The 72,089-nt window shown below is 44.1% G+C and overlaps 1 protein-coding gene across 1 annotated transcript; it reads left to right on the forward strand.

Annotated features, from left to right (window-relative positions):
- Nucleotides 1–7,975: 7,975 nt before the first annotated feature.
- Nucleotides 7,976–40,259, forward strand: LOC124553505. The gene is made up of 2 exons (XM_047127358.1): nucleotides 7,976–8,155; nucleotides 40,009–40,259. The coding sequence occupies exons 1-2, from the start codon at nucleotides 8,002–8,004 to the stop codon at nucleotides 40,257–40,259; spliced, it is 405 nt and encodes a 134-aa protein (XP_046983314.1). The 5' UTR covers nucleotides 7,976–8,001.
- The last annotated feature ends 31,830 nt before the right edge of the window (nucleotides 40,260–72,089 follow it).

A 72,089-nucleotide genomic window follows, 5' to 3' on the forward strand; every position in this document is an offset into this window, starting at 1 on the left:
TATTTTTGTAGATATTTTGAGTTGTGGATGTGCTCTATTCATTTTACGATAATGTTGAGTTATTACTATCTTCTTAGTAAATCTTGTGTTAGAAAACAAGGGGGAGGTATTTCAGGTTGGGTCTTGAAAACGAGACCTTAGTGGGACATGCACTAGGCATGAAATCAGTTTGACAGAAATACTAACGAGTGTATCAATTGTCCGCTGTTGTTTGATGAGTGAACTCGGGACCTTTGCCTTTCGCGGGCAAGTGCTCCACCGACTGAGCTACCCAAGCACGGCTCACGCCCCCTCCTCACAGCTGTACTTCTGCTCCAGTACCTCGTCTCCTACCTTCCAAACTTCCCGTGTTTGCAGGAGAGCTTCTGTAAAGTTTGGAAGGTAGGAGACGAGGTACTGGCAGAAGTACAGCTGTGAGGAGGGGGCGTGAGTCGTGCTTGGGTAGCTCAGTTGGTGGAGCACTTGCCTGCGAAAGGCAAAGGTCCCGAGTTCGAGTCTCGGTCCGGCACACAGTTTTAATGTGCAAGGAAGTTTCATGCATTACATTAATTATTATCACAGTTTATGCAAGCAAGTGAAAGAACTATAGACGGCCTTTTAAGTCCGTAATATCACTCGTAGTAAACCCTTAATCTATATTTACACCTACAGGGATACTTTGCAAATTACACTTACGTGCCTGGCAAAGGGTTTCACGATAATGCTCTATTATTCCAGTCTCAAACAGCGTGCGGAAAAAACGAACACCTATATCCTTCTGAGCGAGCTCTGATCTCCTGATTTTATGATGATCATAGTTTCTTCCCGTGTAGGTCGGCGTCAAAAAATATTTTCGCATTCTGAGGCGAAAGTTAGTGATCGAAATTTCGTGATAAGTTTCTGCCGCAACGAAAAACGCCTATGTTTTAATTATGTCAGCCCCAAATCCTGTATCGTGTCAGTGACACTGTCTCCCCTGTTTCTCGATAATGCAAAATGTGCTGCTCTTCTTTGAACACTCTCGATGTAGTCCGTTTATTCTGTCTGGTAGGGATCCCACACCGTACAGCAGCGCTCCAGAAGAGGACGGACAAGTGTGACGTGGGCAGTCTCTCTAGTAGATCTGTGGCATCTTTAGCCAATAAAACGCAGTCTTTGGTTCACCTACCCACAACATTTCCTATGTATGGTTTCCAATTAATGTTGTTCTTAATTGTGATTCTTAGGTGTTTAGTTGAATTTACAGCCTTTAAATTTGACTGATTTATCGTCTAACCGAAGTTTCACCGATTCCGTTTAGGACTCATGTGGAGAACCTCACACTTTTCATTATTTGGGGTCAACTGCCAATTTTCGCAGCGTACAGATATCTTTTCTAATCGTTTTGCAAATTGGTTTTGATATTCTAATGACTTTACTAGATGGTAAATGACAGCATCATTTACAAACAAGCCAGCCAGAGTGGCAGAGAGGTTCTAGGCGCTTCAGTCTGGAAGCGCACGAGCGCTACGGTCGCAGGTTCGAATCCTGCCTCGGGCATGGATGTGTGTGATGTCCCTAGGTTAGTTAGGTTTAAGCAGTTCTAAGTTCTAGGGGACTGATGACGTCTGAAGTTAAGTCCCATAGTGCTCAGAGCCGATCTACAAACAACCTCAGACGATTCATCAATTGTCTGCGAAATCGTTTATATAGATAAGGAAGAGCATTACCTTGGTATCATTAAGTGCATAAGAATCACGTTGGGGAATTTATAACGGAATGCACAGTTCAGTAAATACACTCCTGGAAATTGAAATAAGAACACCGTGAATTCATTGTCCCAGGAAGGGGAAACTTTATTGACACATTCCTGGGGTCAGATACATCACATGATCACACTGACAGAACCACAGGCACATAGACACAGGCAACAGAGCATGTACAATGTCGGCACTAGTACAGTGTATATCCACCTTTCGCAGCAATGCAGGCTGCTATTCTCCCATGGAGACGATCGTAGAGATGCTGGATGTAGTCCTGTGGAACGGCTTGCCATGTCATTTCCACCTGGCGCCTCAGTTGGACCAGCGTTCGTGCTGGACGTGCAGACCGCGTGAGACGACGCTTCATCCAGTCCCAAACATGCTCAATGGGGGACAGATCCGGAGATTTTGCTGGCCAGGGTAGTTGACTTACACCTTCTAGAGCACGTTGGGTGGCACGGGATACATGCGGACGTGCATTGTCCTGTTGGAACAGCAAGTTCCCTTGCCAGTCTAGGAATGGTAGAACGATGGGTTCGATGACGGTTTGGATGTACCGTGCACTATTCAGTGTCCCCTAGACGATCACCAGTGGTGTACGGCCAGTGTAGGAGATCGCTCCCCACACCATGATGCCGGGTGTTGGCCCTGTGTGCCTCGGTCGTATGCAGTCCTGATTGAGGCGCTCACCTGCACGGCGCCAAACACGCATACGACCATCATTGGCACCAAGGCAGAAGCGACTCTCATCGCTGAAGACGACACGTCTCCATTCGTCCCTCCATTCACGCCTGTCGCGACACCACTGGAGGCGGGCTGCACGATGTTGGGGCATGAGCGGAAGACGGCCTAACGGTGTGCGGGACCGTAGCCCAGCTTCATGAAGACGGTTGCGAATGGTCCTCGCCGATACCCCAGGAGCAACAGTGTCCCTAATTTGCTGGGAAGTGGCGGTGCGGTCCCCTGCGGCACTGCGTAGGATCCTACGGTCTTGGCGTGCATCCGTGCGTCGCTGCGGTCCGGTCCCAGGTCGACGGGCACGTGCACCTTCCGCCGACCACTGGCGACAACATCGATGTACTGTGGAGACCTCACGCCCCACGTGTTGAGCAATTCGGCGGTACATCCACCCGGCCTCCCGCATGCCCACTATACGCCCTCGCTCAAAGTCCGTCAACTACACATACGGTTCACGTCCACGCTGTCGCGGCATGCTACCAGTGTTAAAGACTGCGATGGAGCTCCGTATGCCACGGCAAACTGGCCGACACTGATGGCGGCGGTGCACAAATGCTGCGCAGCTAGCGCCATTCGACGGCCAACACCGCGGTTCCTGGTGTGTCCGCTGTGCCGTGCGTGTGATCATTGCTTGTACAGCCCTCTCGCAGTGTCCGGAGCAAGTATGGTGGGTCTGACACACCGGTGTCAATGTGTTCTTTTTTCCATTTCCAGGAGTGTAGTTCATTCGCATATCGCCTCACGGCAGCAAAGCAGAACTCGGAGGCCGTTTCTGGGCACAACAGGTCGAATCGCCAGACTGACGTACAACTTAGCAGTCAGGGTGCATGGAGTAACCACGAGAGTGATCCTGCAGTCACACGAAGCCCCACTTCAGACCGTAACCCTGCGTCCCTAGCAGGCAGGCAGGTCGGCTGCAGGCACTCAAGTCGCCTCCTCCTAGTCGACTCCGGCCATCACTGGCACCGAGGTGGAACCAGCCTCCACGAGGAAACACACGACACCTCCACCCTGCTGCGCTCCACTGAGTTCTCGCTTGACACCACTCAACTCTCAAACGTCGCTGGTCTGTGGGTAGTAGAATGCACGCTACAAGGCATCCACCTCGGACCTGTTCTTGAAGTAACCGCCTTGTAACAGCTCATTGCGTCATTGTGGTGCCAACTACCACCTAAGCTGCCGCTGCAGATGCAGTACGGTACGCCAGAGCCATACGCCAAGCACAATTGTTTTTCCTCTCTGTAGTTCCACGTGGCCGTTTGGAGTCCAATCTTATTGGCTCCGCAGTACATTGTCGTGACCGTTTCTGGCAACAATGATGTACAGTGGCAACATTCGGGGCAAGTTTTTCTGTAATGTTGCAAAAGGAACATGGACCTTCTTGTAGCCCTAATACACAACCTCTTTCAGCCCCAGTGACAAACATCAAATGGCAAAGTCCAATTTCAAAGATAAATGAAATGTCGTGTGACTAGGGCCTCCCGTCGGGTAGACTGTTCGCCAAGTGCAAGTTTTTCTATTTGACGCCACTTTCGCGACTTGCGCGTCGATGCGGATGAAATGATGATAATTAGGACAACACGGCACCCAGTCCCTGAGGGGAGAAAATGTCCGACCCAGCCGGGAATCGAACCCGGGCCCGTAGGATTGACATTCTGTCGCACTGACCACTCAGCTACCGGGGGCGGACAGTTTCAAAGGTAATTAACGCTCACGGACGTTGCAGAAAGTATATAAAGGAAACCTGATTTGCATCCCCATAGTGGCGCTGCTAGCCACACTCTTGTGCGACTGGCACCGCTCTTAAATCTGCATAGACATCATCAGACATCATCATACTGAAGCAGAAAGACGCCTCCCAACTTACGTTTCAGTTGCAGAACTGCTCCTTGGTGTTGCGATTTTCAGATCCGACTATAGGGGTGCAGCTTTCTCCATTTCGAAGGAATCCCCCCCAGGCGTACCCCGCCTCTCCACCCTTCACAACTACCACCTACTCTCCCTCCCCCCCCCCCCCCAGCTGATGTGGTGGCTTCGTCTTTTCAACTAATATACTAGTAGCGCAGTTTTCTCGCCAATAGTAGCCATCTCGACACCTCACACTTACTACAATATATACACACACTAAGCGGTACCTGGCGGCAATCAACTTCCCGGACTTCCGTGGTGGTCATGTGTTCACTCATTAGCGTATTTCCTGCATAACGTATCCATCGACAATCATTTTGATCAACAAATTTATTTTTGTTACAAACGCAGTTATCGACGGGTTTATATAACGATACGATATTGCAGTGCCTGTGTTATTCCGAATTACGATGTGAAGTTCGCTTCGACGTGCCTGCATCGTAATTCGGAATAACACAGGCTCTGCAATGGCGTATTCATCCTCCGACTGTAGGCAGGCGACTTTATACAGAAATGTCTCCCCTGTGTTGGAATACACATAATGGAGGTAAGAGTACAGCTTGCAGACACATGGTTGACAACAAACAGGTGTTTGCGGCTTGCCGCGGGTCTCGCTCGGATAGCCTAATGGCAAGGCGGCCACTCGCGACGAGTGGGACGTCCGGGTTCGAGTCCCGGTCCGGCACAAACTTTCCCTGTCGTCATTCCACTCCACAGCTTATGGTTGTCCATGTTCGCAATTTCGAATATATTTAATACTCAAAGAGCGTTCAAAAAGTTTTGCTCAGTCGTCTCTAATTTTTTTATTTTTTGAAGGAGGAGAGTGAAATTTTTTGTGAACATACTTGGAACATTTAGCTCTACATTGAGCCTACACTATGTAGCTTCCATCAGCTGTGACGCATCTGGCCCAACGTTCTTTCCATGACGTAAATGCACTTTGGTAAAATTCTGGGGATTGACTTTTAACCATCGCGTGACACAGGAAATAAGTCCCACTATCAAATGTTTTACCGCGCAGGCGGGCCTTCTGACGATCAAAGAGGTAAAAACCAGACGGAGCCAAGTCCACACTGTAGGGAAGATGAGGAACGATTTTCCAACCCATTGTCCTGATTTTTTTCTGAGGCATAAGAACTGTATGGGGTTTGCCATTGTCACGGTGTAGTCTGAAGAACTGACGCTGAAGCTGTGGTCTGTGGCTCTTGATGGCACGTCGCAGCTTGTCCATTGACAAACAGTAATGGTCCCGATTAACTGTGGAGCTAGGTTCCAAAAAGTCGATGAAAACGACACCACACTGATCCCAGAAGAACGAGGCCATCACCTTTCACCCTGCTGTTCGTGAAAGTCTTTTTTTTCTTCTCCCGAGGGGAACCTGGACGGTGCCGCTCCATGGATTGGACTTTGCTCTCAGGTTCGGACGAAAACAACCATGTTTCATCCTGTGTAATGACGCCGTCAAGACACTGTTTCCACTCTTCAGTGAAGGTCTTCATGAGACCCTAGCATACATTCTTCCTCATCGTTTTCATTTCGCTTGTCAGTAATCTGGGCACCCAACGTGCAGAGACTTTTCTGTACCCTAGCGACTGTACCAGTGATACCACACTACCCAATGACAAACGAGTCATTTCAGCAATCTGTCGTGTCGTCACACATCTGTCATTTTGGATGATTTGGTCAATGGTCTCCTTATTCACGTCACTCACTGCCGTCGATGGTCTACCGCATCGTGGATTGTCCAGTAGAGAGAAATCAACTTCTTTAAACCTCTGCAACCATCGCTGGATACTGCTGCGATTCACACTGTCCTCCCCATTAACAGGGAGCAACTTCCTGTGAATGAATGTGGCAGAGTCATCGCCTCTTTTGAAAGGGGAACTCCATCATCGACCGTAGTCGCCACCTGACATCTACTTCACGGTCCATTAAGGCTCACCTGTAAATGAAAGGAAATACTATTATACACCAACTTATAGCTGAATGTTCCAAGTATGTTCACAAAAAATTTAACTCACCTCCTGCAAAAAATAAAAAAATTAGCGACCACTGTGCAAAACTTTTTGAACGCCCTTTTCCGATCTACAATGAAGCGCGAAAGAAACTGGTATTGGCATGCATATTGAAATACAGAGATATGTAAATAAGCAGAACGCGGCGCTGCGGTCGGCAGCTCCTATGTAAGACAACAAGTGTCTGGCGCAATCATTATATTGGTTATTGCAGCTACAGTGGCAGGTTATCAACATTTAAGTGAGTTTGTACGTGGTGCTATAGTCGGCGCACGAGCGATGGGACACAGCATCTCCGAGGTAGATTATGAAGTGGGGAGTTTTCCCCGTACGATCATATCGCGAGTGTGACGTGAATATCAGGAATCGGGTAAAAGATCAAATCTCTGACATTGCTGCGGCCGGAAAAACATCCTGCAAGAACGGTACCAACGACGGCTGAAGAGAATAGTTTAACGTGACAGAAGTACAGCACTTATGCAAATTGCTGAAGATTTCAATGCTGCACCATCAAAAAGTATCGGCGTGCGAACCATTCAACAAAACATAATCGATATGGTCTTTTGGAACCAAAGGCCTACTCGTCTACCCTTGATGACGGCACAACACAAAGCTTTACGCCTCGTCAGGGTCCGTCAACACCGACGTTGGACTGTTGATGTCTGGAAACATGTTACCTGGTCGGACGAGTGTCGTTTCAAGTTCTAGCGACGGATGGATGTGTACAGGTATGGAGACAACATCATAAATCCCTGCATGTCAGTAGCGAGTGGTCAAGCTGGTGGAGGCTCTGTAAGGATGTGGTGCATGTGTACTTGGAGTGATATGGGACCTCTGATACGTCTATATACGACTCTGACGGGTGACACGTAGGTAAGCACCTTGCCTGATGACCTGCATCCATTCATGCCCACTTTGCATTCGGACGGACTCGGGCAATTCCAGCAGGACAATGCGACGTCCCAAACGTCGAGAATTACTACAGAGTGGTTTCGGAAACACATTTATGGGTTTAAACACCTCCGCTGGCCACCAAACTCCCCAGACATGAACATCACTGAGCACATCTGGTATGTGTTGCAACGTGTTATCCAGAAGATATCTCCACTCCCTCTTGCGGATTTATGGTCTTCATTCCTTCCAGCACTGCTTCAGACATTAGTCGAGTGCATGCCACGTCGTGTTGCGGCGCTTCTGCGTGTTCGCTGGTGCCTTACATGATGTTAGGCAGGTGTACCAGTTTCTTTGGCACTTGAATGTGCATCAATTCTCAATTCATTATTAAAGACTGGCACGTCATGAGATTTTTGTGTCGAAATAGTAAACCAGTACGCCTAGACATCTGCTACAAGTCTCTTAGTGTAACTCGATGTCGTCCTAAGTCCACGTTGCAGGCGTATTTGTGAAACAAATACTCTTTTGTGACGAATGCGTGTCCGCAGTTGATGACTGGTAAAGTAAAGGGAAAAATGAGCGAGTCACGGGTGGGAGACGTCACGCTCCCTGCGGTTTAATCTTCCTGCGGAAACACTTCCGCTGCACGTAGCGCACACTCAGTCAGTGCTCCCTGCGGTACGCACCGCGTGTGTTCGTTCCCACCTCAGCGTGAGTAGCTGACAATGGACGCAGCGGGCGTAGCTACGTCGCTGCTGGTTTTGCTGGCAGCAGATAACTCCTCGGTGCTCGACTGTGTCTGTAACCACGTCGCCAGCGTCACCGACGAAATGAGTTACGGCGATGGACTGATGTGGGAGACGTACTGCCAAGACCTCGGTGAGTACATCTTCGTACAGTGTCGACCCACTCGACGTTACGCAGTTGCACAGTTATGAACTCAAACAGGCGGCTTGACTTGCACATAGTGCTGTGAAACAAGGTAAAACGTTCACAGGCCACCAGTGAAGGACTACATGTACGTCTACATCTGTAGGATCACTCTACAATTCATATTGAAGCAGTTCATCGAACTACATTGTCCCCTCAGGTTGCGTGGCTAGTGATCCACTCTCGAACAGCTTCCGGGAGAAATGAACATTTAAATCTTTCCATGTGAACCCTGATTTCTCCTCGTCTTCTCTGTGTAGGTGGGCGCCAAAAAAATATATTCACACACTCTGAGGAGAAAGCTGGTGATTGCAGTTTCATGAGAAGAACCCGTCTTAACGTGAAACGTATTTCTTTTTTTCATGACAGCCACCCCAATTCCTGTATTATATCAGTTCAAATGGTTCAAATGGCTCTGAGCACTATGGGACTTAACTTCTGAGGTCATCAGTCCCCTAGAACATAGAACTACTTAAACCTAACTAACCTAAGGACATCACCCACACCCATGCCCGAGACAGGATTCGAACCTGCGACCGCAGCGGTCGCGCGGTTCCGGACTGTAGCTCCTAGAACCGCTCGTCCACCTCGGCCGGCTATTATGTCCGTGGCACACTCTCCCCTATTTCATGGTAATACAGAACGAGTGCCCTTCTTTGGACATTTACGATGTCCGTCAATCCTACCTGGTAAGAATCCCACTCAATACAGCAATATTCCGAAACAGGGCTGACAAGTGTAGTGTAGGCAGTCTCTCTAGTGGACCTGCTCCAGTTTTATAATCTTCTGCCACTAAATCGACGCCTTAGGTTAGCCTTCCCACACACATTACCTATGTGACATTTCCAGTTTAATTTACTCGTAATACTAACCTCTAATTGTTTAACTCAACTAGATTTCTTTAATTTATCGTGTTACTGAAATTTCGCGGATATATTTTACTACTCATGTTAATGACTTCACACTTTCCATTATTTAGAGTCAGTTGCCACTTTTGAAATCACACAAATATCTTGTCTAAATAAAAAAAAATGGCTCTGAGCACTATGGGACTCAACTGCTGAGGTCATTAGTCCCCTAGAACTTAGAACTAGTTAAACCTAACTAACCTAAGGACATCACAAACATCCATGCCCGAGGCAGGATTCGAACCTGCGACCGTAGCGGTCTTGCGGTTCGAGACTGCAGCGCCTTTAACCGCACGGCCACTTCGGCCGGCTGTCTAAATCACTTTGAAATTGTTTGTGATCATCTGATGACTTTACAACAATAGTAAATTACAGGATCAGCAGCAAGTGGCTTGTAGTGAAATAGCGTGCTGACGGAATATCGTTTCAATTATGCGACTGGATTCGTGATTTCCTGTCAGAGAGATCGCAATTCGTAGTAACTGACGGAAAGTCATCGAGTAAAATGAAGTGATTTCTAGCGTTCCCCAAGGTAGTGTTATCGGACCTTTGTTGTTCCTCATATACGTAAACTATTTGGGAGACAGTCTGAGCGCCGGCCGGTGTGGCCGTGCGTTTCTAGGCGCTTCAGTCTGGAACCACGTGACCGCTACGATCGCAGGTTCGAATCCTGCCTCGTGCATGGATGTGTGTGATATCCTTAGGTTAGTTAGGTTTGATTAGTTCTAAGTTCTAGGCGACTGATGACCTCAGAAGTTAAGTCCCATAGTGCTCAGAGCCACAGTCTGAGCAGCCGCCTTGCAGATGATGTTTATCGACTAATGAGGTTATCAGAAGATCCAAACGAATTGTAAAACGATTTAGAAAAAATATCTGTATAGTGGGAAAATTGGTAATTGTAGCTAAACAATGAAAAGTGTGAGGTCATCCACATGAGTGCTAAAAGGAATTCGTTAAACTTCGGTTACACGATAAATCAGTCAAATATAAGCACCGTTAAGTTTAACTATATAGCTAGGAATCAGAATAACCAACATTTGAAATTGGAAGGAACACATAGAAAATGTTGTGAGGAAGGCTAACCGAAGACTGCGTTTCATTGGCAAAACACTTAGAACATGTAACGGGTCTACTCAAAAGACTGCCTACACTACGTTTGTCCGTCGTCTTTTAGGATACTGCTGCACGGTGTGGGATCCTAAGGACCAGATAGGATTGACAGAGTACATCAAAAAAGTTCAGAGAAGGGCAGCACGTTTTGTATAATTGCTAAATGTGGGAGAGAGTGTCACTGAAGTGATACAGGATTTGGGCCGGAAATCATTAAAACAAAGGCGTTTTTCGTTGCTACGGAACCATCTCACGAGATTTCAATCAGCAACTTTCTCCTCCGAATGTGAAAATATTTTGCTTACGCTGACCTACGATAACCATAAGAAAATAAGGGAAATTAGAATTCGCACTGAAAGATACAGGTGTTCGTTTCCTCCGCGCAGTACGAGATTGGAATAATACACAATTATTGTGAAAGTGGTTCGATGAACCTTCTGCCAAGCTCTTAAATGTGATTTACCCGTGTAGATGTAGATACAGATGAAAAAAATCTTTGTAGACTGTTCAGATTGTCTCCTAAATGATTCAAGTAGATCAGGAACAGCAGAAGTCCCATAAATATTCCTTGGGAATTACTCGATGAGTTTCCGTCGATTACTACGAACTATGACCTTTCCGACATGAAATCACGAATCCACTCGCACAACTGAGACGATAATCCATACACACGTAATTTGATAATATTCCGCCTGTGAGGAACAGTGTCTAAAGCGTTCTGAAAATATAAAAATATTAAATCAATTTGACATCCCCTTTCGATAGCAGTTATTACTTCGTGAGGATAAAGAGCGTGTTGTTTCTTCACAAGAACGATATTTACTGAATATGCGTCAGTTATCTCTCGATAAAACGCCTTCTTCCAGGTGATTCATAATGTTCGAACACAGTGCATCTTCAAAATCATTCCGCAAATCGTCGTTACTGATATGGATCAGTAATGCACGGGATTACTCCTGTTTCCGTTCTTAGTACTGGTGTGACTCGTGCAAGTTTCCAGTCTTCGAGTACGGATCTTCCGTGAAGCGGGCGGTTCTACGCGACTTCTAAGTACGGAGCTGTTGCATCAGCGTAGCCTGGAAGGAACCTGACTGGTATACAGTCGGGATTGGAAGAGTTCCCTTTATTAAAAGATTTGAGCTGCTTCGCTACAGCGAGGACAACTACTTCTAAGTTACTCATGTTGACAGTTGTTCTTTATTCGAATTCTGGTATATTTACCTCGACTTCTTCGGTGAACGAATGTCGGAAAACGATGTTTAGTAACTCTTATTTACTGGCACTGTCATCAGTAACACCACCATTGTTAACGCGCAGTGAAGGTATTGATTGCGTCTTGCTGCTGCTGTACTTTACATATGACCGGAATCTCTCTGTTTTCTTTCAGATTTTGAGAAAACTATTCAAGACATATCCCATCGAGGTTCCCGCTAAATTTCGAGCTTCTGTAAAACTTTGACGATCTAGGTGTTCTTTCCTTCTTTTAAAAATTTGCGTGGTTTTTTTCTGTTGCTTCTGCTACACCGTTCTGATATGTTTTGTGTATCATGGGGAAACTGTTTGATAAGCATCGCTCAACTGCGGTCCATGCCATTTCCTAGCATTCAAACCCCGTCTTGTCTGTATTTAGATATTGAGATCGAAAAGAGTGGAGACTGCGTGAAGCGGACTTTTATCTGCTTCTTTAAGTAGATGTATTTTGCATGTGCACTATGTGCTCAGAAGTATCCGGACATCCCTAAAAACATACGTGTTTCATATTTGACGCATTGTGCTGCCACCTACTGCCAGGTACTCCACATCAGCGACCTCAGTAGTCATTGGACATCGTGAGAGAGCAGAATGGGGCGCCTTGCGAAACTCACCGACCTTAAACGTGGTCGGGTGATTGGGTGTCACTTGTGTCATACGTCTGTACGCGACATTTCCACACCCCTAAACGTCCCTAGGTCCACTGTTTCCGATGCGATAGTCAAGTGGAAACGTGAAGGGGCACGTACAGTACAAAAGCGTACAGCCCGATCTCGTCTGTTGACTGGCAGAGACCCCTGACAGTTGAAGAGGGTCGTAACGTGTAATGGCCAGACATCTATCCAACCATCACACAGGAATTCCAAACTGCATCAGGATCCACTGCAGGTACTGTGGCAGTTCGGCGGGAGGTGCGAAAACTTGGAGTTCGTACTCGAGCGGCAGCTCATAAGGCACACATCACGCCGGTAAATACCAAACGACGCGTCGCTTGGTGTAAGGAGCGTAAAGATTGGACGATTGAACAGTGGGAAAACGTTGTGTGGAGTGACGAATCACGGTACACAATGTGGCGATCCTATGGCAGGGTGTGGGTATGGCGAACGCCCGGTGAACGTCATCTGCCAGCGTGTGTAGTGCCAACAGTAAAATTCGGAGGCGGTGGTGTTATTGTGTGGTCGTGTTATTCGTGAAGCGGGCTTGCACTCCTTGTTGTTTTGCGTGGCACTGTCACAGCACACGCCAACACTCATGTTTTAAGCATCTTCAAAAATGGTTCAAATGGCTCTGAGCACAACTGGACTTAACTCCTGAGTTCATCAGTCCCCAAGAACTTAGAACTACTTAAACCTAACTAACCTAAGGATATCGCACACATCCACACCCGAGGCAGGATTCGAACCTGCGACCGTAGCCGTCGCGCGGTTCCAGACTGTAGCGCCTAGAACCGCTCGGCCCCTCCGGCCGGCTTTAAGCATCTTTGTACTTCCCACTGTTGAAGAGCAGTTCGGGGATGGCGATTTACGCTTAAAACACGATCGAGCACCTGTTCATAATGCACGGCCTGTGGCGGAGTGGCTACACGACAATAACATCCTTGTAATGGACTGGGCTGCACAGAGTCATGACCTGAATCCTACAGAATACCTTTGGGATGTTTTGGAACACCGACTTCGTGCCCAGCCTCACCGACTGACATCGATACCTTTCCTTAATGCAGCACTCCGTGAAGAATAGGCTGCCACGGTATTCAGTCTCGCTACAACAACCTTGTAGTCACTAATCTGTGTATCCGCCATTGTGCTCTCTATTGGCTCACCATTATTTGTTGCTAAGAGTTAAAATATAGTTTCGCAACCATTGACACCTCGAGTGCGCTCCTGAACTAACAGTTCGAAATAGTTTTCTAAGAAAGCATTCAGTGGTATTTCGAAATAAGTTTCTTGCATGCCACCGACTGTAAACATACATTTTTTTTCCAACGTATCGAGGGTAGACCGAAGTCACCATCACCTATAATTTCCGGAACAACGACAACGCGCAGACTAACACCAATCGAGAAGATGGGCTACGTTGAACGTATGGGGTGCCTGTTTGAAATGAGACTCAAGCTTCCTTTGAAGGACTACGTTTATTGGGACTGAGTTTTTTTAGAGGAAACCGACACCTCAGTTTCAAGTCTACAGATCTATGGACTTTGTCTAATCTGTTTTTCAGGCGAGACGATATCTTGAAGTATTTTTGGGAAAGCCTGCAAATTACCCGTGTAGATCAATCAGAAGGAAAGAAATTGTAGAAGGTAGTTGAAGATTGCGATCTTTTTACAGGGGCAAGGAATCGGAATTCGGTGCATGCGCAGTGATAGACAAATGTAAATTTCCGTGTCATAAGTGAAAATGGCGAACGGCATTCTGCGTGTTACAATTGATCTGTCTGTCATAACAGTACTGAGCAGGTATCATCAGCGACTCAGTTAAGCGCCTCATAATGCCGACAATACGAGCCTTCTCAGGCGGCATCGGCAGTCTGAAGGGCAGAACGTTCGTACAAAGAAAGAACAACCGGTCGGCGCGATGCAGATTATCGCCAATATGTTCTCCATGAAACCCACACATAACACCTGTTAAGCATAAACGCTTTTTTGATGTCTTTTACACTGAAAAGCCAAAGAAATGGTACGCCAGCCAAATATCGTGTAGGGCCCCAGCAAGCAAGCACAAGCGCCGCAACACGGCGTGGCGTCGACTCGACTAGTATCCCAAGCAGTGCTGCAGGCGACTGACGCCGTGAACCCTGCAGGGCTGTCCGTAAATCCGTAAGTGTACTACGGGACGGAGGTCTCTTCCGAACAGCTCGTTGCACGCCATCCCAGATATGCTCAGTAATGTTCATGTCTGAAGAGTTCGGTGGCCAGCGGAAGATTTTAAATTCATAAGAGTGTTCCTGGAGCCGCCCTGTAGCAATCCTGGACGCGAGGGGTGTCACATTGCCCTGCTGGAATTGTCAAGTCCGTCGGAATGCACAATGGACATGAATGGATGTGGGTGATCACACAGGATCCTTACGTGCGTGTCACTTGTCACAGTCGTATCTAGACGCATCGGTGGTCCCATATCATTCCAACTGCACATGGTCCACATGATTAGAGGGCCTCCACCAGCTTGAACAGTCCACTGCTGACATACAGGATCCATGGATCCGTGACGTTGTCTCCATACTCGTACACGTTCATCCACTCGATAGAATTTGAAACGGGAGTCGCCCGACCAGAAAACACGTTTCCAGTCATCAGCGGCCCAATGTCGGTGTTGTCCACACCACTTGCTTTGGTGCTCCAGTGTATATTCTCTGCAATTCCTGTCGGTATGTACTGGTGCGCATTGAACAGCTACAGCCGTTTCCAACAGCTGTATTAGTTTTCCAGTGCCCTCTGTTGTTTCGAGCAGTGGTTTGTAGAGCTACCAGTGTTTTGCAATGGCCGGTGAACGTGCTTAGCTGACATGGCGAGTCAGACTGCGTGGTGCTTACAGCAGGCCGTAGTTGTGAGGGGTGGAGCGGTACTTGAGAAGACCTCCTGCCTGCATACGGTCATGTAGATCGCGGATCACACAGAGAAGAGACGCCAAACATCTTCATAGTTATAATAATCTACACACACACACACACACACACACACACACACACATATATATATATATATATATATATATATATATATATATATATATATATATACACTCCTGGAAATGGAAAAAAGAACACATTGACACCGGTGTGTCAGACCCACCATACTTGCTCCGGACACTGCGAGAGGGCTGTACAAGCAATGATCACACGCACGGCACAGCGGACACATCAGGAACCACGGTGTTGGCCGTCGAATGGCGCTAGCTGCGCAGCATTTGTGCACCGCCGCCGTCAGTGTCAGCCAGTTTGCCGTGGCATACGGAGCTCCATCGCAGTCTTTAACACTGGTAGCATGCCGCGACAGCGTGGACGTGAACCGTATGTGCAGTTGACGGACTTTGAGCGAGGGCGTATAGTGGGCATGCGGGAGGCCGGGTGGACGTACCGCCGAATTGCTCAACACGTGGAGCGTGAGGTCTCCACAGTACTTCGATGTTGTCGCCAGTGGTCGGCGGAAGGTGCACGTGCCCGTCGACCTGGGACCGGACCGCAGCGACGCACGGATGCACACCAAGACCGTTGGATCCTACGCAGTGCCGTAGGGGACCGCACCGCCAATTCCCAGCAAATTAGGGACACTGTTGCTCCTGGGGTATCGGCGAGGACCATTCGCAACCGTCTCCATGAAGCTGGGCTACGGTCCCGCACACCGTTAGGCCGTCTTCCGCTCACGCCCCAACATCGTGCAGCCCGCCTCCAGTGGTGTCGCGACAGGCGTGAATGGAGGGACGAATGGAGACGTGTCGTCTTCAGCGATGAGAGTCGCTTCTGCCTTGGTGCCAATGATGGTCGTATGCGTGTTTGGCGCCGTGCAGGTGAGCGCCACAATCAGGACTGCATACGACTGAGGCACACAGGGCCAACACCTGGCATCATGGTGTGGGGAGCGATCTCCTACACTGGCCGTACACCACTGGTGATCGTCGAGGGGACACTGAATAGTGCACGGTACATCCAAACCGTCATCGAACCCATCGTTCTACCATTCCTAGACCGGCAAGGGAACTTGCTGTTCCAACAGGACAATGCACGTCCGCATGTATCCCGTGCCACCCAACGTGCTCTAGAAGGTGTAAGTCAACTACCCTGGCCAGCAAGATCTCCGGATCTGTCCCCCATTGAGCATGTTTGGGACTGGATGAAGCGTCGTCTCACGCGGTCTGCACGTCCAGCACGAACGCTGGTCCAACTGAGGCGCCAGGTGGAAATGGCATGGCAAGCCGTTCCACAGGACTACATCCAGCATCTCTACGATCGTCTCCATGGGAGAATAGCATCCTGCATTGCTGCGAAAGGTGGATATACACTGTACTAGTGCCGACATTGTGCATGCTCTGTTGCCTGTGTCTATGTGCCTGTGGTTCTGTCAGTGTGATCATGTGATGTATCTGACCCCAGGAATGTGTCAATAAAGTTTCCCCTTCCTGGGACAATGAATTCACGGTGTTCTTATTTCAATTTCCAGGAGTGTATATATTGTGGATCATAATTACTAGTGTAAACGCATGTAGTTCAAAGTACACGATACTAGAAGCAAAAAAGTCTCAGTAAACATAGCGTCGTAAATGCATACCTTAAGAGCTACGAGCAATTCTTCATCTTCGATACTGTGAAGCAGGTCTCACCTACTGCAGGCTCTTTGCTTTCCACATTTTGGGAAGTATGTCCAGTAACATTTGCTATAAAATGCAAACCTGTAAAGTTATAAGCAATTGTTCATTAGAAGAGTTGTGTTTCCAAGTAGCGAAGATGAGCACGTGTTCATAGCTCTTAAGGTGTACATTTTACAGCCAATGTTTACTGGTCACTTTTTCTTGTTTTGGTCCCTACTACTACTTCCCAAAATGTGGAAAGCAAAGAGCTTGCAGTAGAAGAAATTTGCTTCATAGTATCGAAGATGAAAAACTGCTCGTAGTTCTTAAGATATCCATTATCGACCCCATGTTTCCTGAGACTTTTTTGCTTCTAGTATCGTGTACTTTCAACTGTATGTGTTTACACTATTTATTATGATACACGGTGTATAGTGTTCGTTTCATTGTAATTCATACAAATCTACAGTATTATTCCGATCTTCATGAAATTTTGCACACTTTACCTTCAACGGAAGAGGAAGGTCACTGTCTGCATAATATTTCGTAATCTGGATTTAAATACATGTGTATGTGGTATATATAGAGGAAAGGTTTTTGCGAAATAACTCTAAAAGTTCTTCGCCGATTTACTTCAAATTTCTACATGATCCCATAGTGAACGTTTGGGAGCACGTAGGCTACATATATTTTTAGCAAGAGCTGGTATTGTCATTTGGAGAGCGAAACCTGTAGATACATAATACTAACTGCGACCTGTGGCTCTTTTCAGAAACTTGTATACATACCTACACACGAGCAGTGGCGGATACAGAAAAACCTCAAGGAGGGGCGCTAAAGCTATCTTGAGCTACCTTTACTTTTAGCTTAATATTAAATAATCGCCGGCCGAAGTTGCCGAGCGGTTCTAGGCGCTACAATCTGGAACCGCGCGACCGCTACGGTCGAAGGTTCGAATCCTGCCTCGGGCATGGATGTGTGTGATGTGCTTAGGTTAGTTAGGTTTAAGCAGTTGCAAGTTCTAGGGGACTGATGACCTCAGAAGTTAAGTCCCATAGTGTTCTGAGCCATTTGAACAATTAAATAATCAAGTCACACGGAAAGTTTAAGAAAGTATCATTTGAACTGATTTATACGCATATACAACAGCATGCCATCTTACGATATAAAAAAGTTACAAATGTGGTTCTCTTCCTCAAATGAAGAATTGTATGCGCAAATTGATTAATTCGCATAACATACATTACTGGGCAACTGAAAATCCATGTTGGCTGCGGCAAGTTGCACACCAAAAACCGTGGTCGGTGACTGTACGGTGTGGGATTCTGGGCAGAATTACAGGCCCCTATTTCATCGAATGAAATCCTAATGTTAGGAAGTACACCATGTTACTGGAAGAAACATTAGGTCTGTTATTGGAAGAAATACCTTTAGGAACAGAATGTAGTATCGACACTTTGCCTGTCCGACACATTTTTCGCTGATGGCCAGAAACGAGTTGCAGAGACAATTCCGAGATGGTTGGATTGGACGCGGAGGAGACGAGTCGTGGGCGGCTCGTTCGCCAGACTCGACACCTCTGGAGTTTTTCTTGTGGGGATTCATAAAGGACATTGTTTATAAAGACGTTCCTACCACACCTGAAGATATGCGAGAGAGAATTGTCAGAGGATGTGGTTCGACAAGTGCCGAAGTGAGAAGGAATACCACTCAATCCATGATAAGAAGATTGCACCACTGACTTGATACCAATGGTCATCAGTTCGAACACCTTCTGTACATGGACGTTCATTCCGCGTTTTTGACCTTCGTTGATCTTCAAAGACCTTACTGTTACACGTCATTCGATTCGTCTCGATAGCCGCTGTCAGCTAATAAGTAACAACTATAGCATGCCACTTAAGAAAACGAATTTGACCTTTATATCTCTGACACAACACCACCTAGTAACAAACAACCAACGTCATATTAGGACCACCGTTGTCCCATGCAACATTTCTCCCACAAACTTTTAAGCTCCTATCATACTTTCGGAGTTACTCTTGGTGGCAATAGTTGGTGACTCACCCTGTATATTGGTATGCGACTCTCATTTTCCATTCATCTGTATCTGTAATTTAATTAATTACTAAATCAACTTCTTGTATTTTGACTTGCATAAGTGTCGATCTGTCTTTTATTGTACAAAACGTAAATTTTTTTGGCAACTGACATGTCCAGCTTTTATAATACTTTTCTAAAATTTTTCCTCTCATGTGACTGAAGCACGGCAAATAGTATCCCCTGACGATCCAACCAAAGCCCATACGTTGGCGGGTGGTGGGGGCAGGGGGGGGGGAGGAGGGGGAAGCAACAGTAAGGAAGAAAAAAAGTTGTTTGCTGTTTCCCAAGCGGGTTGATTTCGCTGTGGGTATCAACAAGTCACAGGGCCAATCAATTTCTTGACAGATATTAAACATTTTGGGCAACGTCGGGAATTACTTACTTACAAGTATTAATGATTAATTATGTTGTAAAAAATGTCAGGCAATGTCTTTCAGCCACTGCGACGCTACTCCGATCCAGTAAACTTCCAGCCTTCTCCAAACAAATGACGAGGACAGTGATGAGACGAGAGGCCACGCAGTCGTACCAAAACTACGCAGTGGGCTGTGCTGCGTGCGAAGTGGATTCGCTGGCTCTTAAACACAATGCAGCCAAGATCTGTCTGTTGATTAGGACCTCGAAGCTTTCTGCATTTACAAGTTTACTAATATCTCATGAACATTACTGTAAAGCTCGCACTGATTATCTGCAAAGTACACACTACGATGGCATCCCAATGTTTCGGCTGTTGATGATAGCTGCCTATCAGGGGCCTCGCTTCATGAGTTTACTTTCAGACAGTGCTACCGACTGCGAGGATCACCACAACGAACAGTAACACGGAGCAGGTACGAAACAGCTTAAATCTTCTCTCGCGAGATTATCTCTCAACCGAGATAAACTTTATCAGATGGCTCCGAGGTCGCTTCTCTCGGGCTCAGCGTTGTTTGCTTCCACAGACACTGAATCTTCTCCTGTATCTCTTAGTCTAGGGCTCTTATTGCTCTTTCTCGGTGCTTTTCCTAAAGGGGACTTGAGTCGCCCTTTTATAAAATAGTCTCCTATCCTTCGTAACGGAACTAGCGGGGATAATGTCTTTTGCGTGGTAGAATAATCTGACCATAAATTTTTAGGCAGCTGAATATAATTTTTTTCTTTTTTTTTATTTACTGTGGGTCCACTTGCTGCCATTCAGTGCTCTGACTGCTGCTTCATTTCCGGCGTGTACTCATCTGTGAGCCACACTACCGCATATAAAGGCAGATCCTGTTGGATTATTGTTTTAACCGATCCGAAGACTGTTGAGTAATCAGCTATCTTATTAGCTTACTGTCAACTGTGTAAGTGTAGGTGGAAAAACACTGTAACACTCTGACTCTCTTACACGAGTAAAAAACAAGGAATGGCGCAGTGCGTCAGGTAAATATACGTGACGAGATATTCAACGTAAGCAGCTCAGAGGCGCATCACAGAAATTAAAACCACTACACTAGGGGCGTTCAATAAGTAACGCAACATATTTTTTCTCGGAAATTTTTGATTGAAAAAATACGGAATTTTGTATGGTACATATTGGAACATTCCCGCCGATTGTCTCATGGAGCTCCGATAGCTGGTGGGGGACAATACGTAGCCTTTAAAATGGCGTCTCTAACAGAGGTGCGTTCCAAGCAGACAGAATTTCTCATTTCTATTGGCGGAACACCAAAGTGTCGCAGATACTCACAGGCGCGTGCAGAATGTCTACGGTGACGTGGCAGTGAACGAAAGCACGGGGAGTCGTTGGGCGAAGCATCTGACGTCATCGCAAGGTCGCGCAAGACCTTCCGATCTGCCGCGTGCCGGCCGTCCACACACAGCTGTGACTCCTGCAGTGTTGGAACGTGCGGACACTCTCATTCGAGATGATCGGCGGATCACACTCAGACATCTCGCTGCAGAACTGGACGTCCGTGTTGTTAGCGCCGACACGCTCGTCCACCAGGTGAACTACTCAAAGGTGTCCGCCCGCTGGGTTCCTCGTCACCTAACAAAAAGAATGTTCTAGCAGCAGTGGACACCGGAAGATCCTGAAGAAGATCCCAGCAGAGAGGCCGAAACATCGATTATTTTAGAGGAAATATGAAGCGGCCTAATAGCCCAGAAGATTTTAACTTCATGGAAGGACCGTCTGTGCGGAAACGCTTGCACATTACGTGACTGATAGTTACAATTTTTTGTTTGACATCGTCACATGCTATGAAACTTGGATTCATCACTTCGAAACTAAGAAAAATCGACAATCCATGGAGTGGCGCCACACAGCCCCACTTCTGAAGAAAAAACTGAAAGCTGTACCGTCAGATGGTAAAGTAACGGCGTCCGTCTTGTCGGATTCTGAAGGGGTGAAGGGGTTATTCTGTTTGATCTTCTCCCTCATGGTGCGAAGGTCAAATCTGAAGCGTACTGCGCTACATTCAGTGAACTGAAGAAACGACTTCTGCATGTTTGGCGTCACAAAAATGCGAACTGAATTTTACATCTACATCTACATGGATCCTCTGCAGATCACATTTAAGTGCCTGGCAGAGGGTTCATCGAACCACCTGCACAATTCTCTATTATTCCAATCTCTTGTAGCGCGCGAAAAGAACGAACATCTATATCTTTCCGTATAATCTCTGATTTCCCTTATTTTGTCGTGGTGATCGTTCCTCCCTATGTAGGTCGGTGTCAACAAAATATTTTCGTATTCGGAGGGGAAAGTTGGTGACTGGAATTTCGTGAGAAGATTCCTCCGCAAGGAAAAACGCTTTTGTTTTAATGACATCCAGCCTAAATCCTGTATAATTTCAGTGACACTCTCTCCCCTATTTCGCGATAATACAAAACGTCCTTCCTTCAAATTTTTCGATGAAGTCCGTCAAATCTACTTCGTAAGGATCTCAATGCGCAGCAGAATTCTGAAAGAGGACGGACAGGCGCAGTGTAGGCAGTCTCCTTAGTAGGTCTGTTACATTTTCTAAGTGTCCTGCCAATAAAACGTAACCTTTGGCTAGCTTTCCCCACAACATTTTCTCTGTGTTCCTTCCAATTCAAGTTGTTCGTAATTGTAAGTCCTAGGTATTTAGTTGAAGTTATGGTCTTTAGATTTACTGATTTACCGTGTAACCTAAGTTTACCGGATTCCTTATAGCACTCATGTGGATGGCCTCACACTTTTCGTTACTTAGGGTCAACTGCCAATAGTCACACCAATCAGAAATCTTTTCTGAATCGTTTCGCAATTTCTTTTGATCTTCTGATGACTTTATTAGTTGATAAACGACAGCGACATCTGCAAACAACCTAATACGGCTGCTCAGATTGTCTCCCAAATCGTTTACGTAGATAAGGAGCACCACATGGCCTATAACACTACCTTGGGAACGCCAGAAATCGCTTCTGTTTTACTCGATGACTTTCCGTCAGTTACTACGAACTGTGACCTCTCTGACAGGAAATCATGAATCCAGTTACATAACTGAGATGATATTCCATAGGCACGCAATTTCACTACAAGCCGCTTGTGTGGTACAGTGTCAAAAGCCTTTCGGAAATCCAGAAATGCGGAATCAATCTGAAATACCTTGCCAATAGCACTCAACATCTCGGGCGAGTAAAGATCTAGTTGTGTTTCACAGGAACGATGTTTTCTACACCCATGTTGACTGTGTGTCAACAGACCATTTTCTTCGAGGTAATTCATGATGTTCGAACACAATAGGCTATATGTTCCAAAATCCTGCTCCATATCGACGTAAACGATATGTGCCTGTAATTTAGTGGATTACTCCTACTACTTTTCCTCAATATTGGTATGACCTGTGCAACTTTCCAGTCTTTGGGTACGGATCTTTCGTCGAGAGAACGGTTTTATTTGATTGTTAAGTATGGAGCTAATGCATCAGCATACTCCGAAAGGAACCTGATTGGTATATAGTCCGGACCAGAAGACTTGCTTTTGTTAAGCGATTTAAGTTGCTTCACTACTCCGAGGATATTTACTTTTACGTTAGTCATGTTGGCAGCTGTTCTGGATTCGAATTCTAGAATATTTACTTCGTCTTCTTTTGTGAAGGCATTTCGGAAGGCTGTGTTTAGTAACTCTGCTTTGCCAGCACTGTCTTCGATAGTATCTCCGTTGCTATCACGCAGAGCACACATTGATTGTTTATTGCCATTCACATACGACCAGAATCTCTTTGGATTTTCTGCCAGGTTTCGAGACAGTTTCGTTGTGGAAACTGTTATAGGCATCTTACATTGAAGTGCGCGCCAAATTCCGAGATTGTAAAAGATCGCCAATCGTGGGGATATTGCGTCTGTCAGGGGATACTATTTGGCATGTTTGTTTCGTTATTTCTGCAACAGTGTTCTGACCCGTTTTGTGTACCAAGGAGGATCAGCTCCGTCGTTTGTTAATTTATTTGGTATAAATATCTCAGTTGCTGCCGACACTACTTCTCTGAATTCAAGCGACATCTGGTCTACACTTACATTATTAATTAGGAATGTGTGGAGATTGTCTCTTAGGAAGACATCAAATGCATTTTTATCTGCTTTTTTGAATAGGTCTATTTTTCGTGGATTTGCGGATTACAATACTCAAGCTCGCTACGACAACCCTGTGTTCACTAATCCCTATACCGATTGTGATGCTGGTTATTAACTCAGGATTATTTGCTGCTAAGAGGTCAAATGTGTTTTCACAACCGTTTACTATTCGCGTGGGCTCATAAACTAACTACTCGAAATAATTTTGAGAGAATGCCTGTAGCACACTTTCGGATGATGTTTTATGCGTACCTCCGGAATTAAACATACCGAGGGTAAATTAAAGTCACCACGAACTATAATCGTATGAGTCGGGTTGGTGTTTGAATTCAAACTCAAGTTATGTTTGTACCTTTCAGCAACTGTATCACCTGAATTGGGAGGTCGGTAAAAGGATCACGTTATTATTTTATTCCGGTTGCCAACAATGACCTCTAGCTCACAGGTAGCATCTACTTCAGTTTCGCGGCAAGTTGAACTACTTGTGACAGCAACAAACACGCCACCGTCATCCATGATTGTGGAAGACCTTTGACAAGTCTACACACCCGAGACGAGCTCACAGACCTTCATGGGACTGTTCTTCCTCGTGCATACTACATCACTGAATTCACACATTCCGATTGCGATCTGTTTGGTCCAATGAATGATAACCACTGCGGGAAGCAGTGCGTGGATGATGGGGAAATTATTGATGCTCCGTCATCAGCCAGTAGAGTGGTGCCATGAGGCCCTCCCAATGAGGCGGCGTAAGGGTGTCGCACTGAACCGACGTTGTGTTCAGAAATAGAGTTTAGGAGCCAGAGAACTGGGGGATAGTATGGTGTCTTGGTACCCTGAATAAAACATAACTGTTGGCATAGAAACAGTGTTGCGTTACTTACTGAACACCCGTCGTATGTCCATTATAATGATGAGGATTTTTGGTTTCCTGTGTAAATGTGGGCAGACAGGACATGGTGGGGGATGTAAAGAGGGTGTGATTCCGGGAGGTGAGAGCGTGTTGGGAGGCAGGCGGGAAGTCGACGGCAAAGGCTGCAGGTCTGCAGAGCAGGCCGGACTGAAGCTCTGGAGTCGGCAGCACCCACCCCCACTGGCAGCCAGCGTGCAGACGAGCCAAGTCTTGGGGCTCCTGCGAGCGGCAGTTCAGGTGCCACAGGTGCAGTCCAGCGTCTCTCATGAAGCCTTGAACAGACCTCTCGCTCACTGACGTACCGGTATCTCATCTCTATCGTTCTGAAAAGTTTCCCATTGGTAGAGGTCTGCGCGGATGCGGATATTCGCGGATATATCCGCGGATATCCGCGGTATTTGTTACTTGACGGATAAAATCGCGACCGGCGCGGATATCCGCGGGTCATCTGCGGATAATGAGCAAGGCATCTGCCCAGTACGTATGTTGCAATGTTAGTTGAAAACTTCAAGTCTGTTGACATTCTTGGAATCTTGCTGGGCCCGAGTAGAGCGGATGTCTGTTGTCAGGCCCCGGCTACGACCAATGTAGCTGTACCCAAGAGACCTGTGCCTAATCCGTTTCCTCGACCGTGTCTTTTGTGTGGCCTGTGAAGCGCTCTCTGGGGGGCAAACCTGCCCACTGTCTACCAGACAGGTGCCCGTTGCAATTCTCCGCTGCCTTCAGTTAGCGCTTTGCAGTGACCGAGTGACAACGTGCATCGTAGCAAATATCAGTGAGAGTTCTTTCGTCAAATGAACACCACATCGATGGATACAATTTCGTGTAAGGTGAAAAAAGGTGATTTTACATTAGTGAAGGAAAACAAATTGAAATCGCCAATTTGGAAAAAATTCGCATACTTATTTGATGGCAACGAAAAGATAAAACATATAGTGGCTTGTTTTGCATGTAAAAAAAAGTATATTCCTACACTGGACACAAAAGTGGAACTTCAAATTTGCTAAAAAATTCGTGTGAGGCTCGACAAAGTAGCATAATTACTTATTTAAATACCAAGAGAGGCGTGAAAGTTCCTGAAGTTCCGCCAAATTTGAAGACAGCCGCGACAGAAAAACTTATCAATCTTGTCAGCAAAGACATTTTACCATTCGAAATTGTGCGTGGATCTGGGTTTCTCGAGACGGCACTGTTTCTTATTGATGTGGGGGCCAAGTATGGTGCAGTGAGTGCTAAGGAACTGCTACCTCATCCAACCACTCCTAATTTCTGTAACGACGGATTTTGTTGTCACTCTTCGGAAGACGAGTTATTTCTTCCAGACAACGTCAATTATTGCTGGCAGTTTAACTTTTTCACAGGTGCACCAGAGTTTTGCAGTGTAGGCCTCATACTGTAAATATTTTCACCTGGAAATGACGAGGACTGAACGCGTAAGCTATAATATAATCATCAGCTGACATGAATGGCTTAAAAAATTGACACGTCCAAGCAGTGAGTACCAAAAAACTGTCGGTAAACGATGCAATGTGCTAGTAACAGTTTAAAACCATCGTCATTTTCAGCTGCCTTGGCACAAGAGCAGCGAAATATAATTGTTTCTATACACATTGAATACTATTACATTGAATTTTATTTTTTTAAATAGCGTTTCCAATCTCACAAGATCCGAGCCGCTACTGTGTGTGCTCCGGAGCGCCAATGCTTTACTGTTTGGAATGGTCTGCTTTAGAGTAGGTATAGAGCACTTCCTGTGATTCAAGAAGTCGAAACTAGTTAAGTTGTCGCAGAAATGGCACCCTAACAGTAACTATGTCGTTACATGCCATAATTCTAAGTACTACTGTCTATTACTATTAATTACTCATTCAAAACTTAAATATATGCGGATGCGGATAAGGAACTTGCGGATGCGGTGCGGATGCGGATTGCAGTTTTCTTATCCGCGCAGACCTCTACCCATCCGGGCGTGCATACATCTGCCTAGCCACCTCAAATTCTCCACGTTGCCAATCAGATCACTGAGCAACAGCTACGTTTTCGACTTGGAAAACACTCTCTGTGCTCGCGTTACGCATTGCGCTAGTACGAGTTATTTCGGATAAAGCTGCAATTCAAACTGTGTGTAGACTGCCAGTCGAAATATCCCTGTTCCGTGCGATCTGAATCCACTACGTGAGTGGGTATTAAAATTATCTGTTTAACACTGTCCTGTATTTAGTACATACTGTGTCGAAACATCTATCAACATTTAAAGCGTGTTGTCAGCCTGCCTTCATACTCCTGCAGATATTTTTCCAGTAGCACTTCGTCATACACTGATCGGCCAACACATTGTGACCACCGATCTGCTATCGATGTAACCCCGTCCAGGCGACAACAGCGCCACCTGGTGGTCAGACACATGCACACTGCATGTAGTATGAATGAGTCTGCTGTCCACGTGTGGAATGGGGAAGGCGTGCGATCTATCTGGGTCTGACCGAGGGCAGCCTGTGATGGCCCAGAGGTACAGCACCAGCATTTCGGAAACGGCACGTGTTGTCGGGTGTTAGAGGAGTCCTGTGGTGAGTGTCTTCAGAACGCGGCGAAACCAGAGTGGAACCACATGCAGAGGTTGGGCAGCCACCCCTCATTACGGGTGTCGGACATCGTAGGCTGGGCAGCGAACTGTGGCGGAACTAGCGTCAAACTTCCATGTTGGGTAGAAAACATATAGATACAGCAACAAGGAATATCTCAGTGGGCAGTACAGTTGAAGAGGGATGGACATCCCTAAAAAGGGCGATAACAAAGGTTAGGAAGGAAAGCACAGGTACAAATAAGGTAACTGCGAAGAAACCAAGGGTAACAGAAAAAAATATATCAATTGATCTATGAAAGAAGGAAACAGAAAAATGTTCTGGGAAACTCAGGAATACAGAAATACAAGTCGCTGAGGATCGAAATAAATAAGAAGTGCAGGGAAGCTAAGACGAAATGGCTGCATGAAAAATGTGGAAGGATCAAAGAAGAAATGATTGTTGGCAGGACTGACTCAGCATACAAGAAAGTCAAAACAATCTTCGGTGACGTTAAAAGCAAGGGTGATAACATTAAGAGTGCAACGGGAATTCCACTGTTAAAGGCAGAGGAGAGAGCGGATAGGCGGAAAGAATACAATGAAAGTCTCTGTGAGGAGGAATTGTCTGATATGATAGAAGGAGAAACTGGAGTCGATTTAGAAGAGTTAGCGGACCCTGTATTAGAGTCGGAATTTAAAAGAGCTTTGCAGGACTTAAGATCAAATAAGGCAGAAGGGCTAGATAATATCTCATCAGAATTTTTAAAATCGATGGGGGAAGTAGCAACAAAACGACTATTTACGTTCGTGTGTAGAATGTATCAGTTTGGCGACATACCATCTGACTTTCGGAAAAACATCACCCACACAGTTCCGAAGACGGCAAGAGCTGACAGGAGCGAGATTTATCGCACAATCAGCTTAACAGCTCATGGATCCAACTTGCTCACAAGGATAATATACAGATGAGTGGAAAAGAAAATTGAGAATGCGCTAGATGGCGATCAGTTTGGCTTTAGCAAAGGTGTAGACACGAGAGAGGCAATTCTGAAGTTACGGCTAATAGTGGAAGCAATACTGAAGATAAATCAAGACACGTTCACAGGATTTGTCGACCTGGAGAAAGCGTTCGACAGTGGAAAAGGGTGCAAGATGTTCGAAATTCTGAGAAAAGTAGGGGTAAGCTATAGGGAGACACCGGTCATATACAATATGTACAAAAGCTAAAAAGGAATAATAAGAGTGGACGACCAAAAACGAAGTGCTCGTATTAAAAAGGGTGTAAGACAAGGATGTAGTCTTGCACCCCTACTGTTCAATCTGTACATCGAGGAATCAATGATGGAAATAAGGTTCAGGAGTGGAATTAAAATTCAAGGTGAAAGGATATCAATGATGCGATTCGCTGATGACATTGCTATACTGTGTGAATGTGAAGAAGAATTACACGATCTGCTGAATGGAATGGTGTGATGAGTGCAGAGTATGGATTGAGAGTAAATCGAAGAAAGACGGAGGTAATGAGAAGTAGTAGAAATGAGAACAGTGAGAAACTTAACATCAGGATTGATGGTCACGAAGTAGACGCAGTTAAGGAATTCCTCTACCTAGGCAGGAAAATAACGAGTGGCGGATGGAGCAAGGAGAACATCAAAAGCAGACTAGTAATGGCAAAAAGGTTATCCCTGGCCAATAGAAGTCTCCCAATATCAAATATCGGCCTTAATTTGAGGAAGAAATTTCTGAGAATGTAAGACTGGAGTATAGCGCTGTATGGTAGTGAAACATGGACTTTGGGAAAACAGGAACATAAGAGAATTGAAGCATTTGAGATGTGGTGCTACAGACGAATGTTGAAAATTAGGTGGACAGATAAGGTGAGGAATGAGGAACTTCTGTGCTGAATCAGAAAGGAATATGTGGGAAAAAAGTGGTAAGGAGAAGGGACAGGATGGTAGGACATCTGTTAAGGCATGAGCGAGTGACTTCCATTGTACTAGAAGAGCTGTAGAAGGCAAAAACTGTATAGGAAGACAGCAAATAATAGACGACATATGTTGCAAGTGCTACTCTGAGATCAAGAAGTTAGCACAGCACAGGAATTCGTGGCGGGCTGTATCAAACCAGTCAGAAGACTATTAATATTTTCTAATGGGTAATCGACATATAGTTTGTACAGTAAGGCTAAAGATCAATCTGTTTATGAACATAGTGAATTTCTTTACGTCAACCAGCAAAGAATCTGAAATATATGGGACATGCATGAACAGACTAAATCTTTATATATGTGTCAACTCAAAGGCTACGACTCAGGATATCAGGTAGGGTATTTACTTATCTTAAAATAAATTTGAGTAGTCATCAAACCAAAAATTACTAAAAAGAGTACCGTGATGGGGTTCCATTCAGGCTGCAATAACGCAGCTAGGGCTGAGACTAATTCGACAGATGCAGAGGTAATCATAGTGAACTACACTACAAAATAAATACGACGCACCACGAATTATGCGAATGGGACGGAAATTGGTAGATGTGATGTACATCGACCGACAAACATGTAATTGTAGTTTAAGAAAAATTGGATGATTTATTGAAAAAAAAACATAACTTCACAAGTTGAGCAAGTCTGTAACACGTTGATCAACCTCTGGCCTTATGCAAGCAGTTGTTTGGCTTACCTTACCACTGTCTGGGGCGCCTCCAGACACCTCTCCACTGGCCATCGGGGCTCAGTTCGAAGCAGAATTCATCAGTGAATACGATTCTACTCCAGTCACTGAGCTTTCAGACCAAAGACGTGTCTACAGTCGTCCCGCACAATGGCGGGACACCAACCAGAATGTCGCCCGCCGCGTGGAGCGACACCCAGGAGTGGTCTGGGGCGACGTTTCTTTTCTCTTCGTAGCAGGAACTCTTTGGCAGCCATGTGCACCGCCTTTACTGCACAGTAGTACGTCGACGATTTCCTACGCCCACTTTTCTTGCCTTTCATGGCAGACCATCCTGGGCTTATATTTCAGCACGATAATGCTCTCCCGCAGACGGCGAGGATTTCTACTGCTCGTATTCCTGCTTGCCAAACTCTACCTTGGGCAGCAATGTCGCCGGATCTCTCCCCAATAAAGAACGTAAGGAGCATTGTGGAAAGAGCCCTCCCACCGTCTCGCGGCTTTGGCGATCTAATTTGCCAGCTGAGCAGAATTTCACACGATGTCCCTCAGCAGGTCATCCAACAACTCTGTCAGTCAATGCTAAGCCGAATAACTGCCAGCATGAGGACCAGGGGTGTACAGCACGTTACTGACTTGCTCAGTTAGTGAAGCTCTTTCTCTTGAAAAAACTATCTATTTTTTTTTTCTTCGCTTGTCATCACTTGTTTGTTTATATCTGTCCACCACATCTACCGATTCCGATAATTTCTTCGTGGTGCGTCGTTTCTTCTTTGTGTTAGATTGTACTTTGAGAAATTTATGTTCGTATTGAATATTGATTACGCAGTGGAAAATATTGATAATAACCTCACATGACGCAGTTATCTATAATGAAGTGCTACCCGAAAGAACCGGCACAAACATCTAACCATATGTTGAAAATCGATATGATTTCAAACTGGCACAAAGAATGGCAACTTACATTAAATGTTCAGAAGTATAAAATCGTGCACTTCACACATAGGAATCACTCATCTCGTAGAAATGCCTGGGTGTCACAACTTGTAAACATATCGGAATGATCACATGTGCTCAGTCGTACGCCAACGCGGTGGTGGACAACTCAGCTCGCCCTATTTGCCCAAGAAATTCACAGTGCCGTAGACACTGGCGAGCAGATTGATGCCGTATTCCTGGACTTCAGGAAGGCATTTGATACGGTTCCGCACTTACGTTTAGTGAAAAAAATACGAGCTTACGGAATATCGGACCAGGTTTGTGATTGGATTCAGGATTTCCTAGAAGAAAGAACACAACATGTCATTCTTAACGGTTCAAAATCTGGAGATGTAGAGGTAATTTCGGGAGTACCGCAGGGAAGCGTGATAGGACCTTTATTGTTTACAATATACATAAATGACTTAGTTGACAACATCGGTAGCTCCGTGAGGCTATTTGCAGATGACACGGTTGTCTACAAGAAAGTAGCAACATCAGAAGACTCGTACGTACTCCAGGAGGACCTGCAGAGGATTAATGCATGGTGCGACAGCTGGCAGCTTTCCCTAAACGTAGATAAATGTAATATAATGCGCATACATAGGGGCAGAAATCCATTCCAGTACGATTATGCCATAGGTGGTAAATCATTGGAAGCGGTAACGACCGTAAAATACTTAGGAGTTACTATCCGGAGCGATCTGAAGTGGAATGATCACATAAAACAAATAGTGGGAAAAGCAGGCGCCAGGTTGAGATTCATAGGAAGAATTCTAAGAAAATGTGACTCATCGACGAAAGAAGTAGCTTACAAAACGCTTGTTCATCCGATTCTTGAGTATTGCTCATCAGTATGGGACCCTTACCAGGTTGGATTAATAGAAGAGATAGACATGATCCAGCGAAAAGCAGCGCGATTCGTCATGGGGACATTTAGTCAGCGCGAGAGCGTTACGGAGATGCTGGACAAGCTCCAGTGGCGGACACTTCAAGAAAGGCGTTACGCAATACGGAGAGGCTTATTATCGAAATTACGAGAGAGCACATTCCGGGAAGAGATGGGCAACATATTACTACCGCCCACATATATCTCGCGTAATGATCACAACGAAAAGATCCGAGAAATTAGAGCAAATACGGAGACTTACAAGCAGTCGTTCTTCCCACGCACAATTCGTGAATGGAACAGGGAAGGGGGGATCAGATAGTGGTACAATAAGTACCCTCCGCCACACACCGTAAGGTGGCTCGCGGAGTATAGATGTAGATGTAGATGTAGATGTAACTGGTACAGTACGGGGAACGTACAACCCATAAAAATATTACAAATGTGAAAGTAGCTCTGTGTGTTACATTGTCATGAATAAATCGCTGAACTAATTTGGATAAAATCTGGTATGGAGATAGCTTGGACGTCGAAGGAGAACGTGGTCAACTCAGGGAAGAAGAAGAAGGAAAAAATCCTATTAAATTGTGTAGCTGTTCAGCACTTAATGTTTCTTGTTTCCTTGTCTCTCTAACACTATCTTTTTTTCGGCTTCTAAAATGTTTTCAATATTATCTACTCGTATTTGTAAAACATCTTTTCGATCTTTTTCTTAAGCTGGGTAGTTGTATTATCTTTAGCAGTATTATGCACATTTTTAAACATGGTATACGTGAGTATCACGCAGACGACACCCCAGCAGATGTCGACGACTACAAGTGTTTACAGATTAAACCGTTACAGTGCGAAACCGAGGTCTACTCGTATGTGTGGTTTCTGCAGTTTTAAAAATAACTGCTACACCACCTGGTTAAGCCGTACGATTTTTACGGCGTAATATTGTGGAGACGCAATGATAAAATGCTAAGGTAGGCCCGAGAACCGTGTTTAAAACTATTACTCAGGCTCATATGGTTCAAATGGCTCTGAGCGCTATAGAACTTAACATCTGAGGTCATCAGTCCCCTAGACGTAGAACTACTTAAACCTAACTAACCTAAGGACATCACACACATCCATGCCCGAGGCAGGATTCGAACCCGCGACCGTAGCGGTCGCGAGGTTCCAGACTGAAGCGCCTAGAACCGCTCAGCCACACCGGCCGGCTATTACGCTGGGAAAGCTATAAGAAATATACCACTAGCAGTGGAAAAATCGCTACTATCGGAGCACAAAATATGCTTTCCTTAATACACTCTCACTCAAAAGTGGGTTAGCAGCTACTTTCCTCTGCACCTGTAAAATTTTACTCAAAAATATAGGCATGAGAACATATTCGCTCTTTTTGTTTGACATTCAGACTTCCAAAAGTTCCACTACCTGCAACTCGCTCACATCCAGTAGTCCACCCCTGCAAACGGCTAATACTCATCCACTTCCAGATGCCCTTCGTCACCCACCCATTCAGCCCATCATCGATATTATAACTTTGTGTATCTCTGTCATTCTCTCCTCCCTCACAGCCACACTCCCCTTCATTCTGTCCTACTACTACACCCTTCTGTCACTGTCTCCCTCTTGCTCTTTCTTATTGCTAATATACTATTTCTTCCTCCCCACTGATTGTGTCTCTTCTTTGTTGTCATTGTCATACACTTCATTCACTCTGTCTCTTAATATCGCTGGCTCTCATCCACTTACCCCCCCCCCCCCCCCCCCCCGGCCCCCCACCATGGGAATGTCTCCTTCACTCGTTTCAAAGAACTGTTCTGTCAATCTCATTTCTGCTCCACTGGCTCTGAGCTTCTCTGTTCCCCCCACACTGCCACTGTCTCGTTTGAATTTTCTATAGCACAACCACTTTCTACCATCTTTCAGTATTTATTACTTTTCTGTCTCTTCGCCACTGCCACTCTCTTCTTCTCTCGCAGCTTAAAAGAGCGTGAGTATGTATGCATGCCAAAATCTTTAGAGGTGCTGAGGAACGTAGAGTGGGGCAGATAGCATTAAGTTTTCAGTCAAGAGTCTTTTAATTAAACAGGGGCATATTCGCATTTTTTTCTGTCCGATACAAACATTTCTCAGTTGTTTTCTTTCCTTTCCCTGCTGCAGCAGGGCATATAACTTATATGAAAAGGAAGTTATTGGCCAATAAAATATAGATAGTTTACTTACACTAGGTGATCAAAACTATCCAGACAACCCAAAACCATATGTATTTCATATTAGGTGCATTGTGCTGCCATCTACTGGCAGGTACTACATATCAGCGACCTCATTAGTGATTAGACATCGTGAGAGAGAAGAATGGGGCGCTTCGCGGAACTCACGGACTTCGAACGTGACCAGGTGATTGGGTGTTTCTTATGTCATAGATCTGTACGCGAGATTTCCACACTCCTAACATCCCTAGGTCCACTGTTTCCGATGCGACAGTAAAGTGGTAACGTGAAGGGGCACGCACAGCACAAAAGCGTACATGCCGACCTCGTCTGTTGACTGACAGAGACCGCTGATAGTTGAAGAGAGTCGTAATGTGTAATAGGCATACATCTATCCAGACCCTTACATAGGGATTACAAACTGCACCAGGATCCACTGTAAGAACTATGACAGTTAGGCGGGAGGTGAGAAAACTTAGATTTCATGATCGAGCGGCCGCTCATAAGCCACACATCCCGCCAGTAAATGCCAAAGGAGTGTAACATTGGACGATTGAACAGTGGAAAAATGTTGTGTTGAGTGATGCACCACAGTACACAATGTGGCGATCCGACGGCAGGGTGTGGGTGTGGCGAATGTCCGGTGAACGTCATCTGCCAGCGTGTGTAGCACCAACAGTAAAATTCGGAGGTGGTGGTGCTATGGTGTAGTGTTTTTCATGGAGGAGGCTTGCACCCCTTGTTGTTTTGCGTGGCACTATCACAGCACAGGCCTACACTGATGTAGGCTCGGGGATGGCGATTGCATCTTTCAACACGATCGAGGTTTGTTCATAATTCACGGCCTGTGGCAGAGTGGTTACACGACAATACCATCCCTGTAATGGACTGGTCTGCAGAGAGTCCTGACCTGAATCCCATAGAATACCTTTGGGATGTTTTGGGACGCCGACTTCGTGCCAGACCTCACCGACCGACATTAATACATCTCCTCAGAGCAGCACTCCGTGAAGAATGGGCTGCCATTCCCCAATGCCCCTGATTAAACATATGTGTGCGAGAGTGGGATCTGTCATCAAGGCTAAGGGTGGGCCGGTACCATATTGAATTCCAGCATTACCGATTGAGGGCGCGACGAACTTGTAAGTCTTTTTCAACCACGTGTCTGGATACTTTTGATCACATAGTGTATGTGAAACTGAAATAACGCAAAACTGAGTATCGCCTTCAGACCTGATTTTTAGGAGGAAATGTATTTTCATTTGCTTTGGTCTTACAACATGAGGTTCCCAGATGTTAACGGAGACACTTTCAGCATATTACTGCTTGTTCGTCACTTTAAGAATTATGTTTTCGTCGCAAACCGGATTGGAGGTGCGTATTTTGCGTCTACTAGTAGGATGTCTTTTAATCTCTAAGTTTTGGAATATATTAGGTTCGTGTGTTGCCAGATGCACACCGATTATCGTTTATTTCATGCTATGCTTCGTAAACGTAAGTCTGATTTAGAGTATTTTTCTAAGATAGCTCTGTCTGCGAAAGTTTCTCGAACTCAACAAGCCTCGGAGCAGTCTCAGAGCCGCCGGACCTTACTCGCAGAACGTCACGCGGCAGCAACAGCTGCAGAGACAGACCAGTCACTGACACGCTGCATTTTAGACACTGAGTGTCGCAGGTGTCTTGCAGCTTCCGAGACGCCTGAACACTCTGAGCGACGGCGTCATCTATATGCTGTGCAAGAAACAGAGCATACCCTTACATGCAGAATGTTGGAAGCTTTTAGTGAGGCTGCATTTAATTATGAATCATTTAACTGACTACGTTAATCGTCGATTAGTCATCTCAGGGAGGATAGATCAAAAATGTAAACATCGTAACGAGTTGAAATCGTAGGAAGAAATGGTTGGTCTGTTTTGCTCTGGTGACGAAACCTCACTTAAATTCCTAGGAAAGCCAGAGGAACCTCTAAAAACTGCATTTTTGACGGAATGTAATGAATCGTTGTGTTGTTAAAATATAATTGGGAAATACAATGCAGCTTTGAGATGACTTCATTTGCTATGGGTACTGAGGTAAAAATGCCGGGATTTCATCTACTCTTACGATTCAAGGTCAAATTTACCGTAATTGCCTCTTTGCGTGCTCCACATAACCATCAGCATGAGTCCCTACAGAGAGACATAACGGGGAATGGAATCAATGAAGCAGCCTGTAGGGATAAATATATCCAAGGCGTGGAAAAAAGTGAATGTTGCTAATTACAAATTTAAAAACTGCATTGGAGAAAATACTAGGACGAGATTACAAAGAAGTGATTCATCCTGTTCATGCACCGAGGGCCGAACTATTAAGTCCGTATGCTGCTCCGTTACATAACCACTGGTATGGGACTACAGCTGTGTCTAACGAATAATTAGTCTGTTCAAGAGCTTCCTTACAAAATTGTCGTACAGCCCATCCCAGCTTACTGGTCAAATGTATGAGATACATACCGATAAGCTCTAAGTTGCGATACCGAAGGCATGCGAAGAGAGCAAAGGAGGATATTAGACGAACATCAACAAAAGCAAAATGAGCGTAATGGAATGCAGTCGAATTCAATCAGGTGACGCTGAGGAAATTAGATTAGGAAATGAGACACTTAAAGTAGTAGATGAGTTTCGCTAATTGCGAGCAAAATAACTGATGATGGTCGAAGTAGGGAGGATATGAAATGCAGACTGTCAATGGCAAGACAAGCGTTTCTGAAGAAGAGAAATTTGTTAACGTCGAGTATAGATTTAAGTGTCAGGAAGTCCTTTCTGAAAGCATTTGTGTGGAGTGTAGCCATGTATGCAAGAGAAAAATGGCTGGTAAATAGTTTAGACAAGAAAGGAATAGAAGCTTTTGAAATGTGGTGCTACAGAAGAATGCTCAAGATTAGATGGATGGATCATGTATCGTGTGGTGTAAAAACTGTAGAGGGAGACCAACGGATGAATACAGTAAGCAGATGCAGAGGGATGTAGGTTGCAGTAGTTACTCGGAGATGAAGAGGTTTGCACAGGATAGAGTAGCATGGAGAGCTGCATCGAACCAGTCTTTGGACTGAAGAAAACAACAACAACGAAGAGAGCAGTTCCAATGGCCACAGTCTTCTCTGGGTAGCGTAAGAGAATCAGGGGAACGCTGTAAAGGCCAAACTAGTCTCAGCTATTACTCGAAAGCCTATATAGGGTGACGATCCAGTGAAAAAGTTGGGAATCAGAAATTAAATTAGAGCCACATACGTATTTCATTCTTCCCGTGTAGAATACGCAAAGCAGGGAGGAACTCCTCGTGTGTAGTTCAAGGGAAAGTAGCCTGTAACAAGAATTTCATCTACATCTACATAGATACTGGCCAGGCCACCGCATGGCGAATGCAGGAGGGTTCAGGCCGCCACTACTAGCCATTTCCGATCCACTCGTAAATTTTATCAGCAGGTTTTCGCGAACAGAACATCGTCTTCCCTCTAAGAGTTCCTATTTGAGGTCACCAAGCATCTTAGTAACACTCGCGTGTCTATCGAACCTACCGGTAACAACTCCAGGAGTACTCCTCTGATTTGCCTCGATATCTTCCTACAGTTCGACTTGGCGGCCGTACCACACACACGACCAGTACTCAAGAATGGACCGCACAATTCTTCCATACGCGGCCTCCTTTGCAGATGAGCTACACTTCCCTGTAACCGAAGTCGACCATTCGCCTTACTACCTGTTACCGTCCTTGCGAACTCGCTCCATTGCACATCGCTTTGCAGCGCTACTTCTAGGTATTTCACTGATCAGTTCTTTCGTTACTGTTTCAACATGGATACAGGTTCTCTCTCCCAAAATGTTAGCTAACCACACATAAAACAATGTAGATTACAAAAAGACGTTGCGAAAATGAACCTAGAAAACAGTTCCCTATCCACAACAATGCCAACCACAACATCTCATTTCTTTTACACTTAAGAACCAAAGAAACTGGTACACCTGCCTAATATCGTGTAAGGCCCACGCGAGCACAAAGAACTGCCGCAACATGACGTCGTATGGACTCAACTGATGTCTGAAGGTGTGCTGAAGGGAACTGACACCATGAATCCTGCAGGGCTGTCCATAAATCCGAAAGAGTACTACAGCATGAAGATCTCTTCTCAACAGCAGTCGTATCTAGTATCTAGACGTATGAGGGGCCACATATCACGCCAACTGCACACGCCCCACGTTACAGACATTCTCCAACAGCTTGAACAGTCCCCTACTGACAAGCAAAGGTCCGTGGATTCATGAGGTTGTCTCCACACCCTCACACGTCCATCCGCTCGATACAATTTGAAACGAGACTCGTTCGACCAGCCAACATGTTTCCAGTCATCAACAGTCCAGTGCAGGTGTTGACAGGACCAGGCGAGGCGTCAAGTTTTGTATCGTGCAGTCACAAGCGTATACGAATGGGTGCTCTGCTCCGAATGCCCATACCGATGACGTTTCGTTGAATGATTCGCACACTGTCGATGGCGCAGAATTGAAATCTGCAGCAATTTGCAGAACGGTGGAGCTTCTGTCACGTTGAACTATTCTCTTCAGTCGTCGTTGGTCCCGTTCTTCCAGGATCTTTTTCCGTTCGCAGCGGTGTCGGAGATTTGACTTTTACCATATTCCAGATATTCACGGTACACTAGTGAAATGGTCGTACGGAAAAATCCCCACTTCATCGCTATCTCGGAGATGCTGTGTCCCATCGCTCGCGCGCCGACAGGAACGCCACATTCAAACTCGTCTTGATTAACTGACATTGTAGCGGCAGTAACCGACCTAACAACTGCGCGAGACACTTTTTGTTTATATAGGCCTTGCCGACAACAGCGCCGTATTCTGCCTGTTTACATATCTCTGCATTTGAATACACATACCTATACCAGTTTCTTTGGCGCTTAAGTGTACAATGCTCCACTAAGCTGAAGCGTTATGTGTCGGAGATAAAAGGTATGGTACTGAAAGTATCATTAGAATCGACGCTGAAGTGTTTTAACGAATGATGACATTTGAGACTGTTCTTGAAAATGCTGCAGTATTGAACAAGATTTTTGTTTAAAAAAGACGAGTAATTCATGTCACACCTCAAAAACTGCAGAAAATTTGCAAAATCAGAAAAACTGGATGAAGCAGGAGTGCTAAGCCCGTAAATTTAGCAGCAAAACTTCTATGAAGTACTGGCGGAGGTAAAGCTGTGAGGAGGGGTCGCGAGTCGTGCTTGGGTGGCTCAGCCCGGAGAGCAAAAAGTAAAGTTCCCGAGTTCGAGTCCCGGTCCGGCTCGCAGTATCATTCCTTCAGGAAGTTCCAAGTAGCTGGTTTGCTGTACATCAAAGTCGTCGCTAAATTATGGATGTAGAAGCCCACATTTGGTTCTAGAATCGTAACAGCAGAAGGTACAGAAAATAACTAAATTGTACTTTCTGTGTGTATTCTGAATACGGGCAGATTATATGATTACGTTGTTAGCTGACTGATGACTATACAAGCTGTAGCACACAGAGCCTCCAGTTGTGCCACCAACAGTGGCTGTGATCTGACTGGACACTAACTAAAGCTTAGATGACAGGTATAGTTACATTCTACCCCTCTTCAACTCTGTACCAGAGCTCAATGACTGGTGAGTTTTGACGTGCCCGTTTCTTAGCAACACGTGACAAGGTGCTTTCAATGGGTGAGAGGTCTGCAGAACGTGCTGGAGGTAACAGCCCAACACTCTCTGTATCGATGTACGTTGCGACAGCATGGGAACCATAGAATGAGATTTTCACTCTGCAAGTCGAGCGTACTCTGATATGAAACTTCCTGGCAGATTAAAACTGTGTGCCTGACGGAGACTCGAACTCTGGACCTGAAAATTCCTTGCAGATAAAATCGGTGTGCCCGACTGGGACTCGAACTCGGGACCTTTGGCTTTCGTGGGCAACTGCTCTACCAATCGAGGACTTGCCCGCGAATTCAAAGGTCCCGAGTTCGAGTCTCCGTCCGGCACACGATTTTCATCTGCCAGGAACTTAATATTTTGTTGAAGACAGAATGATGGAGATCTCGAAGATAGAGAACACTGACCGGTCTTAACATGTCAGAAATTTAACGATTGTTGTCAAACTTGCCAGCCATTTACTGTGTAGCAAATGGCTCCGCGTACGATGACGCCAGGTGCCAGGCATATATGAGAGCGACGAGTTCAACCTGGCAACCTTCGGTCTCGGTGGAGTCGAATTTTTGTGTTGCAATTTCAATGGCTGCTAGTGACCGTCTACACAGTAGTAGTCAACAAGAACCTGTCTGATCAGTCAGTGTGCCAGCCTAATGGGTACTGAAAATCGTTTCGCAGGAAATTATTATCTGTTCGAAACGTGCGAGAACCTGGAGGCGCCGTCCGTCGCGGTGCCGGCCGCCACACGGCTGGTGCCGCGCAGAGGCCACGAGCCGCCGCCCGCGGAGGACGAGGAGTGCGGCCGCGCCCTCGCGGAGGTTCGCCATCTCAAGGAGGACAGCTCCAGGGAACTCACCAGGGGCCTCATCCGCGGCGTCGCTGCCGACTGCATTCGCTCTTGCTCCGTACAAGGGTACGTACGCCACTGAAAGAACCAACCCATAGTCGCACGTGTAATCCTCTTCTCCAGTTCTCATATTTGTTTTCTAAGCTACCTTTACTACCTCTATTTTCCGACACTAATATTAGTCAGTAGACGAGACGAAACTTTGGTCATCTAGGAGACATCAAGGTAACCACCTTGTGACACCGCCTGAGAAATTGATAATGACCTCTGGAGTTCATAAGACTCTTCAGGTTTGTCATATGGAGCTGAACTTCCCTTAAATTTACCAGTTGAGCAGGTGGGAAAGGGGAATGGCAAAGGGAGATGAGAGGAAAAAGAGTAGTGAAGGCATTGATGAAATAGAAGGCTGTGTAGAGCTGGAGTGGGAGCAGGAAGGGGGTGCGAGTGTGGAGCAAAAGGAATAGCAAAGGCTCGGCCAGGGGGCTTATGGGAAGGTAAGATAAACAGCAGGAGAGTTCCCTCCTGCTCAGTTAGGGAAAAGCTGGTGCTGTTAGTAAGGATCCGGATGGCCCAGGCTGTCAAGCAGTCACTGAATTGAGGTCCAATGTATTGGGCAGCGTAATCAGCAACTGGGTGTCCAGCTGCCTCTTGGTCACAGTTTGTCATGCAGACTGACAGCTTGTTTTTTGTCATGTCCCCATCATATTTCTGCGTGTTCCCACAAGCAACACTGCACCCTTCCCCACCGCTTCCTTGCTATACTTCCTCCTTCTCCACCCTCCTCCTTACCACCAGCACTCACGGATTGCTTCTCCCATCACATACAGTGGTAGTCATATGTGTGTAGATTTATTTACAGTTCTATCTTGCAACAATACTTCTGTACTGAGTGGTCCACCGAATGGGACTTAAGTCCACAAAGTCCACATGATTTTGGATCTGCTGGCAGGTAATAACATGACACAAACTGATTTAAGCCTGTCATCATGACCAAGAGGCCACGCACGATGATATAGTCACAACATTCAACGTGTCGACAACTTGGCACCCTAGATCGTCCCACTTACCATTTCGAGTTGGGGTGGTGGTGTATTGCACTGCGTTAGCTTTGCTCATTATGTCTCATCTTTTAAGTCTGTGTAGATTGTCACAAAACAAAATATACTTCACCAATATCAAACAGACTCACTTCCTATGAAACTGTGTTTCATGGCGGTTTGTTAACTGGGAATGAGCAAGAAAAGTTTGTTATGCCATAGAGGTGAAGCACCAATTATTCGCCTGTCCAGTTTCTTCCAACACCAGCCGCGTTCTCACTGAAGAGCTGGTTGCCATCCTCTCTGCTCACATTTTTTGGCAGCAGCGACGTCAGACAGTCCACCGTAGGACAAATAACGCTTTTCATACTATAATGGCCTAATTCGATGGCCCCACTGAAACACTCTCCTGACCATCCATTACATAATTTTTTGTACCTCCCAACGCTGACAACGTGGGAGGGACTATTTTTCCTTTCAGTTCTACACTGCCTGTGACTGTTTCACCTGTTAGCACCTCAGGGGGTATCTGTCTCTGCAAACTACACAGTATTTTTTCTCCTGACACGACAAGCCAAACTACTGCCACGATGACTTGGGATTTTTGTGGGCACTGTCTTCCTCCTGCGCTTCAATGATTTCTTGTAGCTGTCATATTCTGAAAATCAGGCAGTTAGAAACAAAATTCTAATCCCTTTTGATTCCAGGTTTGGATCATGATGTAGTTTTCGCTAACCTCTCTTTAATAAAGGTTTACATCCATCTACATACAGTATGTGATCAAATGTATCTGGACACCCCCAAAAACAAACGTTTTTCATGTTAGGTGCATTATGTTGCCACCTACTGCCAGGTACTCCATATCAGCAAACTCAGTAGTAATTAGACAGCGTGAGAGAGCAGAATGGAGCGCTCTGTGGAACTCACGGATTTGGAACTTGGTCAGGTCGTTGGGTAGTGTGTCATATGTCTGTACGCGAGATTTCCACACTCCTTTACATCTCTAGGATCACTGTTTACAATTTGATAGTGAAGTGGGAATGTGAAGGGGCACGTACAGCACGAAAGCGTACAGGCCGACCTCTTCTTCTGACTGACAGAGACTGCCGACAGTTGAAGAGGATCGTAGTGTGTAATAGGCAGACATCTATCCAGACCATCACACAGGAATTCCAAACTGCATCAGGATCCACTGCAAGTACTATGACAGTTTGGCAGGAGGTGAGAAAACTTGGATTTCATTGTCGAGAGACTGCTCATAAGCCACACATCACTCCAGTAAATGCCAAACGACGCCTCGCTTCGTGTCAAGAGCGTAAACATTGGACAGTTAAACAGTGGAAGTGACAAACCACGGTACACAATATGGCGATCCGATGGCAGTGTATGGTATGGCGAATGCCCAGTGAACGTCATCTGCCAGCGTGTGTAGTGCGAACAGTAAAATTCGGAGGCGTTGGTGTTATGGTGTTGTTTTGCTTGGCACAATCACAACACAGGCGTACACTGATGTTTTAAGCACCTGATGTTTTAAGCACCTTCCTGCTTCCCACTGTTGAAGAGCAATTCGGTGATGGCTACTGCATCTTTCAACACGATCGAGCATCTGTTCATAGTGCACGGCCTGTGGCGGAGTGGTTAAACGACAATAACATCCCTGTAATGGACTGGTCTGCACAGAATCCTGATCTGAATCCTACAGAACACTTTTCGGATGTTTTGGAACGCCGACTTCGTCCCAGGCCTCACCGACCGACATCGATACCTCTCTGAGAGCAGCACTCCGTGAAGAATGGGCTGCCATTCCCAAAGAAACCTTCCAGCACCTGATTGATCGTATACCTGCGAGAGTGGAAGCTGTCATCAGGGCTAAGGTTGGGGTAACACCATATTGAATTCCAGCATTACTGGTGGAGGGCGCCACGAACTTGTATGTCATTTTCAGCCAGGTGTCCGAATACTTTTGATCATATAGTATAGGTTTCCTCTGCTACCTACTCTTAACCAATATTTTAATTTGCAAACTTAATCACTGTGAATAGAACGTGTGTAGTAAGATGACACATCACATGTCTCACATTCACTGACAGCAGCAGTTGGTGTAAGGTGTGAGACGACTCATCATTCACTCAGAGTGGCAGTCGTTCTCAGTCCTGGCGGTTAGAGTCTCTTTAAGAACAGTACTGTTACGCTGACTTTTGTCGCTATGACTGGCACATCGTTCCCTCCAGCCACATGCACAATGAGCGTTGACAAACCAGTACCCTGGGTAACTTCATTCGTGGTCTGTTCATGTGCTTGTCCAAAAGTGATAGATCACTTCTGCCATTCCGTAAGATCTACACGTCGACCCGCCTTAATTTACAGATCTGTTACAAGCGACCTGCACGAGCACACCGCGATTACCACCCCAGTGTTGTGGCGGAAGTCAGTGGCGGGGGGTCACGTGACTGCATGGTACCAGTCCTGCAACATCTGTAGCACTCCAAAGCGACACGTGTGCTCAGTTAAGCTGGTAAACAACATTTTGTCTGGTGGGTTTATGTCACGTTTTCCAAATTGTATGAGGCTTGCAAAATTTTTGAGTACACCTACTTTGGCTAATAGTGAGCATCATGTTGGAAATCAAGAAGTGATTGCCCACTTTGTTTTTAATTTCACTCAGAAAAGTTATCAACAGGTTAATGTCTTTCTACAAAGACCAAAGCAAATCAATGCTCAGTTTGTAGACCTGGTATAGAAGGGGTCTATGTTCATTTCCAAGTACTGCGAAGTATTTTACCTCGGAGGACTGGAATGGGGTGTCCTCAGCCTGGTGATGATTGCGTCCGAAAGTCCGGCTCCAGGTCCTGGATGTCGACAGTGTGCTGGAGAGCGGTGTGGCGGTCGCACACTCCTCCATGCCCCTCCCACGACGCCACTGGCGGAAGATGACGCGGCGACCGCTCTGTCGCCCCTGGGGCGCCAGGACAAGAGCGCAGAGTTTGTTAGCGTAAGTTTATTCTTACTGCTAGTGACATTCGTATATGAGTGAGGCTACGACAACTTTTCACCGAATATTTATAAATCTCGTGCCTTAGTTCCTCATTCGGACATAACTTTGCTTTAAAATCATAAAGGAAACACCTTCCTGATGTTCGGCGGCTGTTATTCGCTTAATCACAAACTGGCTTTCAGCTCCTTAACTCATCGTCAAGTGTCAACGTGACGCTGACCTACAAACTGAGAGCCGCATTGTGATTAAACAAACACCAAGAAAGTGTTTGCAGTACGATTTTCCTGTCATGTTCTGTCAAACACGGAGTACCGTTAAGTTAATTCATTTTCTTTTCTTTCAAATGGTCTTATATCTCAACGATATTAAATCGTAGAAAACAGAGTTACCTGTCCTTAGGTTATTAAGTGAACAAATCAGTCTGAACTGTGAAATGTAAAGGTGTAACTAAATTAGGAAATGAGTCACTAGAAGTAGCTGATGAGTTCTGATACATGGACAGCAAAATTACTGAGCTCGGAAGAGGTAGATCTACATCTACGTGATTACTCTGCTATTCACAATAACGTGCCGGGCAGAGGGTTCAACGAACCACCTTCAAGCTATCTCTCTGTACCGTCCCATTCTCGAATGGCGCGCTAGGAAAACGAGCACTTAAATTTTTCTGTGCGATACCTGATTTCTCTTATCTTATCGTGAAGATCATTTCTCCCTATGTAGGTGGGTGACAACAGAATGTTTCCACAGTCGACGGAGGGAACTGTTCATTGAAATTTCAGGAGAAGGTCCTGTCGCAACGAAGGACGCCTTTGTTTTAATGATTGCCACTCCATTTCGCGTATCATGTCTGTGGTACTATCTCCTCAATTTCGACATAATACGAGGTGCCCTTCTTTGAACGATTTCGATGTCATCCGTCAGTCCCAATTGATGAGGACCCCACACCGCACAGCAGTACTCCAGAACAGGGCTGACAAGCGTGGTGTAAGCAGTCTCTTTAGTAGACCTGTCGCACTTTCTAAGCGTTCTGCCAATGAATCGCAGTCTTTGGTTTGTTCTACCCACAACATTATCTATGTGATCGTTCCAGTTTAGGTCATTTGCAATTGTAATCCTTAAGTATTTACTTGAATGAACTTGTGTGATTTATCGCGTAATCGAAATTTAGCCGATTTCTTTTATTACTCGTTTGAATAACTCCACACTTTTTTTTATTCGGGGTCAACTGTTCCTCAGATTCTCTCCTATCTCGTTAATATTGATCAGTGAAGGGCCTGTAACACTTACTTGGGGAACGCCGGATATTACTTCTGTGTTACTACTAACTGACCTTTCTGACAGGAAATCACGAATCCAGTTGTGTTTCACAAGAACGATATTTTCTGAAGCCGTGCTGACTATGTGTCAATAAATATTGTTTTTCGAGATAATTCGCAATGTTCTAGTGTAGTATATGTTCCAAAACCCTACTTCAAATCGACGTTAGTGATAAGGGCCTGCAACTGAGATGATTACTCCTATTTCCCTTTTTGGGTATTGCTGCGACTTGAGCAATTTTGCAGTCTTTAGATACGGATCCTTCTGTGAGCTAAATGTGGGGCTATTGTATCAGCTTACTCCAAAAGGAACCTGACTGGTATTCAGTCTGGACTGGAGTCCTTGCCTTTTTTAAGTGAGTTAAGCTGCTTCGTAACACCGAGGATATCTACTTCTATGTTTCTCATTTCGGCAGTTGTTCTTGATTGTAATTCAGGAATATTTAGTTCGTCTTCTTTGGTGAAGGAGTTTCGGAAACCCGTGTTTAATAGCTCTGATCTAGCAGCACTGTCATCAGTGACTTCACCGTTGTTATCGCGCAGTGAAGGTATTGATAGCGTCTTGCCACTGATGTGCTTTATGTATGACCAGAATCTCTTCGGGTTTTCTGCCGGATTCCGAGACAGAGTTTCGTTGTCGAAATTATTAAAAGCGTCTCGCATTGAAGTATGCGCTATATTTCGAACTTCTCCAAAACTTTGCCAGTCTTGGGGATTTTGCGTTCTTTTTTTCGTTGCTTCTGCGACAGTGATATGGCGCGTTTTGTGTACCAAGGGGGAACAGTACCATCACTTACTAATTTGTGTGGTATATATCTCTCAAGTGCCGTCGATACTGTCTCTCTGAAATCATTCCACATCTTTTCTACGATTACATGACCAGATGGGAAAGAGTGGAGGCTGTCTCTTAAAAAGGCGTTAAGAGCTTCTTTATCAGCTTTTTTAAATAGATACACTCTGCGTTTCTTTTTGATGGTTGTAGGTGTCACGGTATTCAGCCTAGCAGAAACTGCCTTTTGGTCGCTGATCCCCGTATCCGTCATGATACTCCCAATTTGTCCAGGACTATTGTTGCTAAGAGGTCAAGTATGTTTTCGCGACCATTTAGGCTTCGAGTGGTCTCATTGAGTTAGTGTTCAAAATAATTTTCTGAGAAAGTATTCAGTAAAATTTCGGATGACGTTTTATGCCTGCCGCCGGGTTTAAACGTATAAATTTTCCAGCATATCGTGGGTAGATTGAAGTCATCAACGATTGCATGAGTGGGGTACCTATTTGAAATGAGAGTCAAGTTTTCTTTGAACTGTTTAGCAACATATCTTCTGAGTAGGGGGGGGTCTACTTCTGATAGCAATAAATACTCAACTACAACTGTGCTTAACCTATCCTTTCTGAAAGATCGTTAGAAAAAATTTCGGCTGAACTTATTTCCAGGTTTAGCCAGCTTTCCGTACCTATAACTATTTGAGCTTCTGGTTCTTTCCCAAACAGCTACGACAATTTACAACAACAATACCGCTTGTTTCTACAACTGCCTTACTGTGTTTTGCCTGCCCCCTTGTAGACATGTTTTTCTGTGGTTTCCTGAGACCCTCTAACCTAAAAAAGACCCTCTAACCTAAAAAAGAAGAAACAGAAATCGATATAGAAGAGATAAGGGATCCAGTATTACTATCGGAATTTAAAGAGCTTTGGAAGACTTAAGACCAAATAAAGCAAAAGAGATAGATAATATTCCGTCGAAATTTTTAAAATCATTGGGGAAGTCGTAAGTAAACCATCATTCACGTTGTTGTGTAGAATTTATGAGTCTGAGGACATTCCATCTGACTTCTGAACAAACATCATCAACACAATTCTGAAGATTGCAAGACCCGACAAGAGCGAGAATTGTCACACAATCAGCTTAACATCTGATGTATCCAAATTTCTGACAAGAATAATATTCAGAAGAAACAAAATAAAATGCAGAATCCATTATATGACTGTCACCTTGGCTTTAGGGAAGGTAAACCACCAGAGAGGCAATTCTGACGTTGCGGTTGATAATCGAAGCAAGGAAGAAAAAAATCAAGACACTTTCATAGGATTTATTGACCTGGAAAAAGCGTTCGACGAGGTCAAATGGTGCAAGATGTCCGAAATTCTGAATAAAATATGGGTAAGCTATAGTAAAGATTGGGTAGTGTACAACATGTACAAGAATCAACAGGGTACAATGAGAGTGGAAGACCAAGAGTGAAGTGTTTGGATTAAAAAGATGTAAGAAAGGGATGTACTCTTTCGGCCCTACTGCTCAATCTATTCTTCGTAAAAGGAATGATGGTAAAAAAAGAAATGTTCAAGAGTGGTATTAAAGTTCACGGTGAAAGGACATCAATGATAACGTTCGCTGATGACCTTGCTGTCTTCAATGAAAGTGATCAAGAATTACTGGATTTTCTGAGTGGAATAAACAGTCTAATGAGTGCAGTATATGGACTGGGAGTAAACTGAAGAAAGACGAAAGTAGCAGAAATGAGAACAGCGACGAACTTAACATCAAATTGGTGGTCACGAAGTAGATGAAATTAAGGAATTCTGTTACCTAGGCAGCAAAATGACCCATGAGAGACGCAGCAAAGAAGGACAACAAATGCAGACTAGTGTTGGCGAAAAGAGCATTTCTGGCCAAGAGGAGTGTGTCAGTATCAGACATAGGCCCTAATTTGTGAAAGAAATTTCTGAAAATGTACGTTTGGAGCATAGGATTGTATGGTAAGTGAGACATGGACTTTCGGAAAACCGGACAAGAAGAGTATCGAATCATTTGAGATGTGGTGCTACAGAATAATGCTGAAAATTAGGCTGACTGATGAGGTAAGGAATGAGGTGGTTCTCGGGTGAGTCAGCGAGGGAAGGAATATATTCGAGCACTGACAAGAAGAGGAGACAAGACTGTAGGACATCTTTTAAGTTATTGGGGAATAGCTTCTATGGTACTAGAGGGAGCTGTCGAGGGTAGAAACTACAAAGATAAACAGAGATTGGAGTATATCCAGCGAATAATTGAAGACAAATGTTGGAAGTGCTACTCTGAAATGGAGAGATTAGCACAGGAGAGGAATTCATGGTGAGTTGCACCAAACTAGTCAGAAACCTGGTGGCTTAAAAAAAAGTGCCTGTCGTTTAAGAATATAGTATACCACCAGACACGAGAACACACTGTGTCCTGATGCATTACTCGCACCACCATACAGAAAATACATGTTCATTCACAAGAAAGTGCATGTACCTGCTTTTATTTTATCAGCCTGTTCGCTATGAACCAAAAGCTACTTCCTCCTGAATATAGTATACTATATTATTCAGTTCCTAATTCGAGTGTGTAAAGATAGTGTCTATCCCATCCACAAGAAAAACGTCTCCAGAGTCATCTGCTGCAGTTGTTAAGTTGTCATTAAGATATATTAGAAAAAGAAACGGCTCTAGCATGTCAAGTTACTTAGTGACGTGTTCCATACATCATAGTCACGATAAATAAATAAATAAACGTTTTGATGATGCGAACCATCTCACAAAATAGGACACAATTTTTGAACCAAAATATTCACATGACTATGGGCTACTCAATTGAAGAATTCCTCTATGGGATAAAAGGAGTTGTTAAGGAGACACATCTTGAATCTACATTGAAAAACTCTTCTCTGATATGAAATTTTTTCAGATGGTGTATATTTCAGTTTTTCTGTGCCAAGGTTGCATGAAGGGCAAAGCAAATCCTCCTAGTGTTATGAATATCTCTGTTACTTTCAAACTCGGATTCATTTTAATGTAACAAGTTTTAAAGTTCATAAATGAATATGAGGCTGTGATTAATATTCTCAGATTATTAAAGGGATACTTGCTGGACGTATGTGTGAGGACCACTCATACAATTGTAATTATTTTCTTTGGGGAAATGAACAACTTGTTGCCCCTGTGAGGAGTTAGCCACGAATATTTTCCATTAAGACATCATTGAATGAAAATATGGAAAGTATTTCAACTTACTGATTTCTATATCCCCAGAGTTAGAAATTATTCTCATTGCAACAGTAAACCTAAACATTAAAGTCTACTCAACGGGTTTTCCCATTCAACTTTTTATCATTATGGGCACTTAACAAATTAAAACTTCTAGACTGTTAATTATTTCTGGTCTGTATTCTCGGTTAATCAGTGGTAGGATGCTTTTTACAGTACAAAACTAGTTGGTAAGTGTGTGTGTGAGTGTGTTTTCAAATTTTAAAGGCAGCCCATTAGAGGCCACAACTCAGTAACTTTTCCAAAAGCACAATTTACTATTTTTTCTGCTCATGATTTTTTACTAGCGTTCACAATAATACGTGTATCATCTGTCAAAATCACTAATTCTGTCTGCTGCTGCAAGTAAAATAACATATCATCAACATGAAGCAAGAACAGTAGTGAGTACATTTATCAGTCAGTTAATTAGAGCAGGAATTGCTGTGTTCATGAACATGGGTATGTACAGAGGAATAAAAACGTTCAATAGATTGCTTAAGGAGACAAAAGTAAATAATAATAGTACACCACAGTCATGTCACAGCAAACTTTCTATCTGCATTTTGTTTTTATGTAAAACTTCATCTCAGTGTTCTTTACCCAAAAATACTGACATCTCTCAGAGCCCAACAGCTCACTCATTGTGGAGGGATGTTAGCTCAATATTTTCCAGCAAGCTGATGGGAAGTTATAGTACATGAAATTAAAACCTAACATCATCGTCATAGTGTTGATAGCAGTTGATATTGTGTTGGTCGAGTATGCAGGTCTGTCACTAAGAGATGAACAGACAGTACACCACGAGTCTGCTCTATTCACCAGCCAGATATTCTGACTTCAGTATTCTGTTTTCCCTAAATCACTTCAGGCAAATGCCCATATGGTTTCTGCTATGAGGCCCCTGCTGTCTAACTGCCCCTTCTTGTCAAAATAGATGTGCAAATATCGAAATGTTTGTCCATAAGAATCGTAAGAATTATGTTTGTTGTCTTCAAGCTGTAAAACAACGACATGTACAATATCCTTAAAATATTGATCCACACAGGAATAAAACAACCATTCCAGCTGTTACATGAACCAGGTTGAGCATGCATTAGATATGGTAAAAGTGTGGGTCCACCATCATGAGAACTCTCTCCGTACTCATTCGATGGTGTCAGGAATGGCTCCATGGAAGAGTGTGGTAGGCCTGGGCAGCGATGAATCGGCCAGTTTGCAGACAGCATGCCAAGAGTCACTAGCAATGTGTCCCACAGAATCGTGTTAGGGCCCTTGTTGTTCATGTTTGGTATCAACGACCTGGGAGCATAGTTACAATAACATCAGGCTCTATGTCAATACTTACTTACCTTATGTGTGCAGATTGGTAACAGTACTAGAGACCCGATCAGCCAGAACATTATGACCACCGACCTACCAGTGATATAAACCCACCCAGGCGACGGAACTGTCACCCTGTGAGGAATAATTGCCAGTCGACACATGCACGGTGCATCTCTAGTATCAGTGAGTATTCTGTGCATGTTTATAATGTGGAAGGCACGTGATATACCTGAGTGTGACCGAGGACAGAGTGTGATGGCCCGGAGGTTCAGCACGGAAACTGCACGACTTGTCGGGTGTTCTGGGACTGCAGTGGTGAGTGTGTTCAACATGTGGCGACACCGTGGTGGAAGCACGTCCACACGTCGTGGGGTTGGGTGGCCACCCATCATTACAGATGTCGTACGTCGTAGGCTGTGCAGACTGGTGAACCAGGACAGGCAGCGGACAGTGGGGGAACTAACATCCAACTTTAGTGCTGGCCAGATTTCAAGTGTGTCTAGACACACAGTGCACCAAACACTCCTAGTGACAGGCCACCACAGCTGAGGGCCTATGTGCCTGCAAATGTTAACGACGTCAGCAACTACGACTGAAATGGGCACACTACCATCGACTCTGGAACTTGGCGCAGTGGTATATTGTGGCATGATCTGTGAATCCCGATACCTTCTTCATCACTCCGCTGGAAGGGCCCCAATCCGTCGTCTTCCAGGGGAACAGTTCCTTCACGTGTACTGTGGGGTGGAGACAGACTGGTGGCGGCTCCATAATGCTCCAGGGAACACTTACATGGATATCCGTGAGTCCAATGGAGCTCATGTAAGGCACCATGACGGCCGAGGAGGATAGTACACTGGTTTGCAGACCACATACAGCCCTGCATGACGACCATGTTTCTGACAGCTTTTTTTTTTCAGCTAGATAATGCACTATGTCACATGGCCAGGATAGTGACGGAATGGTTCAAGCAACACAGTGACAAGTCCCAATTGGTTTGCTGGCCCTCCAGCTCACCAGATCTGAACCTGGTCGAACACATCTGGGATGCGATTCAACGTGGCGTCGCAGCTCATGGGCCTCCTCCCCGGAATTTACGGGAATTGGGGATTTGTGTGTGCAGATGTAGTTTCAACCGTTCAGCGGCCTACAAAGGCCTCACTGCTTCCATACCATGATAAGGCTCCACTATTATCCATGCCAAACGTGAACATACAGGCTATAAGGCAGGTAGTCATAATGTTCCGGCTGATAAATTAATTTCCAGTACTGAGACACATGGGTGGCTTTGTCATTTGCCATCATAATGTATGCCACTGTGATCGTTTTGCCTGTTTTTGGACATATCGTTAAGTCTTGTGTTGTAGCACATTCACGGGAGTTGTTCTTCTTAAATCTCCATTTTCTCAGCTTGGTATTGCAGGGTGTGATGGTAGTTCTTAAGTGGTGAAGCACCTGCCATGTCGGAAACAACAGATTATTCGCAGCAGCCAGTGGTTCTTCAGGCTTTATGAGCATCTGATCAGTACAGTTTTGCAATAAATTTTTCATCCTATTTCAGGAGGCTCGTTTACAGAATTAGTCCTTCGCATTAAACTCCACTGGGATATCAGTAGCCTGTGCTGTATTTGGTAACCGTATAAATGGTGCCGGTGATAATCGGACTGCAACTTACCTTCTGTTCATGGGTCGAGCTATGTCGAAAGTTAGCTAAATTTGCCGAACTAGCTTTGTTTTTAGGAGACAGACACTACGCGCTCTTTCTCATTGTTTGCCACCTCGGCATATGTGGCAACTGCAGAGTGGTACCAGGCATTTGTCGCATTCTCAGCTGCAGAGAAACATAAGACGAGAGTCGATGTTCTCAGAATTTGAGGATTAACTCCCCATTTCGTGCCGCTGAATTTTTGGATGATGTTATTATTCGTACACACTTTTCCCTTAACGTCCAAAATGTCACATTGTTGTTAAGTCGGAGACCCAAATATTTCAGCGGTTCATCTGGTTCAGTTCTTGACACAGCCTCGCCACTTTAAATTGTGTATGTGCGTCTTTATTTTTAAAGTGAAAGTCACACATCAGAGTTCTACTGGGATTTGATGTGCGGAAGTATTCTCCATAGTATGTCTTTGAGAATTCACACCACAAACAATTTTCCTTGTGAGCCCATGGCAATATCGTCGATATATATATATATATATATATATCTGTGTGTGTGTGTGTGTGTGTGTGTGTGTGTGTGTAGACCAGCCGAAGTGGCCGAGCCGTTCTTCGCGCTACAGTTTGGAACCGAACGACTGCTACGGTCGCAGGTTCGAATCCTGCCTCGGGCATGGATGTGTGTGATGTCCTCAGGTTAGTTAGATTTAAGTTGTTGTAAGTTCTAGGGGACTGATGACCTCAGAAGTTAAGTCCCATAATGCTCAGAGGCATTTGAGCCAATTTTGTGTTTGTGTCATTTTTTCGCCTTCTCCTGTGCCTATTTCCTGTTTGTAGCGTCACATAAAAAGTCTATTTTGAAATAGACGTTCCCCTAATTTTGTCATTCGGAAGTCCTTGTTATAAAACTTAATGAGCAGCCGTTGGTGACTGACAGTATCATAGCCAGCCGAAAGATCTGTAAAAGCAAGTCCCATTATCTGTTCCTGTTGGAGGCCGTCCTCTATATGTTGAATGAGACTATTTTACCACAAACACCAGGCATAAATCCTACTGGTTCTGGTATGAATTTGGTCTCTAATGCTACAAAAAGTCTTTCAAAAAGTATTCTTTCAATGGCCCCATAGAGATGACACGAATGTGAGAAAGGCGAGAAGTTTGAGTATCTGTAGGGTTTTTAGCAGGGCTACCACTCTGGCTTTCCTCTAGAGTTTCGGAATGTGCATGCTAGTGATACAGCTATTCATTAACCGTACATCACATTTTAATGCTGTAGTACCAAAATGCTTTATTCCTATATTGCAGATATCATCCAGGCCATCACGCCTGTGTTCCTCCATTTCTTGGTGTGGCAAAGACGTCTGTTTCATTATTGATATCTCGTTCGATTTTCAGTCTTTCTAATTTTATGCTTTCCCGTTTAATTGAGGGCGGTAAGATGATCTGTAGGGAGTTGCTCTGGTTTGATCAGGCGCTGGAGTTGTAGGATGTCAGGATGTGGTTCCGCCTTAGCGTCGCCTCGCATTGAAGACACTCCCGCAGCATTCCCGGAACATCCGTCGAGTCGTGCAGTTTCTGAAATGCTCGTGCCGAGCCTCTGGGCCATCACAATCCGCCCTTGGAGGAACTCAGATGGGCTGCGTGCCTTCCCATTCTACACACAGACAGCTCGCCCACTGATACCGCATTGTGTGTGTGTGTGTGTGTGTGTGACTAGCACACGTTCCTCGCCAGGTAAAGCTGCTACAGTCTGGACAGTTTCATATCGATAGTAATTTGGTGGTCACAGTGCTGTGGTTGACCAGTGCGCTGACCCTGTCCAAACCCAAACAAAATAAAGATCATAGCGTTACATCTGCACAATAAAGAGGTACGCGGCAAGTTCCAGATGCTACTAAATTAAATAAAAGTCTCCTTTAACTGCTTCCCGCAACACCTACTGTAGGTGTCTTCTTTTATCTATCTCTGTCATTTGTGCTGCACTTCATGAACCTGACAAAGTTTGGCTCAACAGTAAACCAATTTTCTGGAAACGACTGGGGATTAAATGCAGATATGCTACGCAATGCCACAGCATGAAAATGTAGTGACGATTATGCACAATGAGGCCTTGAGAACCGTTAATGGCACTGCCAGATCAAGTGCCACTCAATGGTTGCCTGTCCTATCCAATATTGCTCCTGCTTACCTGATATGTAAAGCGACCGAGGTGCAAATTTTTGAAGCCCTGTATGAACTCAGTTCTAAATACCGTATTCCATAAATCCACTGACTGCACACCTGAAGAAAGTCACACACGCCACTTTGTGTTTATTTGCGTATTTATCTTCGATGTCACCGAGATGTAGAAAGAATGTGGGAATGAACATCCACCCAAAAGGCGCATCTTATTCAGAAACCAATGGTGAAGCATGCAGAGTCTGATCTTCGTTGTGGTGAATGGTCATGACTCAGCTGCATCCGAGCGGTGCAAGGGAGATATGGCCACCTCCTGATGAAGTGGTGGCTTTATAGTGAAAGTGTTGCATGTGGCTGTGCTGTGCAGGAACAGACACTTGTAGAGAACTGTCAACAGCATGTTTCGAATCTTAGCCTGAAAGACTTGCGTCAAGTGCTATGATCTCATTATGAAATTTGAACATTCACCAATCAACATAATGTATATGTTTGTATGTTCTATAAGGAGTACGTTAGTAATGATCTATCTGTACTAGAGTTTGTACTTGTTCTATCATAGTATTGGATGAATTTGTGCACAAGTATTCTTGTATTTCAACAAAGACCGCTCACTTTACCATAACGTGTCAACAGACTCGCATACCATTCACAATTCACGCTGGAATAACTCAGTCTAATATCTTGATTCATACCTAATGACCTGGATGTCAGTGTCGAAGGGCGACATAAAAACTTGAGAAGTGGCTGCCTGAGTTTGGTTTCATTGTTCTGTTCAAGAAAAGACGGTCTAGTACCAAAATGTCACTTGTTACATCAGGTGACCGCATTTTATTGTTTAAGGTTGGATAACATGGAATGGAACCTGGAGACACTGCAAACGGATCGGCTGAGGGGTGCGACCCTCTCCAAGTTACTGCACGCTGTACAGCAGATCACAAGAGCCATAAACCACAGGAATCGCCTTGTCTTGGATTATAATTGGGAATTTCTTCATAATGACCACAACATCAGCGGAACTGGTGAGTATCTCCTTTGACAGTTTGTTATCTCTATATATTAAGGGCAATGTCCTGGGTGACTCACTCGTCACGACCCAGCCTTAACCACCAAGGATACAAATTCGAAATTTGGAGAGGGCTAAAGAAACAGTGTTTCAGCACTTTTGGGAACTGAACTCCTGTGGGGGGGGGGGGGGGGAGAAACAGTGTGTGACTGTCTTTTTAAAAAAACAAATCGTTATTAAAGAACTATTGAAGTAATTATTGAAGCTACATCTATGTTAGTTGAATTTTTGCTTAGAAATACAAAGAAATACGGTTTTCAACGTATTTGGAAATTCAACGCCTAAGGGGGTGAAACAGACGATGTAAATTTTTATGAAAGTATTTCATTAAGTAATCCTTTTTGAAACTAAGTTTAAGAAAATTTGTATTTGCGTTCTTGGTTGGAAATTAAAAAAAAAAAATGTTTCGGTGTTTCTGGAAATTCAGCCGATAAGGAGGCGAAATTGGGAATAAAAATGGTTCTGGAAATATTTGATTACGAAGGAATTTTTCAAATAAAATGTCTCAAAATTTGTATTTGGCTTCTTGGTTAGACGTAAAGAAATTCATGTTTAAACGTTTTCTGGAAATGCAACCTCTAAGGGGGTGAAATAAGGGACGAAAGTTTTATAAAAAAATTCTTTATATTAAAACATATTTCAAGTTTAATCTATAAAATTGGTATTTGACTTGTAAGGCAATATGCGTTAGGCAATGAAAGTTTTGATGAAAGTAAATGTCACCACAAGAACTCACAATGGTGGATTAACGAGGATCTCTGACTCCAGCTACCAGAATTGATTTCTGGTCGGAAGTAAATTCGGAAAAGACCATACTTCTACGGCCTTAATTAGCGTGAAAACTTTAGAAGATGTAGCGATTTCTGAACGACGTAAGAATTCGATAAAGAAATAATCTGTTTAGACCATACACTCCACACAAGAGAAGCAGTGGGTGCTAAGATAATTGTTAAATGAAGCGGAATGTACCCTTTAAGTTATGTTAGGAAGTAAATCTTGTCTAAGACAGAGAACACATAGATTATGGGGCTGTGTTTACCGCACACTCCTCGAAGAGACACAAATGGCACACTAGTCCCTTGCCTACATGTGGGTGCTTCTATACCCGCGTCAGAGTCATGCTACACTGCAGATATCCTGTAGCAAGAGCTTTCAGGTGGAAACTTTTTGATCGTCCCTTATATAACTGAGACATTACTTCTGGTTGTACTTGCCCTTTATTTGTCTCTACCACTTCTTGCCGCACTGCAGTTATCTGCGTTTTCCTGAGTCATTTCCGAGAAAACTTCTCCCTACTGCCCCAAACCTCTTTTTCTCCTCAATACACACGACGTTTTATACTCTTTTTATCCAGTATATCTCCATACTTCTTCATTATACTGACCTCTTTCAACGTATAGGGGCGTCTACTTCATGCCACATCTTCAGTTCTTTTAAGTAATACCTAATAACTACACTTAGTGGCATCTTCAGGCTTTTACTAGCGTCATCTTCAATGCAACGAACATAGATCTGATTTAATATAGGTCTGTGCCTCCATACACGTCATATTCTCTACTATCTACATAAGATATAAATGTATATCTGAGGTGCGACAATAAAGTAATGAGACTGATTTTCTTTGCAAGATGTGGCAACCCTGCAGTACCTTTGACTTTGATCTATGTTTCTAGTCCAAGTGGCACATCGATGCAACTGCTCAGTCGTGAGTTGTGCTGTAATAAGTTAACACGTGTTTGTGTCTCTCGTCACGGAAATGGAACCAGATAATATTGCGCAACGGTATGTCATTTCTTTTTGCATGAAATTGGGTGGGAACGCGTCGACAACTTACGGTAAGCTTCAGAAGGCTTTTAGAGAGGAGGTTATGTCAAGCGCTCAAGTTTTTCGTTGGCAAAAAATGTTGAGTGAAGGCAGAACCAATGTTGAAGATGAAGACTGCAATGGACGACCATCAACCTCAAGGACGTGTGTCAACTTGGCCAAGGTGCGTGAACTCGTACGATCTGATCAAAGATTATCTGTGAAAATGATTGCAGAAGAACTGAACATCAATCGAGAAACGGTTCGTCTAGTAATAACTGAAGATCTTGGTATGAGAAAAATTCCTGCAAAATTGGTCCCCAAAAATCTCACACCACAACACCGAGAAACATGGAAAAATGTGGCAGCCGATCTGTTAGAGCAAACAGAAATGAATCCAGGATTGTTGGGCTGTGTTATCACTGGTGACGAAAGTTGGTTTTTTCAGTACGATCCAGAGACAAAAGGCCAAAGTTCGCAATGGTGCTCAAAGGGATCACTCAGACCAAAAAAGCTCGCATGTCAAAGTCAAAAGTGAAATGCACGCTTGTGTGCTTCTTTGATTCCAAGGGAACTGTTCATAAAGAGTGAGTGCTTCCTGGACAAACAGTTAACCGATATTACTACAAAGAGATTTTAGAAAGACTTTGCAAAAGAGTTGTTCGTGTCCGTGCCAACATTGCTGATAATTGGGTGCTGCATCACGACAATGCGCCATCCCATACTGCTCCGTCAGTACAGCAATTTTTTACCTCAAAACAAATTTCAGTGCTACCACAGACACCTTATTCACCAGATATCGCTCCGTGCGACTTTTTTCTATTTCCAAGAGTCAAAACGGCGGTCGAGGTACACCATTTTCAAACAAAACAAGACGTCAAAAAGCTGTGACGAGGGTCTTGGAGAATATTACAGAAGATGAGTTCCAGAAATGTTACCATCAATGGCAGAAGCGCTGGAAAAAGTGTGTGCGATCAGATAGAAACTACTTTGAAGGAGACAACACTAAACTTGACTAAACCGGTAAGCAACATTTTTTTCACATCAGTAACATTACTTTATTGTTGCAACTTGTATATTTGTTTACGTAGTTCTCAGATGCAAACTCTCTTTTCTGATTTCTGTCTTGAATCAGAGTGGTCAGTATCAGGTAACTGTTTCAGCTGCGCCATTCTAGTCAATATAGTCAAAAACAAAGACAAATAACGCGTAATTAACAAGAACGAAAGATGAATGGAAGTATGAAACTTGAATTTGGAAATAAAGTTCCACCTTATCAGATCTCACTGGTCGCCAAACTGTTAACTACCATGTAGAAGCACCTTCCCAACAAACTCTTAGTTACTGTTACTTATAATTTTTTTCAGGGTTATAATGTTCCCGAGTTTCAATTCCTTCCAAATTTTCAGATATTCGAGAGACATTCATGTGGGGTTTCGTACAATTCTGAATGGTTGCTGATATACCTGCTTATCCATTTTAGTTTGTGCCATTCTGCGTTTTTCATTACTAGTACCAGTTGTCCTACTTTGAAACTAGAGGTAGGTGATAGATTTTACATCATATCACCATTTCGCATCTAACACTCTTTCCCCTATATTTACTCTTTCTTGTGCTTGATTGTTGCCTAATGAGATATCGAATAAAACAAGAAAAGTCAGTCAGCTCTGGTTCATGGTTACATATTAATTTGCATTCACATCTACATCTACATCCATACTCCGCAAGCCACCTGACGGTGTGAGGCGGAGGCTACCTTGAGTACCTCTATCGGTTCTCCCTTCTGTTCCAGTCTCGTATTGTTCGTGGAAAGAAGGATTGTCGGTATGCCTCTGTGCGGGCTCTAATCTCTCTGATTTTATCCTCATGGTCTCTTCGCGAGATATACGTAGGAGGGAGCAATATACTGCTTGACTCCTCGGTGAAGGTATGTCCTCGAAACTTCCAAAAAAGCCCGTACCGAGCTACTGAGCGTCTCTCCTGCAGAGTCTTCCACTGGAGTCTATCTACCATCTCTGTAACGCTTTCGCGATTACTAAATGATCCTGTAACGAAGCGCGCTGCTCTCCGTTGGATCTTCTCTATCTCTTCTATCAACCCTATCTGGTACGGATCCCACACTGCTGAGCAGTATTCAAGCAGTGGGCGAACAAGCGTACTGTAACCTACTTCCTTTGTTTTCGGATTGCATTTCCTTAGGATTCTTCCAATGAATCTCAGTCTGGCATCTGCTTTACCGACGATCAACTTTATATGATCATTCCTTTTTAAATCACTCGTAATGCGTACTCCCAGATAATTTATGGAATTAACTGCTATATTGTAGCTAAATGATATGGGATCTTTCTTTCTATGTATACGCAGCACATTACACTTATCTAGATTGAGATTCAATTGCCATTCCCTGCACCATGCGTCAATTCGCGTGGTGCAAATACTGTTGCATCATGCTTGTGGTTGTTAAGGATGCCTTCTAAATACCTAATATTATTACGCCATGTGGAATGTTTCCTCTACATCTCCTGCAAAGTCCCCTGTAACCCTACCGCTCATATTTATCCAAAGGAAACCCCTAAGATAATTATGTATCGTGTCCCGACAACATTTCATAAATTTTTTAGCACGAAACTGTTTACCATTATTCAACACAATACTCTCAGGCATACCTAAATCAACAAAATTGTTGTTACCCAACTTTTCTGTAGGTGTTGTGGCATTAGCTCTTCTGTCTGGAAATAGCTTAATGTATTTACTGAATCCCCTGACGTAGACCAAAACACCCTCCTCTAGAACTACGTGTAGGTCGAAAATGATCTAATGCTAATAATTCCACTGTGTTAAAGGGATTGCATATTCCTTTGCACAATGCTACTTACTAGTCTCTAACTCAAAACGCATATTTTCAAAAGTTACTGTGTCACTGAAGTTTGCAATACATTTCTTAGTCCCTTAATGCTCTTACTGTAAATTCACATAGTCTATTAAAAGCGCAGATTTTTGGAGGGGAAGCATAGTAGCCGTTCTGGCAAATCCATGTTCGTTCTCCTGAACCAAATTCCTTGATGGATGTAATATTGTGTTACCATGAGATAATTAGGGTCTCGCAAATGACGTTTTTTAATCTCCGATGATCACCCTATTCTGTTCTCTTTCAGAGTACTGACATATTTTGTTCAAAGCATTTTCCACCTTGATTTAATTTATAGCTAAAGTGAGTACCGAATCGTTTTCAGTTAATGTAATTTCAGACGCCTTATATAGCTCAGCATTTCTAGGCAACCTGTTGGACGCCAAAGTACACTTCCTTCATATGTTTTTAATTTCATGATCGAACTGTTGCAGGAACATTGCTCACCTTGCATGTTTCAACTTACAAGTTTACAAAAATGTTAATGGTTTAATACCACTGCATATTTTTACTTGGTGACTCAACAAAGAATGCTCAAATTTCTGCATTCCAAATACGATGGCCACTGCGTCTAGATCTGATACCCGTTATTATGCTCCACTGATTGTCCTGATTAAGTCGTAAAAACAATCATCTTATGCACTTCAATATCCCCTTCTTTTTTATTTTAAACACCTACACTCTTATACCATATGCATCAGAGCTCACTAAAATAAAAGAAGTCTTCTCAAAATCTGAGTGATTCAGCAGCGGGTTATTTAAGAAACAATTTATCAGCTTTCGAAATGTGGGCTGATATCCTTCAGTCTGAACCCAGGGGCTATCCTCTTTTAACAACTGATGTGTGTAAGGAGCGTAGAATGACTCCTTCCACAAAACGCCGATCAGACGTAAACAGGCCAAACATGGCTTTACGTTGTTGCTTTTTCTTTGACGTTTCAAACAGCTCAGTAACTGAGAACGTGGATGGTTTCGCTAAAATACGTTCTCTGCTAAACACATGGAGCAAGAAATTCAATTGATTCTTAGTGCATGCCATACTTTCTTAATTCAGTTTTGTGCCACCTTTTCCTACTTCATCTCATACATTGTCCAGAAAACTAAAATACTCTTCCCAAGTAGGACATGCAACTTCATGTTGTCTACGTAAAATGTCACTTGCCCTAATGGTTCCTGCCCCTGTAACAGCGCCATATCTCTTAAAATGGCAAAGACCGATATACAGGGTGATTCAAAAAGAATACCACAACTTTAGGAATTTAAAACTCTGCAACGACAAAAGGCAGAGCTAAGCACTATCTGTCGGCGAATTAAGGGAGCTATAAAGTTTCATTTAGTTGTACATTTGTTCGCTTGAGGCGCTGTTGACTAGGCGTCAGCGTCAGTTGATGCTAAGATGGCGACAGCTCAACAGAAAGCTTTTTGTGTTATTGAGTACAGCAGAAGTGAATCGACAGTGCATTTCGAACGAAGTATGGGGCACTGAGAATCCGCGGGAAACAACTCAGTATGAACGTGACTCGCCTAAGGTGAACGTTTTCTGTGCCATTTCACCCAATAAAGTTTTTGGTCCCTTTTTCTTCGAAGGTGCTACTGTAACTGGACTACAGTATCTGGAGATGTTAGAGAATTGGCTGTTCCCTCAGCTCGAACAAGAAGCACAACAATTCATATTTCAGCAGGATAGAGCGCCACCACATTGGCACTTATCTGTCCGTAACTACCTGAACGTCAACTACCCGAGGCGATGGATCGGCCGCCAGGCAGCCAGTGACAGAGCACTTCATCACTGGCCTCCAAGAAGCCCTGATCTTACCCCCTGCGATTTTTTCTTATGGGGGTATGTTAAGGATATGGTGTTTTGGCCACCTCTCCCAGCCACCATTGATGATTTGAAACGAGAAATAACCGCAGCTATCTAAACTGTTACGCCTGATATGCTACAGAGAGTGTGGAACGAGTTGGAGTATCGGGTTGATATTGCTCGAGTGTCTGGAGGGGGCCATATTGAACATCTCTGAACTTGTTTTTGAGTGAAAAAAAACCTTTTTAAATACTCTTTGTAATGATGTATAACAGAAGGTTATATTATGTTTCTTTCATTAAATGCACATTTTTAAAGTTGTGGTATTCTTTTTGAATCACCCTGTATTAAAGACAGACGGAAATACTCCATACCCACGAGAAAATCCATTATATATACGGAACACATATTTTCTTCAGTCTTTTGCCAATGGAAAATTCGAGTAACCACAAATTATATCGAACGATTCATGTGAAACAAGTAGCTCCTCTGAATTATTGCAATAACTTTGTATATTTTGTGCGCTGTCCCTCATTAAATTTTGTTTAAAGTATGAGCATCTAGTACCAGCCTTACAATTCGATAACAATTCAGTGCTACCGCCAGTGGATTTTTAAAAATATGTATTGCGTGTTACAATATCCCCGAATCTAACGTTCGTTGAATCGTTTCTTAATAGGTTCTTGGCAACTGGTCATCATTGGATATGGTACTTGAAAAATATTTCCAAAGTCTTACATTTAAAATGCATTAGTAATATGTTTCCATACATTTGAGAACGCAGTGTTATGCTTGAGTAACACTTGCCTAAGCTTTTCTCTCTGTTTACATGAAACTAGATGTACAGATTGAATTTTTATGTTCAGTACACAAGGGCTCCTGATATTTTTAATTCTATTATAGGGTAGCTCAACTTATTATGAACTACACTGAAGCGCCAAAGAAACTGGTATAGGCACACGTATTCAAAAATGGTTCAAATGGCTCTGAGCACTATGGGACTTAACTGCTGAGGTCATCAGTCCCCTAGAACTTAGAACTACTTAAACCTAACAAACCTAAGGACATCACACACATCCATGCCCGAGGCAGGATTCGAACCTGCGACCGTACCGGTCGCGCGGTTCCTGACTGTAGCGCCTAGAAATGGTTCAAATGGCTCTGAGCACTATGCGACTTATCTTCTGAGGTCATCAGTCGCCTAGAACGTAGAACTAATTAAACCTAACTAACCTAAGGACATCACACACATCCATGCCTGAGGCAGGATTCGAACCTGCGACCGTAGCGGTCGCTCGGCTCTCGGCTCCAGACTGTAGCGCCCAGAACCGCACGGCCACTCCGGCCGGCTAGCGACTAGAACCGCTCGGCCACCCCGGCCGGCACACGTATTCAAATGCAGAGATATGTACACAAGCATATGTAAACAGCAGGTCTGTACTTGAAACTATGAAGTACATTGTGTTTTGTAACGGGTTATTTTCACTTTCTTAAGCTGGTTTTAATAATGAAACTAATACAATATTTAAAAATGTGATCTCCGCCTCTTTTTTTTATACTCAAGCGACTGAGACGAAATCTTGGATGGACGAATCTTTTATTTGCTTTGAAAAATTTTGAAGTTCGAAATGGTTTCCATGTTTGTTTAGGACGCAATACACTTTAATCATGCACATACCCTCGATAGTGCATATGTTAATATCATATATGTTTTTGTACTAGGTAATAACAAAACAAGTTTTAATCTGGGCTTAAATTCGAAAGCTGTAGGAGTTTAAAAAGCTACTGAATAAGAGTGACGGAAAAAATTGCAACACAAAAACCTATTTAATGTAGAATAACTAAATTTCGGGAATATACATGTCTAGGTACCATATTTAGATGATTAGCGCTGGTAGATAACAGCTTAATGTAAGCATGGCGAAAGCCATTCCAAATGTGAAATGCTTGTACATTAATAAACGTGTAACTCCCGAAATTTAGAATGCAGGCATGCAAACGAGCATCCGTTGTGTCGTACAGGTGCCACGTTTCAGTTTGTCGGATGGAGTTCCGTGCCTATTGCACATGGTCACTCAATGCAGGGACGGTTAAAGCTTGGTGTGGATGACACTGGAATCGTCTTCTGATGATGTGTTATACGCGCTCGATCGGAAATGTGATGGTCGAACAGCCCAAGGCAACATGTCGACTGTAGAGCATGTTGGGGTCACTACAGCGAGCGATATCCTGTTGGAAAACACTCCTTAGGACGCTGTTCGTGAATGTCGGTTCAACAGGTCGAGTCATCAGACTGACGTACAAATTTGCGTCAGAGGCATGTGATAACCACGAGGGTGTTCCTGCTACTATACGAAATCGCACCTCCTACCATAACTCCAGATGTAGGCTGAATGTGTCTAGCACACAGACAAGCTGGCTGCAGGCCTCTGGGCTTCTCCTAACTGACACATGGCCGTCACTGGCACCGCGGCAGAACCAACTCTCATCAGAAAACACGACAGATCTCCACCCTGCCCCCAGCGAGCTCTCTCTTGACAGCACTGAAGTCGCAAATGGCGGTGGTTTGGGGTGAGGAGAATGCACACAGTACAGGGAGTTTTGCTCGGAGCTGTCCTTGAAGTAACCAGTTTGTAACAGGTCATTATGTTACTGTTGTTCCAACTGCTGCTCACTTTCCTTCAGCCATCTGCTGAACACGATGCTTTTCCCTCTCCATACAGCCACGTGGTCGTCTGGAGCCCAGTCTTCTCGAGACCGTGCATTCTCGTGCCCACCGTGGCCAGCAGTCATGTACAGTGGCTACCTACCTACCTGTCAAGTCTTTCTGCAATATCACAACGGAACATCCAGGTTCCCATAGCCCTATTACAAACGCTGTGAGGTGTTGATAATAGCGTGTCTGTCGCCTTAAAGATATTCTTGACTAACGTCAATCTGCCACATCCAGTATCAAAGGTAACTGACCATCATAACAGTTACAGTGTGTATTTAAATAAATGTAATTTGTATCGTCATACGCGACTGGCGCGAAATTGGAATAGGCGTCATCATTAAGATATAGAAACACTCCTACTTTCGTTTATGTCACACAATTCTTTCTTGGCATTGCGTTTTCTTTCCCCGTCAGTTTATGTGGTCTGAGACCTTACCAATCCTCCAAAAAATGATTTTAGCTTCCAATTTTTTTTACTTTCTTCAAGGAGATCTCCCATTTATGATGTAAGCCTACCTATTTGGTCCCCCTCCCCCCCCCCCCCCCCCTGGAATTTAGTGCTGGTGACGCCAGTGTTTAAAATTCTAAAAGTAAGCTGACATAGAGATGACATTTCCATCAACATACGATACAGGCACAGATATACTACTCGTGTACCGCTTCGGTCCGAAAAAGGTGTCCATACTGTAGTGTGACTGTAGTCTGACAGTGTATACATATTTAGTAAATTCTACCTTCATACCCTCTTTATCCTTGTGAATGCAGAAAGTGAATGTTGTGCTCGCATAGAAATCTGATTCACTGACCTCTTCACCACTTTGTCGTCTGTCGTCTGTCTTCTTGTCCAGAATTCCAGGCCGAGATACCGGTCTTCCTGGAGCACCTATCTGACTACTGGCGGGACTCGGCGCAGCTGCTCTCACTGGGTGTCAAACATTTCTCTCAGCTGCTCGTCCCCCTCGCTTTCGAGCAAATGGTAAGTGGAGATTCTTTTCGTGTTTTATGTTATATGTACGCGGGATGAGAAAGTGATACACACAGCCACGATTACGTGGTCAGACCTCTTGGTCTGTTTACTGGCTTACGTGGCTCACACTGTCGCTGTTTCCGCCGCTCTGACTGCAATGTTAACTCACTGCAAGAGATCTGACCCCCTGTACCCTGTGCCGTTATTAGGCAAAGCAAGCACAGTGGGAACGGTTAAGGATAGCCAAGAAAATCATCCGTACCTTTCTTGTTCGTAGTTTCTCGTAACTTCCTAAACCAGCAGGAAAACTTCCTGTCAGATCCTACAGTACAAGCCTAAGCCTGATGGCCACAAAGTAATGGTCCAGATGTTACTAAACCGTCCTTTATCTCACTATCTGAGAATCTGCTTATTTGGAGTCTATTACTCGATAGGTAATACGCAGGAGAGAGGGGTCAGGGATTACGGTCTGCTATAAAGATCACCTTGCGTAATAGAATTTGACAGCCTATGTTGATTTTTTAAAGGCTTCATCGTTCAGAAATAACTTGGAGAATGTCTATCCACACATGAAGAATTTAATGGGCGCAAACTTAAGCTTATGCACCGTGGACATCATGACCAACCACTACCTACCTCACACTCCAGTATTCCTGCTCCTTCTGCGAAATTACACTGAGATGACAACGCACGGGGTAACGATGTGCTCACTCACTGACGGTGGTAATGTCGCGTGCACAAGGCGTGGAAGGGCAGAGCATTGGCGCAGCTGCCAACTGTACTCAGGTGATTCGTGTCTGACGTGGTTATGATCGCACCACGGCAGTTAACAGGCTTTGTACGCGGAATAGTTGTTAGAGCTAGATTCATGGGCAATTCCATTTCGGAAATCGTCAGAGAATTCAGTATCCTGCTGCCTACAGTATAAAGACTGTGCCGAGAATAGCAAATTTCAGGGATTTCCTCTCACCACGGACAATGCAGTGGCTGACACCCTTCACTTGACGATCGAGAGCAGCGGCGTTTGACTACAGCTGTCACTGCTAACAGACAACCAGCACTGCGTGAAATAACGGCAGAAATCAGTGCGGGGCGTATGACGAACGTATCCATTAGATCCATTTATAATCTGTTTAGGGAAAGTTTATCTATAACTACCCATACACATCCATAGCTAGTGTGTGTTAACGTCGAATGTAGGTGGTGGTCACATTAATTCGACTCCACTGTGTACAAATAAATGCAACTCTCTGAACTGACTTTGTAGCTTGAGAATCGTGTGTTTGATAAGACATCAACACAACCCACTTTGCATTAATGTTATAATATGTTGCACAAAACTGAATATTTAGTCATAAGCTGGCATTAACTTAAGCATTATGCAATAGTCGCATCTACACGTGTAACTTAAAGTTGGCTGCTAATTGTGAATATTGTAAGTAATTTGAACCACCTTCTGTGTGTCTCAGGGTATCCACTCAAATGATCTGCAACGCCATGAATGGATTAACAGCATGAAACATCTGAGAGACATGCTGCACACGAGATTAAGCGGCTGGGTTCATGATGTGCAATCCGTCAGCGAGCAGATGGCGCACTACAAAGTGGAGGGTCACAAGAACAGGCCTGGGACTTACATACTTAGGTAAAAGCGAGTGTACTTTGTAACTTTTGTCGAACTCATTACGATTCATGAATTTTTATTCCATTCCTTCCCCTCGTACGTATTTTTTACAGTTACGTAAACAGCTGCGATAATTTAATTCAGGACTGAGCAGAAAATGTGACTAGTGGACAACAGTCAAATACCGTTGCTGCCAGATACTACATAAGTTTACATAATTTATGGAAACGGTGAGAACCTCTGAAAATTTGTGGTACTTGACACATAAACCTAGTATAGAGGTCAAACAGGGCTAAAACAATTTGTCTAATCGAGGAAAGTCATGCTAATAACGTGTATTTCCACGTCTAGCCTAGATGATGGCACCAATTAGGGAAGGAAGAGCGTACAAAAGTTATATTAATCTAAGGGCTAACCAGCGATAACGATTAAACAAAAGATGAAGAGGTGTCGATAGGAGGGTGTGGGGTGGTAATTGATCATAGTTTTCATGTCTTACACTGTGACGTGCGGTTTTAAATCCGCTCATAGCACAGTGCATAAATACTGGAAGATAGAAGTGAGAGGTACAACGTGTATGCCTCTCCACCACTGGGCGTGTGGGGTCACGGAGTGGCCAGCTTGGGATTGTCGAGGATGGCGAGTGTGTCTTGGAGGTGGAGGGCGACAAGTTTTACTATACTTACGACGACCCCTTTGAGTGCGGGGTGGCAAAAGGCCAATGATGTTTGTGGCATTCGACTGCTCACATATTGTCTATCATGCAACCACAATATTGACTGCCAATGGCAACAGAGGTGGGACTGGAGGTCTCCAGCTGCGAGCACAACATGAGGCTATGGAACATAACTGAACTGCTTAGTCAACGAGTAACTCGCAATAGTGTTACAATGCTAGTGGTGCTGATATGAATCAGAGCAATGGCAACAATAAAGAAACAAACATTGCAATATATCTACAACAACACTTCACGAAGTTGATGATTCGTCAGAAAGAAACACAGGGATTTTTGCAGAGTGAGAAAGAAGTGGCAGATGAAATATTAAGACTTCTGCAAGATGATTCAGTGGGATGTGTGGCATCGTATATGTTTGACTGTACAGATGGTATAAATAACGAGCGGAATGATGATAATATGTGCTTAACAAGTGAAACTGATACTGAAACGAGTCCCAGCTATGTAGTTCATCACACTTGTAGGGCAGGGAGCCAGAAATCTCGGCTCCATTGAAACGTAGTAAAGGCCAATCGTTGTCCAAGCAGCTGGTATTAAACATAATAACATATATGGAAGATCATCCGCAGGATAGGAATAGCGCAACTGTGAATAGATTTCGAATAATTCCACAGCAGTATGACCGTGTTCTGCATAAGAAAAAGGACAAATATTCAGGGTAGAACAAGAAGCACTTTTTACAAAAACTGATCTCCGCGCGTTTCAAGGTTTCTTGATAAGATTTATGGGATGTCCATGATAGTTACCTACTACATTATGCACATCAAATTGTGTGTGACGTAGATTACAGTGATTTCAAGGGAAGTAGTAGACGGTAGCATAACTTGAAACAGTGCTATAGAATTGGAAGACATAAGATAACGACATTTCAAACGAAGTGTCCACTTGATATGCACAGCAAAATACGGAATCGACCCGAAAATTTGTAGATGATTATTCTATCCTTCAGTAAGGAATTTGTTTGAAGAAGAAATGCATTTAAAAGGAATCCAGGAAATTAGAGGTACTAAGAGAGTTGTGTCAAAGTCGAGTAAAATCAATGCCTCAATACATTAGTATACAATTATACCGATTGTTTAACTTGATGGTAAATCGGCTATAAAGTTATTTATTGTGCTGCGACAAGCTGAAGGTGCTCTGCTCCCTACGACTCTTTCTCGTGTGTGTGATCTTGCAAGGGCAGTAGGATATATTTATGTCACAGAAAGCAAGAATGGAATAGCGGCGTAAGAAAACAACAGCTATGGTAAGAGCAGTGGTTTGGGCCAATCGCTGGTCCATTTAACTTGCTTTTGCTTGATTCCTCGTCTCCAGATAAAAATCATGCCCCTTTAGAGCAAACTATTCCTCCCAAAAAATGTGTGACATTGCATTTCACACCACCTGGAACCACTGCGTAAATTCGACCTCTGGATGTCTGCTTTTCGCACGTCTATAAACCATATTATAGCACTTTCTGGAGCTATGTCTTCAAGGATATCAGTTTCACAATAAGCTCTTCGGCGTGCTGTTCTGCATTAGGTTGGATGAATCACATTCCATCTGTTTTCACCACCCTATTACACCAATATGATTCTGTATGCTTTCTTTAAGAGTGAATATGCAGTTGGACGTCCTTTTCGGTTTGTAACCCCAAAGAAGTTCGCCTTGGATCTTGATGGTTGGCACCTCTTTGACGACTATGACGCACTATTTTTCATTTGGTGTTCATAGTGCAATTTCATGGTTTGCTTTTAACATGTCTTGAATATCGACAGTGTCTGTCTGTGAAGCATAATACATACGTGCCATAGAAGTATGACCTGTGCACCTCCTGGACACTTATTTTCTGTCACCCTCCTGATGCACATGGTGAGTCATTTGCAGCTAATGTTCTTCCTGTCAGAATTGTTAACACAACGCTTTGAAATTAGCTTTACTAAAGACTGAAGTTGTGATCTTGGACTCAAGAGGGTCCTTGTTAGACTGTCAGTCAGGGGTTGATTATTGAGAAAGAGAGGGTAATGTTGAGTGGATCATGGCTGGTAAGTCAATAGAAAGCTTGCCAGTACTTGAGTTTATAGTTGGTATACTCAGAGCTTGTCTGTCGTCAGTTCAGGCGTCTTTTTGTGTGAAGTATACTGCTGTGGCATCCGTCTAATTCCTAGTGGCGAGTTAGTGTGTTCAAGACATTGGTGAGGAAGAAGGAACAGTAGTACCCATGAGATTCTTTGAATATTTCAAGAGGTCAAGGAGTATGGAGAATTTAAACGGGACTGATAGCTGGGATGAGTGTGTGTGTATGTGTGTGTGTGTGTGTGTGTGTGTGTGTGTGTGTGTGTGATAGTGACTTTCGTTGAAATTTGCTGCAGGAAGGAATTTGTATCGGATATACCTTCAGGATATGGAGAGTGACAAGGTATTTTCTGATTTGAGTCTGTACAAGCTTCCAGTAAACGTCCTAGATTTTATGGTACTGTTCTAGAATTATTTTACGTGGGTTATTGTGGGGTGGATATGAGATGGAGTGAGAATAAGGGTTGACTTTTGCATGAATTCGTGATCACTTTCAATCAGATGAAGGATATGTGCAGTTATGCGTCTGAGGAGGTAGACAGACGAATCATTTCAGTGATAGGGGAGTTGAGACATGAAAGGAAGTAGATCATTTGTCCTCAGCTACGTTCAACATGGTAACTGCTGTGGATATACAGGTCCACAACGATAATGTAGGTGTAGAAGGGTTAATCAAAGTGAGCAAGGAAATAGTGTACGACAACTCAGAAAGATATGGGTGGTGACTGTTAGGTAGGGTAGATCACATAACTAAAGAGGAGGTACTGAACAGAAGTGGGGAGAAGAGGAGTCTGTGGCACGACTAGAAGAAGGGATCGATTGGCAGGACATGTTCTGAGGCATAAAGGGATCACCAATTTAGTACTGGAAGGAAGCGTGATGGATAAAAATCATAGAGGGAGACTAAGGGATGAATTCAGCAAGCAGATTCAGAGCGGTGTAGGTTGCAGTCGTTACTCGGGCATGAAGAGGCTTGCAAAGGATAGAATAACATGGAGAGATGCATCAAACCAGTCTTCAGACTGAAGACCACAGCAACACCAACATGGGGAATGAGGCCTCCTACCCAATATCCTCTTACTAACTTGGGAGGTGGCGAGGCTTACCTGAACACCTACAAAATGAATTCGTTTTAAACAAGTGCCAGTTGTTTATATTATTGGATATTCTCTCACTTCCTTCCCCTTCACATATCTTATTAATCTGTAGTCCACTGCAAGGTGTTAACGCTGTTTAGTGTTCTGTTACTTTCGACTCCTTTATACACTTTAATGATCGGAACTGCCTGCTCCAGCTGGTTTCCTCCCAAGTCCTACTTTTTTGACTTATTAATGCAAATATCTACTATCCTTATAGTGTTATTCACTTATCTGTTCTTTGCCTTTTACCTTCTAATCCTTATTCTTTCACGTTTATTTCTGTATACTCATCAAACTTTAGTGTCAATTACGTCTCCATAGGGGAGTAGTGATTTTTTAGGTGCTGTGTCGTTGATACTACAGGATATATTTGCGTGTTTCTGAGTACATCTTATACACCCATGTGACTTTATATTTTCACATATATGCACCTGTCAAAGACTATCGTGTCACTTGATCTATTTTATGTTCATGATTTCTATGACTTCCATTTGTTTAGCATTTTTGTTATTAGGTGTAGTTAAAAGAATTTAGGTTTATGC

This window comes from Schistocerca americana, chromosome 11, assembly GCF_021461395.2.
Source record: "Schistocerca americana isolate TAMUIC-IGC-003095 chromosome 11, iqSchAmer2.1, whole genome shotgun sequence".
Lineage (NCBI taxonomy): Eukaryota > Metazoa > Arthropoda > Insecta > Orthoptera > Acrididae > Schistocerca > Schistocerca americana.

Bases quoted from the DNA above. Each gene is read 5' to 3' on its own strand.
- LOC124553505 (XM_047127358.1), top strand. From the start codon at position 8,002: ATGGACGCAGCGGGCGTAGCTACGTCGCTGCTGGTTTTGCTGGCAGCA. The intron at 8,156-40,008 runs GTGAGTACATCT...ATCGTTTCGCAG, and splicing joins GACGTACTGCCAAGACCTCG to GAAATTATTATCTGTTCGAA.